The 72,089-nt window shown below is 40.6% G+C and overlaps 1 protein-coding gene across 3 annotated transcripts; it reads right to left on the bottom strand.

The window, feature by feature from the left end:
* Positions 1–2,435: 2,435 nt before the first annotated feature.
* Positions 2,436–42,904, bottom strand: LOC123757605 (2-acylglycerol O-acyltransferase 1). 3 transcript variants are annotated; one of them, XM_045741412.2, is made up of 9 exons: positions 42,787–42,904; positions 33,447–33,993; positions 27,531–27,728; positions 26,971–27,039; positions 26,570–26,750; positions 21,218–21,302; positions 14,466–14,640; positions 12,682–12,881; positions 2,436–7,725 (listed from the first exon to the last, which is right to left on the bottom strand). In XM_045741412.2, exons 1-9 carry the CDS (start codon positions 42,824–42,826, stop codon positions 7,571–7,573), a joined length of 1,650 nt encoding a protein of 549 aa, XP_045597368.2. In that variant the 5' UTR covers positions 42,827–42,904; the 3' UTR covers positions 2,436–7,570. The 3 variants fall into 3 exon arrangements, with proteins under 3 accessions (XP_045597368.2, XP_069183306.1, XP_045597369.2); XM_069327205.1 differs by lacking the exon at positions 21,218–21,302 and adding an exon at positions 21,382–21,466; XM_045741413.2 differs by lacking the exon at positions 42,787–42,904 and adding an exon at positions 34,124–34,141.
* Positions 42,905–72,089: the final 29,185 nt, after the last annotated feature.

The following is a 72,089-nucleotide window of genomic DNA, read 5'->3' on the forward strand; positions in this document are numbered from 1 at the left end:
TAAACAATCTCTCGCGCATATGAGGCCAAGAGTACACACTCCGTGGTCATGGCTGACACCCGGTGCTTCAACACTCAACTTTTGAACATACATATACCACGTAGGTATCAATAAAGTCCATACTAAATGGACTTTATTATCAAAAGTCAACCTATGTTGACTTACTAGTGTTGCACATCCAGGTGCTGCTGCTGCCATATGCAGGGCAGCACCACCCCGTAAATAGAGAGATCTGGATCATGGATAAAAAGTATGCAGCCATGGGGTACCTTGAAAAATGAGGTGTGATGTAGTAGTAGTAAATTTTCGTGATTTACACACACAGTAGTAGAAAATACTGCCACAGAAGTGATAGGGTAGTAAGTAATTATCAAAAGTAAGTAAGTAATTATCAAAAGAAGGCACCAAACCGGGAAGGCTATGTAGCACCATCAAATGTGCGGAATAATCAGAGGGCGCTAAATATCACCAAGGATGCCAATACTAGAACAAAAACGCATAAGGCAAAGATATCAAAAGTATCCGAGTCACCAAGAATTCTATTGAGGGACAGGGGCGGTCGGAAAGCAAGACACATGCTCGTCCTGGAAGTCAGGACATGCACGACCGTAAGAGGGACAATGCAATTAGGACAATAAGGAGCAGGGCGGCGCTCCATCAAGTGACCATGGGTTAAGCGAGTATGGCCAATACGCAACCTCGCCAGAGCTGTTTCCCATCGCCGGTTACGGTGGTAGGAGGACGGCCACGAGGAAACACAACACTTAAGAGTACGTAGTTTGTTACCAGTAACAGACGACCAAGAAGCCTGCCAATGGGTAAGGACGGAGGAATGGATAACCAGGTAAAAGTCGGAATATGGAATACCTTTACGAGAGATGGGACAAGAGCGGACAGCTTCCTTGGCAGCAGCATCCGCACGCTCATTTAAAGACACACCAACATGGCTGGGAACCCAACAAAACTCAACCGACTTAAATTTACTGTGAACAAGAAACAGCCAATGCTGGATCTCGACAACTACTGGATGAACCCCAATGCGGCTAAGCGGGTAGCTGCATCCTGAGAAGGAACAGCAATGACACAGGTACCAAAACGGGAGGGGTTAAATGTAACAGGCATCCACCGAATCAACAAGGTGTTTATGGAGGAGGAAATCGCCAGGAACTGTAGAATCTATATGGGCGAGATCAAAGTATTTAGTCCATGTAGCAGGACAAAACAAGGCATGGTACGTATTAGCACAGGATAGAATCGTGTGGGAGCGTCAGTGCTGAGAACCTCCAGTAAGAGGTGGTGTGAAAGGTGCAGGAGTCACAATGAGAGAGGGAGCCGCTCCAGGGGACGAGGTGGTCACCACTGGGGGCTTGGGGCTCGACCCTACCACAGAGGGAGGGAGGGAGGGGAGCAGAGGGGAGTAGTTGGGAGAGTCAAAAAGAGTAGCTTGGTCTGGGCCCAATGTAGCGAGGGCTACAGAGCCTGGTCTTCCATCACAGTCTGACTCCGGGGCCTGGTCGCCCACTCCATGAGCCTGGGTAAGAGGTCAGTTCGGTTTCCATATATCATTCATTTTAAAAAGTTTGGGGCCTGGCATCAAGGGATACCAACTACCATGGCAGCCAGGGAGACAGAGCAGGCCAGTGCAGGAAGTGGTGCGTCGTCCCCAGCAGTGCTCCCCTTTTTTAATGGGGAAAGTCCTACTGCATCGTCCATTCTCCCACACTGGTGTAAAGACCCCATTCTTCCTTTCGCCCCCGCCTAGACACCCAGCCATCCACTTAGGGCAGACCCTCATGGGTGACCCCTCCAGCTGGTGGTCCGTTGACTCACGAGGACCCTACACAGCGTCCATCTGCACGTACAACACCCAAAGATGGGCAAGAGAGGGGGACGAATGCAACCCTCACTGGTCTCAGGGAGGTGTACGTGAGCCCCTCACCACAAGGCGACACCACGGAGGGGTAAATATAACAAAGGATGCCAATACTTTGAGGAAAGATAGGTAATTAGCTAGGGCAACAAGCCGAGAAGACTATTTAGCACCCTTTCTCACAATATTCAGAAATCCCAAGATGCCAGTCAGGATGACAGTACAAGATCAAAAAGACATTAAGATGCACAATGTCAGAAATTAGACTTAAGATTTTATCAAGGAACATTACGACTCAAAGTAACTGGCAAAACAATATTTTTTATCATTATGAAATATCAGGCGCAGAAAAAACAAATTTACCATTCCTGAAAACCAGGACTCGCTATAATGAGGTGCACGGAAGCTAGATTTATCATAATCCTGAAACTCACGAGATTACGACCGTTAGTTGGATAATCCAACTTTAACCATAAATCGAGGAAAATTCAACATCCTTTAACCACCTTCCAATAGTTTAAACAAATTAAAACAAGGTATATAAACTGAACAAAAACAAAACAAAAAAGGCATAAACTCTCATTTTATTAAAGAGAAAAAACATTACTAGAATGCATCCATATGGTAATGCAGTTATTTGAGTAACTGTTAAACTTTATAGTTTGTTCTTGCTTTAATGAGGAGTCTAACAAGAAAATGGTGTGTGAAGCAGAACTAGCACCAACATTATCACCACCATGTGCATTCCTACATACACACATACAATATGCATGATCAACATTTCTAACTTCATGAGGAATAGGGGACTTCTTTTGTAATAATCATATTTCTGTATGCTTACTAACATTCAAGTACTTGAGGCTATTACAAACACACACAACACTTAAATAGAAATATTCTTTCACAGTCCATTTTGATTTAATGTGGCACAATGCCGTAAAGACATGACTTGGCATTAAAATAACCACATAAGATACTTCAGCTGCCAACACCATCCATAAACGTCCTTCGTTACAATGCAAAAATTACACAATATTATTGACTTTTACAAGTCCCTGGAAGTACTTAAAACTCTTTCTGAGTTACTGACATGACTAAAAGTGTCTTATTTATATTATATTAATATATATATAATATATATATATATATATATATATATATATATATATATATATATATATATATATATATATATATATATATATATATATATATTATATATATATATGTATATATATATATAAATTTTATTTAAATTATACGACATTTAGTCTTAAAACCATTCCCATGAATTTATGTGAAAAACTTAATCTTTCATTAACCAAAAACCAATTAATATTTGTGACAATTTAAAAGTATAATCTTGCTGCAATCATTCGTACAAAAGTACAATTTTGCTGCAGTGATGGGTACAAAAGAACATTCTGGCTGCAATCATAGGTACAAAAGTACATCCTGGCTACAAACACACTTTTACAATAGTCTTAGTAACCTGTATTTCAAACAGATGTCCATAACATCTCGTGCTAGAGATACCTTATCACTGGACAATAACCGATCACAAATGCGCACCACTCACGCCACACTTCAAGTATAAAGATGAACACAATAATAAACTTCTCAAGATACAAGATAAAAGTGAACCAAACTTGCATAGTTGCAACATATACCTGCACTTACAGAACATTTGTAGCACCAAAAAAATTATATTAACAATTAATCTTAACTAAAATTCTAAACCGACAAATAAATTGTTGGAAAAAATGAGGGTTGCGCAGGTTTTATGAACACTGGGCTTTGTACAATGTGACGCGACAAAAACAAGAGTGATTTATTACCATCCAAAATATGCCAAATTGTAAACTATCCCACAGAACCTTTCATCTGTAACACATTCACTATAAAGCAGAGTTTACATCTTGTGTATTACCACTGACAATAAATGTGCGGAACATCACTTGGTGTTAAAATTTACAAAGATAGTTGGATCTAATTGTAATTTGCAGAAAAGTAGTCAACTACTCATACATATAAAGCCAACTCTCAAAGGAAAATGTGATAAGCCTTTTAGAATTTGTCTTCAATTAAGTACGTAATACAAAATGCATCACTAATGATAGGAAGATAATACAATACAATAAAAATCAAATGTCATCTCTGCCTGCCATCAATATAGAGGACATGCATGTGTATATTTACAAAATATAAAATAATTTCTCCTCCCATGCTATATTCCAAGTACTGTACAGTATTCCAGATTTTGAAGAAATAATAATAAACTAGAAATTCATCACAGATTGCACAGTTAATATGACATTTAAACTCGTATGAATTTGTATAAATAATTCTATAATTATAGTTAATTATAAAGTTATTTATAATTTACATACTAGTTCACCTGTTCTAAATATTAACACCACCACATTTAAATGTACAAAGTAATATGCACAAACATCTTGTTAACTGATACAACATTTAACTCAACTATTTACAATACAATAATCATACAACTGACAAATGAAAAAGATGCAATACTAGACAAAATTTCAAGCCAACCACTTCTCTTCAACACAATCTAGACAGTTTAAGAAATGCCTTTTGAAAAATATTTTGTTCGATATATCTATGTCTCATCTACTTTAGTACAACACTTGGCTACTACAGTATTGTGAACTATTGTCTATTTGAATTCTACACAGTGAAAAGTACTTCAAAGATAAAAATATGTAGTTCTGGTTGAACTCAAACACAGCAGTGTGAAAAACTATGAAACCGTTCTGTTACGAATATCTAAATGGGCGACATATGTCTGGTAGATTAGAAGGGAATGAGAGATGAAGTTAGCAGTACAATCCCAAGAGAAAAAGGGCATGGGGAGGGTGTTACCAATGTGGGTAGTGGAATTATGTCACAATGAGCTTACTCTACCTTAACATTTGGATAGTGCCATGCAGGTATAGTTACTTATAACCAAGAATGCATTGCCCAATTTTATCACTGATATTGCATATGCATTTTAACATTTTACATTTTAAAACTTAACCAACTACATTACAGCTTTATTTTTTAAATAACTTCATTTTTAGAACTAAGGGAATATCAATTTCTAAAATTCTTTTTGGAATAGTTCATGGTACAGTACTAATAAAAATTCAATATGGATGAATGTGAAGAAAACCAATTTGAATATAAAAGTCAATGAAATTACCGATTTCTTTAATAAATATATCCGAGACATGACATTTCAGAATTGGAATACAAAAAGTTCCAAGTAATTGTTGATCAGAAATTTATTCACAACAATTAGGACCATATAAGAATACAGGTACCCAATATTTGATTATACTGTATAAACAAGGGATAAGGGATATGAATCTTAATACAGTACTGTATGTGGTTAGACAAACAAACGAAAAAACTGCCATGATCAATCCTTTACAAACATATGCATTACGATACCTTTGCCAACAACAGATAGTTGCATTGACTGCTTTTTTAGTGCTATTTTTTTTCCATGATGCAATCATACGTTAATAAATTTTGTTTACGTTTGCAAATGGAAATAAGTTAACCGAGCTGAAGTATTTTCTAACATCCAACACATGATTCTGTCCGAGGAATGAGTCTAGTTACATGGTGAATATATTAAGAGGCTGTAAATGGAATTGTATAGCACAATTTCAATTGTTCTGCATTTACTACATTTAAGCACCTCGACTGTGAATCTCCAGTTACATACACGAGGTGGAATAGTCTTCATATACAAAGGGCATTTCCTTACATTAAAGAATGTGTACGTTGCACAATTAAATCACAAGGAGGAGGAGTTCAAGGAAGCCAGTTCAATCCCATAACATGGCTTCAATATCTTCCCAATGTGTATATTGCTTTTCACCAAGACACAGAATGTGCCTTTTTCTAAATTACACTGAAGTATGATAACATTTACAATAATCCAGACACACACATGACTGCAGATTAGTAATATAGTATTACATTCCATAGAATGATTAATAAAATATCATTGCTGTTCAATCACTAAATTCATTATAGAAGGAGTGCTTTCTTCCCACACTAGCTTCTTAGTTTTCAGTCTGACCGGACATATTGGTTTGTTAATAAAAGCAAGCAAGCACGAGAAAATCCATGTACAAGCATGTAATTATTAAAAGAAAGCACCAAGCAGGGCTTAGTTAATAAAAGATATACTGTACTTGCATTAACATTTTCTTATGGTACTTTTCAAAGAAAAGTTACATAGTACTTGAATACTCATCATTTATTTGAAATGGGCTGAAGTATCTAAGCAATCTCTGCACACATGCCAATCTTGTTTCAGAAAAAAACAGGAACACTGTCCAATCAAAGTAATAATAATGGTTTAGCAAATTATATATAGATTAAGGAATATCAGGTCAGAGTAAGATCACCTTTACTTTAAATAAGTGGCAAAAGTGTGTTATAGTGAAACTGAATTGATAACAGAACTCAAGTGTCGTATATGTATATAAAAAGTTGCTTGTGCTGCTATAAAACTTCACCAAACAGCCTTGTTAGTTTGATAATAGATAACAGATTATCTATGATAATCTGTTATTTGAACTGCCTGGTAAAGCAAACCGATAGTTATTTCACCCATGGAAGTATTATTATAGGAAACTAAGGTGGCAGGGACCTCTTCGCCCCCCTTGGGCAATTCCCTTTCCTCAATTGTCCAATAATTTCGTAGCCCATATAATTTTCTACACAGCCTCATTTGAAGAAATATTTTCCAGTTTTGTTCTTCCCCTTCTATATTTCTATCTTTTCATATTTCTTCACTTCTGCTCTTTCAAACATTTCTTGTTTCTCAATTATTATACAGTATTGACTGCTTAACTCCTCCAATAGCCAGACTAGCACAGGAAACCTCGTCTGACTTTTTGTGGGGGTTCAAACATTTCAGTGCCTGTGAAATGTCTGGGACACACTCAACATATGGCTGTGTGTTCCAAGATGGGGATGGTCCAGAGGAAACGAAGGTTTACAGAGCAAGAAGATAAAAGAATATATTTCACCTGTCTTTTTTTTTTTTTTTTTTGAAAGGTCTTACTGTACTTGCAACATGAACATAGCATTAAGAACACAATCTACCCAACACAGTCTTCCACTACTGTCAAATATTATCAGTGCATAAAATTTAAATTATTTATATGTGGAATATGAAGTTCTCCAGGATTTTATAGTTCTAATCAGTATGCATCAAAGAATCTAGTGGAAATGATGATCAATAAGTGATTAAAAGCACACATTAATTTCAGAGATATTACACACTGTATTTATTCATGATTGTAATGAGAATTCTTTTGCTGGTTAAAGCATTAGGTAAACAATACATCACATAACCTATCTTTGTAATTTTAAGGCATATTGAATTTAAGGCATTACGAATTTACCATATGTGGCTTTTCTAAGATTCACTACTTTTTTTTTTTTTAATTTTGCAGTTTGTAAACATATTAAAATCATGGTCCCAAGATGATGATCACAATTACATGTAGATATAGATCTTAGAATTAAGTATACCCATTAGTCCTTAAAATGTTCCTAGACTGCAGTCAATCTTCTTACATGTAAGATGAATTAAATGGCGTGTTTTATTATGCTTTAAAATGAGTTCACGATCACTTAAAAATTAAAGGGAGGGCCATACTGTAACCTCTAAACAATCTTAATTTCACATTCTGGGTATTCGGAATACTTGTGTTTGTACTTGTTATACAGACTAATCACTGCATTGACATAGGTTTCGTGTAAACCCACAATCTGCTCCTTGGTGGGATTCTTCACCACGGGTACATCAATTGGCGAGCCAACTGCAAAGAAAAGTCATCTGTTTAACCTAAATACTGAAATATAATTGAAGTCTTGTTAATGCTTTGAAATGTATTAAAGGGAAAGATAGATCTTTGTATAATAAATTATGATGCTGTATATCTAAAAAATATATTTACTATTACATATATTTGTCGTTGAATATGTTCAAAAGCGCTGCAGCAGATCAATAATTCTAGAACAAAACTTTTCTGTCTCGTGTTCATTTTCACTCGAGAAGTTGAAAAACTAACTCTCCAAAGTTCATTTATAAATTTTATTCAGCCTGACGTGAGCAGCTAAAGACTACATTTCGCTGCAGTGCACTTTTAACATGGGAAATTTTAAGAGGCAGAGGTAAAGGGTCTACAGATTGGCAGGTGTGATGGTATATATATTCAGCCCATCCTCCTATTTTAGTAGTACTTACAGGAAGGATGAGCGCCACAGTACACATGCCGACGTACAATGCCATTAGAAAGTAGAAATTGGTACTATTAAATTTGGACAAACCGGAAAAGATTTTATATTTGTTACAATGACAAACTAACTTAATTAACCTTCCTAGGCCTAATACATGCTATCTGAGGCCTAATATAGGTCATAGGACATGCGTGCACTACACTAGACCCAGGAATATTTAAGTGTTTTTAGCTTCATTTTTTCTGACTATAAAGTACAATAACACAAAACTATACTATCTAATTGCTTAGTACATCAATGTTTGAACTATTGTGCACATAGTTACAAAACATACTATCTAAACAGGAGGATGGATTGATATAATCCATGTAGGAAGAGGCGAGACGAGATATTACCCAGTCAAGGGGACTGGGTAACCTTGTCATGCTTTCTCAGTATGCATGAAAGAATTGCAGTGTGTTAAGGACTAAAGAATGAACACTTGCATTAATTTAATTAACAATGCTTCAGGCCAATATTGACTGATCTTTTGACAGATGTGCTGACCAACACCACCACAACTGACACAAGGACCATTATGAAACTAACTTCCAAGTATTTATATATAGAGCTGTTCTCCAACCCAGAGATAGCATCCTGAATCTCCTCGGAATCAACCTCACCGAGCACAAAATCACTTAAATCTACATATAAACTCCCATGTTATATCCAACTAGGCGAGTTGGCCCAGAAGGTGGAGTTTGAGATCCTGTAAGACGACATTTAATCTCTACACACAAAGGAACGTCACCACTAAGGACACATTACAGTCAGACCTTTGACAAATGGAGGAAAGATGAACTAAAGAAGCACCATATTGCTTTCTGAACTCAAAGCAGCAGCTACAAGACTTCATGATAAGGAAATACTGTAGCTGTTAGCAGAGGTGATAAGTCACCAACATTTCTTTAAAAAATAAAGTATATATATAGTATTGATAAAATTAAACTTATCCTCTCTAATCAAACTAAATTTCAAAGGATCATGAGGAATACTAAATCATAAGGAATGCCCAATTGAAAATAAAGAAAAACAGATTGGTTTAATCTCTTCATGCCAAAAGACTATCCTCTGCAAAAAGCTACTGGAGAGTACATGCCTGAATATGACTATGGAACTGTCACGGCCCACAAACCTGGTAACCTGCTTCATCTGATCATCAGCCAGATACTAAACACCCACATACAGGCTAAGCACCTTATACACTACTGATCCCCCAAGTTATTAAGCTTTCAGCCTTAATACAGGTATTTCAAAAAGAATGTGTAGACTCATTGCGAGGGGTCACAGGTATTAGGTGCGAGATCTTCTCTGGATGTCGAGTTGCTGTTCACCAACATGCTCATGGACCAAACAATAGGAACGACAATGTACAAAGTTTACAAGGATCCAATTTGTATTCTGGTTGACAACTCAGAACACATACTTAGGCAATTATTTTAAACATTTATACCAGGGGACTAACATATGGAAAGCCTGTACATGCCAATTTGGGGACTATCAGCCCAAACGCTCTCAATATACTGGCAAGATAACATCTCTCAAGGCGCCAGAAAATGCACAAACAACAAGGTTCTAACCAAAGATCACATTTCCACACACAACCAGCTCACCACCAGACATCCTAACCAGCAACACTGAAATAATTGGCCTAACATCAACAGAAGATAGCCGTCGCACTATATATCAAACACACATCAACAAACTGGAAAAGGTGCAACGACATGCCACTAAGTGGCTCCCAGAACTGAATGACAAGAGCTACGAGGAGAGGTCAGAGGCATTAAATATGCAAAAACTAGAAGATAGAAGAGGCGATATGATCACTACGTTCAAAATAGTAACAGGAATCGATAAAATTGATATGGAAGAATTCCTGAGACCCGAAACTTCAAGAACAAGAGGTCATAGATTTAAACTAACGAAACAAAGCTGCCGGAGAAATATACGAAAATTCACTTTTGTAAACAGTGGTACAGACGGTTGGAACAAGTTAAGTGAGAAGGTGGTGGAGGCCAAAACCGTCAGTAATTTCAAAGCATTATATGACAAAGAGTGCTGGGGAGACGGGACACCACAAGTGTAGCTCTCATCCTGTAACTACACTTAGGTAATTACACTCATCTACCAACAGTCTCTCTATTGTACTTGGGTACTTCCAACCATCTATAATACCAAATCTAAACTGCCAGTTTACACTGCCACAGCCAGCAAATGAGAACACACGGCAATATTTCCCAGTCCCCTCAACTGGGCAACATCTAGTCTATCTTCAGTCTACGTGGAATATATATACTGTACTATCACCGCTGCCAATTTTTATTCCATCTCTCTCCGCCTCCAAATATATTCAAAAGTGATTCAATGAAATGCACCTTTTGGCAAAATGCATCAGGTTCATTACAACTGTCAAATGAACTCTGGACAAACTTCTTTCCCAAGTGAGGAAGAATGTCAAACACAGAAAAGATTTATAATAGCATTATAGCTCTAACCCTATTGGCTATATTCAATCAATTATTTATAAGAATATGCACTTCCAGAATACATTAATATATATACTGTACAACAAAGAAGTTATTAGTTTGCCATAATTTATTACAGATTTGTGTTGTAGCATTATGCTACTGAGCCGGTCGGCCGAGCGGACAGCACGCGGGACTTGTGATCCTGTGGTCCTGGGTTCGATCCCAGGCGCCGGCGAGAAACAATGGGCAGAGTTTCTTTCACCCTATGCCCCTGTTACCTAGCAGCAAAAATAGGTACCTGGGTGTTAGTCAGCTGTCACGGGCTGCTTCCTGGGGGTGGAGGCCTGGTCGAGGACCGGGCCGCGGGGACACTAAAAAGCCCCGAAATCATCTCAAGATAACCTCAAGATATACTGTATCTATATGGCAAAATTTTGTGTGAACTGTATTAAATTTAGACAAAAGATATATGGTAATACAGAATTAGAAATCTACTTTTAATGAAAACAATTTGTAGCCATTTTATTTGTTTTTCTTTAAGGAGAAAAAGTTAATAAAATGAAGCTTGAATGGTGATGAATTTCAATTAACAAGAAAAAAAACAGTGTCTGTATGGCAAGGCCAAAATAAACACATACTCTACATTAAAAATTTAGCTTAACATTTTATGTATGACTTTTGTCCTCTGTTTCAATGTCAATTACAAAGTACTTATTATCTGAAAGTTCCCAGTATCTAAGATGCTTAAAAGAAAATGGTATAGTGAATATAAACAATTGTTTGTGAAAGTGGCTATGTTACACACACGTATTCAATAAATAGATTAATTAGGAAAGTGAGATCTGGCTATTCTCAAAATCAGCTACCTAGAGGCATACAACTCGTGCAGATGTCCTAGTACAGTAATTTGATTGTGTGATGCAGGCATTGGAGCACAAAGTATTGACAATGATGCAGAGAAACAATTCTAGTAGAACTTTAGCAAAATCGGTTGCAATGCTGAATTTTCCTCAATTCTGTCTTAACCTATTGGTGACTTCGGAGGCAATGAGATTTTTTTCATGCTTTACCTCCTAGCCTTTTAGACCGGCACACTAACTCTGAACATTAACTTGTTCATCATAATTTTTCTTAAAAGTTGTAGATGAAATTGGCTTCAACAACCTCTTCCTTCAATGCATCCCACTGGCCAACTACCCACACTGGGAAAAATAATTTCCTTACATCTCTGCAATTCAACTGTGTCCCACTTCCACTGAAATCCATTTGTCCTACCTCCTAGTTCAAATAGGCTTCCTTTGCCTACTTTGTGTATTCCCTCAGGATCTTGTATGCAGTGATCATATCCCTTCTGTTTCCTTCTATCCACTAAGATTGTGAAGGCGAGTTCCCTCAATCTATCCTCATAACAGAGCCTACACAATTCTGGTGTTAAGTAATTCTCAAATAAAGTGCCAAGCCAGGAAGACCATATAGCCCCATCTAAGTTGCAAGCTATTCAAAAGGCACTAAATGTTATTCAAGATGGCAGTAAGAGAACAAGACATAAGGTGAATGATATCAAAGGTATCAAAATTGCCAAGGATGCTAACAAGAAAACCAACCTCTAGGGAAATCAGGAAAGCAAGAAACACTAACATCTTGAAAATCAGGGCAATCGAAAAGGCGCAAAACTGTGAGTGGGACAACACAGTTAGGACAAAAGGGGGCAGGACGCTGTGTGACCAATAAGCAAGCCAAAGCCATCTCCTAATGCCTATTACGGTGGAAGGAGGAAGTTCATGGGGGGAAAATTCTTACTGAAGAGCACGCAGTTTATTACTTGTATCAGCCAACAACCCTCAACGGGTATGGATAGTGGCATGAGTGATCGGGTAGAAATTTAAAGAGAAAATCACCTTTTTGGAAAATGTTGAAAGTATGAATGGCTTCCTTTGCAGCTATGTCAACAAATTCATTTGAATCATAACAGTCTATGCCAAAAAATGCTTCAAATACAGTACAAAGAAAACACACTGGAAAACTTACCAACTGTGTAGATAGGTTTTCGGAAGGGGACAATGCCAAAGCTATATTGAAACACCCCTCGGCCAATAAACATACACGGAGCCAAGCCAATGACTTTCTGAAGATTGTTTTGAATTCGACGTATTAATGAGCCTTCAGGATTAGCAACTTGATCATAGATCTCATTCTCACCAAAAGAAAACATTGGCACAAGCGAAGCACTGAAAGAAAAAAAATTAATGTTTACATGAAAAAAAATAAATAAATAGCAAAAAATAAAAAAATAGTGGCTGTAAAGGTTATAATAGAGTTGCCACACGTTTACAAATAAGAATCAGAATACATTCAAGTTTCCCCATGATGCTAACTTGTGATAATCTACCTACACTAAGGACTACACTAAATCTACCTACACTAAGGACACCTACATGGCAGGACCATGTTAAATAAAACTTATCTCTTCAGTATAAGGAAGCATCCGACTCTATCATCAATATTCCACCAGTTGACTGGCTCACAGATTACACATTCTGTGTAATCTGAAGTGTCAAACCTTCCAAGTGTCACCAGACGAGTTTTGCATATTCTTCTTCAGTAATGTATATTATTGGTTACTGCAAAGATTGCCAAGTGCTAACTTACGGTTAGTTATCATACAAATACTTACTGAAAAGACAAGCTTTGATAAAGGATTGAAACGATAAAATTATAGCCCGAAGAAAAGCAGACACTTGGCTCCACTTGTGCAGAAATGACACACACACTTAATGACTTATTTCAAAGAATTAGTAGCCAGATTAGGGATAGCGTCACTAAGCATGAAAAGGGAAACCGTATGCAACTTTCTCCAATCATAAAGCCCATCAACAAAATAAACTAGGAGTCCATGAAGTATTAATCAAAGATTACCTTATTACTGGGGACAAGAAATCTTTTTTTTACTCTACATAATTAAATTTGTTGACCAAACCACACACTAGAAATTGAAGAGACGACGACATTTCGGTCCATCCTGGACCATTATCAAGTCGATTGTGGTAATCGACTTGATAATAGTCCAGTCGATTGTAATTGATCGAGTCACAATCTACTTGATAATGGTGCAGGACGGACCGAAATGTCGTCATCTCTTCAATTTCTAGTGTGTGGTTTGGTCAACATTTTTCAGCCACGTTATTGTGACTTCATCTGCATAATTAAATTTACTATATTCAAAGCATATACTCAATATACGTATTTTAATAATTTTCAACCTGTATTGAATATACTCCCTAAGACCTAAATCAACATAAACACCCGAGTCTATTGCTAAGTATGCATAAACCCATAAATGCACATGTAAAAATGCCTATTTGAGGAAACAGTTTTTATTACACCGTATGAAAGATTTATTCCATCACTCGAGTGCCAAATGTACATTTCAAATACCAACTTATTACCATAAATAATACCATGATCATTACAGGATATTTAACTCTGTTAAGACCTCGTAACATGTAGCCATTTCAAATAAATCAAGACATTTACTGTTGCAAAGTAATCCTCTTAACCAGGTATTTTTTAATGTGTTACATTCTTGAATAGTATCAGAAAAGTATAGAATATTTCATACAAAGGACTGCATGGTCAAAATGCTTCCAAGTACAGTACTTAAATGGCAACAAGTTTTTCAGGCATTCCAAGATAATAGACTAAATTCAATGGGTAGACTCATCAGAATTAGAACAGATGAAAGTTTGGAAATTAAAAATATTACAAGATAATTAATTACGATACATATATTGATGTGCAAGACTGAAACTTACCCATGTCTGAGAGCCATCTTGCAGAAACCTTTGCGTTTGTTGAGGTGCAAAACGACACTGCCAGGATGGCAATCCAGGGACTCCTTTGCCCCACCTACCACCAGGCAGAGGGCACGTCCACTTCCTTCCTGGCCTAACAGGTAATCCATACTCTCTCGTGTAGCACTCACAGCACCTAAAATAACAATGCAAAATAATGCTAAAAAATATAGTATGTTACAGAAAAAAATTTGCGGGTAGCTACATTATACTTTGAAATTCTTATCTCTTAAGTACTGCTCAGGAAGTTTAACTAAAAGCAGTTGATCCAGATGAAGTTCTCATCTTAAATATTAAGGGAAGGTGCATCAGAGCTAAGTGCCCCAACTAAAGATTATCTTCCAAATATCCTTACAAACAGGGATCCAAGCAACAGGTGGGAAAAAGGCAGAGTTCCAAACTATATGAATGGAAAACCCACTAAATTATAGACCTATACCATTGACAAGTATGGTAGTAAAAGAACTAGAAAGATATTAAAATCAAATGAACAAAGTACTGTACCTGGAAAGTAACATAATACAGTTTGGTTTTCAAATGGAACGGTCTTGCATAAGAAATCTACTTCGTTTCTACGATACATCCACAAAAATATTGCAAGATAGAAAAGGCTTGGGCTGATTGTGTATATCTATAACTAGAGGAACCCTTTGATTAGAGTCCCACACAAGACTATTTCGTAAGTTAGAACATATTGCAGAGGTGGCAGGCACTTCTAAATTGGACGATGAATTTTTTAACACAACTAAGTAGTGATAGACCATTAGAATAAGTTACTGGTAAGCAAGGTGGTGGTGGATGCCAAAGCCATCAAGAGTTTCAAAGCATTACATATGACATTATTGGGAAAATGGAACACCACAAGCGTAGCTGGCATCCTGTAACACACAAGCACTAGTGTACATATGCGTGTATGGAGGAGAAGGGGAGATAAATCTTAGCTAGAGTAATTACAATCCCCCCCCCCCCTATACACACACATGCATCCACACACAAATACAGTACATACATATAAAGAATTTTTATTACAGTCCAAGATTAAAAAGTAATAAGTACACATTAATTGTAGAATAAAATCAGTTCTACACAGAACACTATGTCGGTGCATGACATATATACAAGTAGACACACACTGGTCAAAGCAATTTGTGAGATGACAGATAGGCAAGACTTTGAAAGACCGATGAACAGGGTGATCACAAAGACTTGTATGAATATGCAAATTGGCAGCATTTTTACTTACTTTGATCATCAGAAACTATGTAATCATCTACAACAATCACTACAACTTCACATACAGCACATCTAAACTCACCAGTGGAATTCTATTTCTACTGCAAGAGTAATTGCTACATTTACAACTTTAACAAATGAAGGATACTAAACAAATCTACTTCATTTCTTTATATTTCTTAACATACATTAGCATTTTATTTACTTGTATAAGTAAGTAATTATCAAAAGAAGGCACCAAACCGGGAAGACTATGTAGCCCCATCAAATGTGCGGAATAATCAGAGCCTCTAAATATCACCAAGGATGCCAATACGAGAACAGAAACGCACAAGGCGAATGATATCAAAAGTAACCGATTCACCAAGAATTCTATCGAGGGACAAGTGACCCCGAGGATGATCGGAAAGCAAGACACACGCTCGTCCTGGAAGTCAGGACATTCAACAAGGATATGCAAGACTGTAAGAGGGACAATGCAATTTGGACAATACAGAGCAGGGCAGCGCTCCATTAAGTGACAGTGAGTTAAGCGAGTATGGCCAATACGCAACCTTGCCACAGCCTTTTCCAACCACCGGTTACGGTGGCAGGAGGAAGGCCAAGGGAGGGACACTACGTTGTCCAGACCACACACTAGAAGGTGAAGGGACGACGACGTTTCGGTCCATCCTGGACCATTCTCAAGTCAATTGTGATGAAGTAGATGCAGGCAATAAATAGGGTAGAGAGAGGTGAGGAGCAAAGTGTAGTAGAGGAGGTAGTAGTAGGAACTGCAAAGGGCCTATTGGCCCATACAAGGCAGCTCCTATTATAACCACCAAATGAGAAGGAGATAGTAATAGGAATAAGAAGAGGATAGTAAGGGAACAAAGAAAACATAGAACAGAAAAGAGAGAAATTAAAGGAAAGAGAAAGAAAGATGGTAGGGTAAGCTATGTTAGGTCACGTTTGTTAGAAAGATTAGAGCATTTAAGTATATACTGTGAAAGGGAAGAGTCCACAGCAACAAAGCCAGGACTCAAGTTCATGTTGGGTACAGTGTGTATTAGAGCCGATTCAACAAGATGGCGTTTATGTAGAGTAGAGGCAGGAAAGATTATTTTGGAGGAAGACCAATCAATAGGATGATTGGAATCCTTCACATGACAGAAGAGAGCATTGTTAGTGTCTGCAGACTTAACACTTCTCTTGTATTCTTTAAGTCTGTCATTCAGTGTACGGCCAGTTTCGCCAAAGTATTGGAGAGGACAAGACGAACAGGAAATACAGTAGACACCAGCAGCATTAGAAGTATGAGGAGCAGTGTGAACTAGATTGCTACGAAGTGTGTTAGTTTGTCTAAAGGCGAGCTTTATGTCAAGAGGACGAAAGGTATTGGTAAAAGTTTTGAGTTCAGATATGAAGGGAATGCATAGTACAGCGCTAGCAATTTTTTCATCCTAAACCTGCTTTCAAGCAGGTTTAGGATGAAAGAAATTGCGTTTTGCTCGAGAGTAGGCACAGTTGATGAAATGCAAAGGGTAACCAAGGCGAGAGAATGATTTGTAGATAAAGGCAATTTCAGAATCAAGAAACTGGGGGTCGCTGAGGCGTAGAGCGCAGAGGAAGAGAGAGATGAGGACACTTTTCTTAACAGAAGGAGGATGGTAGGAAAAGAAGTGAATGTACATACCACTATGCATGGGTTTGCGGTAGACAAAGAAAGAGAACCCGGACACAGAGCTGTGAACGTCGAGAAAAGGAAGGAGGGAATTAGATTCCCACTCAACTTTGAAATGGATAGAAGGAGCCAGATTGTTAAGAGAGGAGAGGAAAGGCTGGAAAAGACTAAGGTCATGAGGCCATAAAGCAAAATTGTCATCAACATAGCGAAGTCAGAGAGAGGGACGAGTATCAATAGAAGGAAGAAGAACAGTTTCGAAGTATTCCATGTAGAAATTAGCAAGAACAGGGGGAGAGAGGGGAACCCATAGCGACACCGAAAGTTTGAGTGTAATAATTACCGTTGAAAGAGAAAGAGAGTCAACAGAGAGTCTAATGAGTTCGAGGAAAACGTCAGTGGGAAGCGGGAGAGGAAGAAGGCCCTCTGACGCCTTCTGTCTAAGGAAAGGGAGAACATCATCGAGGGGAACATTAGGAGTCGACATCAAGACTAAGCATCTTACAAGAGGGTTGCAGGCGCAGTCTTTCTATGAAGTCCTGAGAGTGATGAAGGTGGGCAGGGGAAAAAGTACCAAGGTAAGGCGTCAGGGTTTTAGCGAGCCAGGAGGCAAGAGGATAGCTGACAGAGCCCCGTGAAGAAATGATAGGACGAAGAGGAACACCAGGTTTATGAGTCTTAGGAAGACCATAGAAATAAGGAAGAGAAGGGCAGATGACACGGAAACGTTTAATGAGATCAAAGTCAGGAGGACAAAGACTAGAGAGCTGTCTTAGTTTGCGGTTAAAGGAAGTTTTGAGGCAATCCAAAGGGTTAGAAGTCAGAGGAGCATAAGTGTGAGAGTCAGAGAACAAGACATCTGCTTTTCGGAGGTAGTCCTCACGGTCAAGGACAACCACCGAATTGCCTTTGTCGGAAGGAAGGATAAGAATAGTTATATTAGATTTCAGGGAGGCAAGAGCAAGCTGGAAGCGACGAGGAAGGTGGTGATTTTTAGAAAACAAGCTGTCAAGAATGGGGATAAGGGCCCCTCTAAAGGCGGACAGGTCCGAAAGAGTACTAGAGTTAGAATTGACAAACCTGTCAAAGGAACTGATGAGATCAATGCCACAGCGTGGGCCAGGAGAAGTAGTAAAAGAAAGACCAAAGCCAAGAAGTTCTTGCTGGTGCTTAGAAAGAGGGTAGGATGAAAGGTTGGTAACAGTCAGAGAGAGAGTATTTGGTCCAAGGACTGTTGGAGATCAAGCGCTGAAGTTGGTATTACCTAAGGTTCTCACAATTCTACAACAGATGTAGTCCTGTTACCCACTACGTGGTTCAAGTTCAGTTGTATGTGGTATCCAGGCTGCATTGAACAATATTGGCACATCAACAATTTGCATGCTACTTATTAAATTATTGTATATTGAAAAGAACAATTCTCTTGTCAACCACTGAGGTAAGTTATTGGTTGTTTTCATGCTATCGTGCTTATCTGTCATCCAGTTTTCTCAAGTTCTCATGTTATTTCTTGCAAGCAATGCAATGTTTAAATAGCAAATGCAGTATTGTATGGTAAGGATTTGGCATGAAATTAAAATATAGCATAACAAATATATACAGCATATGTATATATAAAAAAACTAACTGTACATCTAAAACTGGGGTAGATATCCAAGTAGGCATAAAAAATATACTTGTGTATTTATCATCACAGGAATTGCCAATTAGCCCACTCAACAAACTGTTAATTGGCCACTTCGGTGCTACCTTTGATTGTCACAACACTACAATGGCCGAGGCAAGCTCGAAGCTCAGATTTAAGTACTTTATTTTCTTCTTTTGAAACCTAGATTTGAAACCTATGAGCTCATGCTGTGTAATTGTCAAAACATCACTACTGTTTACATTTATTTGGAATGCTTCTTATTTAGTGGGCCCCAATGCTCTCTAGTGTGGGGGTTTGGTGTGTGCATCACTGGGGGATCCATCACCACCAAGCCAGTCTACTGGCATGCCTTCATGTTAACACCCGACCAAATCTAAGTGCAAACTACATTATGTATTGTACACAATCTTAAGTAAACTCAAATGGCATTTCACAAATTATATTATCACTAATTAAAAAAAAAACTACAAGTGAATCAATTACTGTATTACCCCATATGTTATTGCCACTTATCCATGCCCAAAGGGATCTTTTCTACAGTAGTGCAGAATCAAATTTTAGTACTGTATTCATAAAATACAAATCAATTTAAATACAAGAACTTTTTATACAAGTATCTCCACTAATGAAAACTGAAAATGCATACTCAAAACTTTCAAAACAGAGGTGAAAATATAGCCAAGCCATGGTCATTCTATTCCTTTGAACATTAATGGCAATGCCACTGACAAGTAGCACAAACCAAGTACTCTACGTATCGGAATATATTCCAGTAGTGCTCCCTCAGAAATCTGGATTATATAGTTCTGGACTTTTCATGTCAAACTCAAAAAAAAATGAACCATAGAATTTAGTTTTAATTATGCATAATAGGTTTCCCTACAGCATTAATGGTTTCTCCTAAGTTTGCAACCATGTTTGAAAATCATTAAGAGCACATTCTGAGTAACATTGAATGGATTACTATTCATACTCCGACTTTACAACGTTCTACAGGCAAATTGTACAAAATGAAATTTACATTTCTACCTATTATATGGTTGACATATATCTGTAAAATGTTCATCTAGAAGCGTACCTCTTCGGCACGACAACCATTCTCCCAGGAAGAGCACGGGGCCTGCAAGCAACTGTGGAAGCTAGTGATGAACTTGCCCACAGGCAGCCAATCAGGGATCAGTGTACCAAACTAGACTTCTCACTGATCCTGGCGATGGTCTAATTAGTCTAATTAATAGCAAACAATGCCCAGCAAGAATTGGGTACACTCCAAACACACTAGGAGAAATCTCTCCTTTTAACCCCACCCTGCAATCTATCTTGAGGTTATCTTGAGATGATTTTGGGGCTTTTTAGTGTCCCCGCGGCCCGGTCCTCGACCAGGCCTCCACCCCCAGGAAGCAGCCCGTGACAGCTGACTAACACCCAGGTACCTATTTTACCGCTAGGTAACAGGGGCATAGGGTGAAAGAAACTCTGGCCATTGTTTCTCGCCGGCACCTGGGATCAAACCCAGGACCACAAGTCCAGTGTGCTGTCCGCTCGGCCGACCGGCTCCCTATTATTAAATCATTACCCATCATTACCCATTAGTGGGTAAATTTGTTTCATTGCCTAGAGGGATTTATATGGAGGCCTGGATATTCAAGGGAGCAGTGTATGTCATCACATTCACAATTTGGGGTTTCTAACACATCTCATTACGACGCACCAATGAAAGGATACAAACCAAGAGAGAAATGGTCATATCTGTCAAAATGCATAACCATATATTTTTTTAAATATTTAATCAATTTCAAACCCAGCATTTGCTTAACTCATCAATACAATAAATATTCAAGAAATTTTCAGCATAACCTTATAACTTACTGTATCAAATCTTTGAAATATAAAATACATACTGTATTACAAATTGTTAGGTTAAGATCATAGGAGTCTATACAAATTTAACCATTTCAAGAGCTGTATAGTATAAAGCTATTAAATTTTATCATGCATTTTAAATGAGGTACATGTATCATTTTTAAAACTACTCCCCACAAAGAATTCATCATGGTTTAAGTCACCGAAGGCCCATTACAAGCATTACACACAAATACTCCCGTCGATACCAACACAGGGTGATCCAAGCTAATATTTGGTCTTCTTGTAAAGCTTACAAATACTAACCAGAAGCCATGAAGAACTCTCTGTAGAAGGGGAGATGAAAATGGCCATCCAATGTAAGCAGGTGAGGAGTGATGCCCCGGAAAGTCTGTCGTGAAAGATGCATACAATATCGTGGATTAATAGTGAAGTGCAGTCTCAGTCAATTGTTACTCTAGTGTACTAACCAGTAGACATGAAGAATTCTCTGTAGAAAGGAAGAATGATTTGAGCTTCCAGTGTTAGCAGGTAAGGTGTGAATCCTGGGAACCTCTGTGGTAGCAGTGCAATAGACAGAAAAGCATATTAGCAAGCCACTACAAGCTTAACTAATGAAGTAAAGAAACATCTTAGTGTAAATACATATCAATTGTATAAAAAAAAAGTCAATCAATTAATCCGTGACATGCGTAGATAATATAAAGCACAAAATCTGTAGGGGAAATAGGGAAACCGACACCTTTAAATCCAAGCTCATGAAATCTAACAATCATTCCATCATTCCTATTACACACAATTTACACACTTGGCACCACTGTAATAATGCAAGTTTGAATCACTCCTGTATACAATAATGTATTTTTAAAATTTGTGTGTACCTAAATTTGCACGCCAAATGCACAATGCAGCAAAAGGAATAAATGAGAACCATTTGACCCTTGAGAGAATGTATCCAGGTAATTAAGGTTAATTCTGTAGTTCCCAGTCAATTTTTCCGAATCATGCCAAATACCAGTCCAAACGGTAAAGCAAAAAATGATGTACCTGTACATAAATGAATTATCCACTAATTATCCAATGTTTTTCCATATTCATTAGATATTACACAAAATTTAATAAACTTGTTAATGTTTATATTAAATGTAATTTTTACTAAGACTATTTAAAATATATATATTTTATGTATTCTTCTGTCATTACTATTACACTATGTTTAAAAAATGATATTGTTGCTCTTGGTATGAAGTTACAAAAGCTCTTGTAATAAAACATAAAACTGCACATTGATGAAAGCCCTTTTCTCAACACAATGTTCCTTCCCTGGCGATCCTCTTCGTCAGCAGGTCGTGCACCAGTGTTATTACGCTCATTACATACAACTACCTTCTTTTTAGCTTCTCCATGAACTATCAATTTCTCAAATGACACATTAGTCCATAATATAACTGCAAAAATCCAGTGAAAACAAATAAATTGGTGACATTGAAATTAATCGGTATAAATATATTTGCAGCAACTCCTGCCATGCGCCTGGTCTGGGGTGGCTATCTCCACAGAGTGCCTGATGCATAATACAGTACAGTACTCACGAAATGATGACGTCATTGAGAGTTAATCCCTCCACCACAGCCAAAGCTACACAAAGCGGGACCAAAGAGCGAGAGCCCAACCCCCACAAGCACAACTAGGTGAGTGCATGCAATTTTTTTTGTTTCATTTTCCTGTGATCATTTTAACAATAATAATACAAAAAACCAGCGTTGAATGTAATGAAACGCCATTTTCTGGGTGTGATCCAGTGGCTCCCCGGAGCTTACTAGGCTGATATGCTAATGTCAGACTTTGTCATCAGTCATGTGTATGGAGTTCTGTGGGCCTACCGGGGTCCACGAGCCAGAACCTGGCCCCCCTCAAAGAGGCATGGGAAGCAATGGCCTATAGAAACCCGTGTGGTTGGGAGCATTCTATGTCTGCCATCGACCGGGTCTGGCACTCAGAAAGGTAAGCATCCCAAAACAAACCCCTATTCTGGTGAAAATATTGCTACCAAAAACTGAACAAGTGAATAGAACTCCCCTAAAAAGAAACAAGCAAACGATCATGACGTCACACGTCGCTGCACCACTGTTTGCGCAGCTCCCCCCTCACTGGGAGGAGGAAGGGGGAGCCCCAGACCCCCCCCCCCCCCTACGCTGGCTATTCACCCATCAGTTCTGAAGCTGGATGTCAAAACACGCGAAAAAACATCGACCGGAGGGAGGGAGGGAGGGATGCCGGGGAGCCTCTAGGACACACCCAGAAAATGGCATTTCATTACATTCAATGCTGGTTTTCTGGGGGGGGAACCCAGTCAGCTCCCCAGAGATAACTACCCACAGAGGAAAACAAAAGGGACTTACCCGGGAGACGGTCGTTGCTCACTCCTCAACTCAAAGTCGAAACAACTGGCTGCAACCGCCGAACCCATAGCGACACAGGCCAGACTGGGCCCTGGAACGTTCACGAGGTAACGAGCAGCCAGGACCCTGTTTGACCGCCAAAAGCCCCGTGCCCAAATGTCAGCCAAGGACATGTTGCCAAAGACAGCAGCAAGAGCAGCAAACTTACGAACATCATGGACACGGGGATAGACCGCAGGCTGGCTAGCCTTAACTATGCAGACGACCTGGGAGCGAGAACCGCACCCGTGAACTGGGAAGGGAAACCGGATCAACCCAAAGCGCGTCTACAGACACAGAAGCCGTGGTGCGCAAATGACGGCAAAGGGCCGCAACCGGACACAAAACATGATGCACCCCTGGTCTAACCAACCAAGCATCAACAACCCAGGGACCCCTCCGGAAAGCAGCAGTTTCATTCTTCGCCAGAAAAGAAGGAGATGGCTGCAGAGGAACAAAACCATCACAAATACTGAAAGAGCAGAAACCCCTGCGCCGGAGGAGAGCATGAAGCTCCCCGACCCAACCCCCAGAGGCCAATGCCAACAGAAAAAGAGCCTCGGAGAAACAATCTTGAACCGAAGGGGCCACAACAAACCGAGAAGAAAGAAGAGAGCATTCTGTCCAACGACCAGGACAGCTCAGGCAGCGTATGAGCAGGCCGGAGGTGAAACAACGCACGAGACAGCTTGCGAAAAGGAGCAGAAGTACGTAACACCAAGACCGAAAGCAAGCTGTGGCGGCACTGCCAGCGCCGCATGATACGAGGCGACAGTGTTAGGCATAAGATGATGGTCCTGAAACAACCAAGAGAGAGAAAGGACAACACGACCCTAACAGAAAGCGAAGTACAACGACGAAGACATAAAAAGAACCGGAAGGACCGGTTCATACAGGAAACTTCATACTGCCGCTGAGATGAAGCCCGCAGGTAGGACACTAACAAGGAAGCCACCTGATCGCCATAAAGATGATAAACTCGAGTCAAAAGACCATACGTGAAGACTCGAGGAGAAGATCGAACCATCCACGTGATGCTCCGGTCCGATCTGCTGGAAGAGGCGGAGCCGCGGGAAAACCTCCAGGTTCAGACACCGAGCAATTAAACAGCGCAACAGAGGTAGAACCCAAGGAACTTGTGGAACGCAACCCCAAGCCCCAAGGGCAGTACTTACAGGGCACCTAGGGAAGGTAACCCTAGGCGCATGCAGCCTGTGTACTGTCGAATAACTCCTGGCTCTCGCACCCCTGGAAGACAGCCACCACACTCGAAGTACAGTGCTGAAAGACCACTGGAGCCAGAGCACACGACATCCGCCTCTAGCATCAGCCTTACAACTGATGGGTGGACAGCTGGCATGGGGGGTGGTCAGGGGCTCCTTTCCCCCTCCCAGGGAGGGGGGAGCTGCACAGACAGCGGCGCGGTGACGTGTGACGTCACGATCGTTTGCTCGTTTCTTTTTAGGGGAGTTCTATCCACTTGTTCGGTTTTTGGTAGCAATATTTTCACCAGAATACTGTAGGGGTTTGTTTTGGGATGCTTACCTTTCTGGGTACCAGACCCGGTCGATGGCAGATATAGAATGCTTCCAACCACACGGGGGTTTCTATAGGCCATTGATTCCCATGCCTCTCTGAGGGGGCCAGGTTCTGGCTTGTGGTCCCGGGTAGGCCCACAGAACTCTATACACATGACTGATACCAAAGTCTAACATTAGCATATCAGCCTAGTAAGCTCCAGGGAGCCGACGGGGCACACCCCCAGAAAATAATGTTTTAGAATAAAAAAATTTTCTTGTGCACCGAGGATTTGTCATATAAATCAGGCGTGCATTTTTAATGATGTTCATAGTTAAATGAAACACAAGGAGAAACAGTTGGTGCCTTGGGAAAGCCATTAAGCATATTTAAAACAATTCCAATGTTCACTGCCATTTAATGTTGTTATACAATTTTGTAATAAAGAGCCAAGGACAATTATTCAGAAATCTGAATCTGGGTTCAAAAGAATATGATAGATTTTGGAGGTCACAGTGGTCACATAACTTTGCAACACTAGCCCAGATGTGCTCGACTGTGGAGTTTGCTGGACACGACTTAACATTTATCACCACCAGATAACTCACCAATACCCCTAGCATTTGACCCTTGGTAATTATGTGACACCTGAATTGTAGTGTACAGCACTTCTGGTGATAAGGAATATCAACACCCAGGATAAGTTTGATAACGTATATTGAAAGCACACCCCCTCACAGCAATAGTGGAAGGGTAACCAGATACTTCAGTGGGGGTGGGGGGAGGGGGAGAGATCTGCCTGGAGAGTGTTGCTACAGTATTAATGTTTATACAATTAGTAAAATTACCACCCAGCTTATGAAAGTGTGATAACACAAACTCAAGATAGCTTCTTCCAGAGTAACAGAGTAATAGGATAGAAAACTTGTGGTGGTGTAGTGGTTGCACACAATCACCACACCTTGCAAACGATTTCACCTGGGTTCGTGCCCTGGCCAGGGACGATTGACTTCGTGCCTATCCTTAACTGTTCACACTTTCCCAAGGAGTAATTGAGGACATACAGTAGTTGTTAACTGAGTGACATGTTATGCTCTTTGGAAAAGTAGTAGAGGTAAGGCTTAACAAGAGCTTTTACCCATACCGTATGGGAGCCGGTCGGCCGAGCGGACAGCACGCTGGACTTGTGATCTTGTGGTCCTGGGTTCGATCCCAGGCGCCGGCGAGAAACAATGGGCAGAGTTTCTTTCACCCTATGCCCCTGTTACCTAGCAGTAAAATAGGTACCTGGGTGTTAGTCAGCTGTCACGGGCTGCTTCCTGGGGGTGGAGGCCTGGTCGAGGACCGGGCCGCGGGGACACTAAAAAGCCCCCGAAATCATCTCAAGAGATCCATGAAAAAAATATCAATGCAGAGCTAAGTACACCATATCGAGGTTAGAGAATGAATTCAAATACCATATGAAGACAACAAAATTCAAATTTCCCACAACTGTTCTTCTGCAGGCATCCAAGGTTCACTCGTCTCCTAATATATTACATGTACACGTACTGTAATTACAAAAATTACAAAAGACTTTGGAATAAAAGTTAATCCATATTCTAAAAACATTTTTTTACAATAAAATTCTGAATAAACAGCATGCAATGATAGAGCAAATATGGTGGTTAATGCCTTGGCAAACTACAACTATCCCTACCTTACTAAAGTTTGATCCTTCAGTAGCAAAATGGCAAAATGCTCCAGCAGCGAGGATGCCATGAGGATGGTATCCCATAATGTAGTTCTTATAGGGATCGAGCTCGGCAGTTTTAATAAGGTGGATTGGGAAGAAATCTCGATAGTGCTTCCACAAACACCACCGTCGCACCCACTCAATCCTATGACATTAGAAAAGTACAAGTATCCTAAGGTTAATAGCGTCACACTGTAATTATTAGGTACAAATATTGGGGTACAGATGTTAATGCAAGCTTTCCCTAAATCGTACTTAGTAGTAGCAAAGTTTTGCTCATGACAGACAAGACAACAATTCAGCATCACACCATGACAACAGGTAACATCAGTAGAGCTCTAGCCAGACAAAGAATCATCACCTACCTCCTGCCACCCCTGTTGCGGATGGTACGATCTCCAAGGAACCACGTCAAGTAGCATAGGGAAACCCACCTGTCAAATATATAGAGCTATAACACAAATACATCCATCATCTGTTAATGCTTACACTGCTTCAATTGCTTTCCGAGGTTACCTCCTGTGCACATACCTGGAGCGGGTTTTGGGAGTTCGTCTACTCCCCGAGCGGAGCCTGAGGCCAGGCTCGACATCACCAAATGTGACTGATTATACAGTACATACAATACATTTTCAATAAATTTTCCCATGCACAACACACTGTAGGAGTTTTAAATAACTTAGCAGTTTAAGGGTTAAAGTATACATTGTACTGAATATAAAAGTGATTCACTGTTGAAGCATAATTAATTTAAAGGGAAAAAATATTACTACATGGCTGTGCATATTTAACAAAGTAAATCACACAAGATTTAAAGAAAGTGCAGTACAGTACTCATAATCTTAGTATACAATAGTTTTTACAGAAAAAATTACTGTGCTTCAAAAAAAAAAAAAATTAAGCTAGAACAACTATTACAACTCACCAATATTCTGTATATAAGAAGAGGTAAATAAGAAATATGAGGGAACCAGCACCCATGAAGAGAAATGTTGACATCCAAAAGAGAACAGCCAACGTCTGTAAACGTCGACTGAACGGGATGTTGAGAGGCGCAAACTGAGGTCCATGGCTGATACCGAAGTTAAGAACACGACCTATTGCTCCGAACACCCATGGCAACCTGTTAAAAGCAAGATCTCACTATGAATCCATATTTCATAAATTTGAAATACAGTATAGTCATAATTTATTCATGTTAGTTAATATACACATAATATGATAATACAGAAGGCCTTTGATTTGCATGTACAATATTTGACAGATACAGTAGTTGTGATACAGTATGTTGTATAGATGAAGCAAATGCTTGAGAGCTGCTAGTGAGGCCACAATGCATTTAAGTCATCAGCCACTTAGACATGTTACTGGTATTTTTGTTTTAAGTGGTGTAAAAAATATTTTGATTAACATTTTTGAAAAATTCAGTTACAGTACTGTACTGAAATTAAATCTAAGTTTATAAAATTACACCACAATATTCTGGTCTCTGTGGACAATCTGGTTTGTAGATACAATAATTAGAAATTTTAATAAATATATGCTGGTGACTTATGTTTTGGAGCATCAACCGACTGTCTGCCATGCAGCTAACAAATAAATCTGGAGACTGTACGATGAAATCAAACCTGCAACTCTGATCATCTCTAGGAGACAATATTGATCGAGGTGATCAGAGGACACAGATTCAATTCCTTCGTACAACCGCAATTCATTAATTCATAATGCTATTGTGATTTTCATTGTCCACCTAGTTAATTGTGGTATCACACATGATCACTAGTCAAGAAAATTTCATAGTGTTAACAACCAGGGTGGTCTGTTTACAAGAAACATCGAGTTTGCATAAAATACACGAGTTGACGGTTAAGTCTGTTGCTGGCCTGCAGAGTTGGTGGTGGTATGACAAATTATTTAATATGTAAACTGCTGGCTGTACTTCAGAACTTTCACTTAGTAGTTGACTAAATAGTAAGCAGCTAGTAAGTTTGCTATTTTGTAGTGTTTTTTGTAAGTGTTTGGCCACAATATAAGAGAACTTTGACAGTTATGGGTCGAACGTTTCACAGTATGCTGCCTGGAGAGGCAAGCAGATTCAATTTGGTCCTGGCAGTTTATAAGGGAAGTTGCACAAGTTTTGCTGCATTAATTTCCTCTAAGTCCAATTCTTTTATGTATCTGTCACTGTGCTTCTATTAATAAATTTTTACTTATACTGTAAATGCAACTTACAGTTTATTCAGTGTTTGTATTTAGGAAGAGTGACCTGTAAGAGTATGCTGTACTAGTGTACGTGTGTTTAAGGCTGTTTGGTTATTAGTTCTCTCACCAGTGTTAATTCTTGCCTAGCTTATTGTGGGTGTAAATCCTGGCTTCTATCAAAAGGGACTATTGGATTTTAACGTAAATGTCAAGAGGCCAGATCATTTGTTATGGTTGTGGGAGTGGGGTTTTGTTAAGGAATAAATTGTTATCCATACGTCTTTTTACCCTCTGGGCTTGATGGGGGAGCAGCATACTTCTAGACGTTAAACTGTGGGAGTTTCATCCCCGAGGGCCAGGCCTAGCATCCTTACCAAGTTAGGCAGTTGTTCCAGTTGGTGTTACACTGTAAGCCTTTTCCACAGCCGATTTGGTAATTTTAGGGGATTTTGATTCGTTTTATTACAGTATTTATACAAATACCCATTCACATCCCCATTAGCCACCCATAACACATGGCCACCTTGAGACAATTTGACTGAGCTGATTTTACAGCATTTTCAAGTTTTAAAAGCACTTTTGTTACTTGTGTTACATGATGATAGATTTCTAGTTTCATGAGAGCACACTTACCTCATGTGAAGGTGTTGAACTTTGCTTTCTAATTCTTATGCTTAATCTTTGTTTGAGCTTCATCTTACATGTCTTTGATTGTCCTAACCTGACATCCCAGGAACTTGCATCGTTTCATGCACAACATGTTATCCGATCAGCCCTAAAACTCTGACAGTATGCTGCTCACATAAATAGGGAGAGTTGGCTCTTTAGTGGGGTTGGGACACAATGATGACATGGTTCAATTTTATTGTTAACAAAGGAGGAAGGCATGTCATGACCTACTCAAGCAGTGGTTACAACAATCCAATTTAACATTTGTATTTTTTGCTTGCTCTGCTGCCTGCTTGTGTTTTTCAAATATTTACTACTAAATATAAAGGAATGGCGAAATCGCCCCCCTCCCAACACACACACACATCCATGGTTCAATCAGGAATGTAAGGTAGCAAAGCAATTGAGTGCAAGAACATTGAGAAACTACAGGATTAACAGAACACCACAGAGCAGGGAGAAATACCAAAGGGTCAGGAATGATTATCTCAGAGTGAGGAGAGAAACAGAGACAGTATGAAAAGGATATTTCGAATAAAGCCAAGACCCAACCAAAACTGCTCCACAGCCACATCAGGAGGAAAACAGCAGTGAAGGAACACGTGATGAAACTGAGAAAAGGGGAGAACAAATACACAGAGAATGACAAAGTGTGTGTGAAGAGCTCAACACGAGATTCCAGGAAGGCTTCACAATAGAACAAGGCAAAGCCCCTGCACTAAATGAGGTGGCAGCAAATCAAGCAACCTTGGAGGAATTTGAGCTCACCAGTGATGAGGTCAAAAGGAATCAGTTGGAGTTGAATGTGACAAAGGCTGTTGGGCCTGATAGAATCTCACCATGAATACTAAAAGAGGGTGCAGAAGCACCAGTGTGCCACTCTCTATGGTGTATTAGAAACAGGAGAGGGCCATTGGCCCTATATTAGAAACAAACAGGGCCATTGAAAACAGGAGACCTACCGGGAAGCTGGAAGACAGAAAATGTAGTCCCAATACACAATAAGGGTGACAGGCAAGAGGCACTGAACTACAGGCCAGTTTCCCTAACTTGTATACCATGCAAGGTGATGGAGAAGATGAGCGAGGAAAAGGCTCGTAGAACATCTAGAGGGAAATAGCTTTGTAACACCACCAGCATGGGTTTAGGGATGGTAAATCGTATCTGACAGGCTTAATAGGTTTCTATAACCAAGCAACAAAAATTAGGCAAGAGAGAAGGGTGGGCAGACTGCATTTTCTTGAATTGTCAGAAATCCTTCGACACAGTACCCCATAAAAGGCCGTTACAAAACTTGGAGAAACAGGCAGGAGTAAAAGCTAAGATGCTCCAGAGGATAAGAGTATCTAAGCAACAGGAAACAGCGAGTAATTGTGAGGGGGAGACATGAGAGTGGTGAGATGTCATCAGCAAAGTTCCACAGGGCTTTGTACTTGGACCCATCTTGTTTAATATATGTAAATGATCTTTCAGTGGGTATAGATTCATTCCTCTCAATGTTTGCCGATGATGCAAAAATTCTCAGAAGAATCAAAACAGATGAAAATAGAAAGACTACAGGATGATCTGGACAAACTAGAGGAATGGTCTAGAAAATGGCTACTAAAGTTCAACTCGGGAAAGTGTAAAGCAATGAAATTAGGAGTAGGGAGCAATGAAAGTGGATGCTTTGAAATACAGGGGTACCTCAGTTTAAGAGTTTAATCCGTTCCTGGAGACGGCTCGTATTCCGAAAACATATTCCGAAGCTTATTTCCCCATAAGAAATAATGAGAAATTAATTAATCCGTTCCCGAATACCCCAAAAACCCCACATCAAACTAAATTTTTATACCTAATTCATCTAAATAAACCTACAAAACTATGTTCAAGCTATTACTTACATTGCTTTTGAATGCTGTAGGCGTATGGAAGATGGTGAGGAGGGGGGAGGAGGAGAGGAGTTACTGTTTGGAAGGGGAGTCCCCTTCCATTATCACATCAGGCAGTGAGGATTTCACTGGTGAGCACACACTGGCACATTTTGCCTGCATACCACTAGGACTTGTTTGTCTTACTAAGAATCTGTCTAAAGACACTTGTTTTTCCCTACATTGTAACACTTGTCTGTAGTAAGATATCACATTGTCATTTAAAAGGTCAATGCAATGGCCTGCTACAGCTTTATCTGGGTGAGTTTTTTCAACAGAACTTTGCAGTTCTTCCCATGCTTCACACATTTTCTTAATCAAGAAGGGACATCCTCTACTGCCTCTACTCACAGCTATTTTCTTAGGTTGAACCTTATCAATGACTTTCTTGAGACCCATGGCGAGATATATAATAACTTTTATGCTCAAATGGCCAAAAAAACGACATAAAACTGTAAATCCTTGTGAAGAATTCAGGAGGGATAGTCACTGGGTGGGAGACAATGGTAAACTGAGGGGCGGAGGGGCGACGATTGCCGTACCACCACGCGCTAGGTCGGCCTGAACGCGTATCAACAAACTCGCGTTCCGAGGTAACCCTCGCCTTCCGAGACACATTTTCCGAGGAAATCCGGCTCATATTCCGAAAAACTCGCATACAGGGACACTCGTGTTCCGAGGTACCACTGTAATGGGCACCGACACCGATATGTGTATGCTCGTTTCAGTTTTCTCACCTTAATTCTCATGCTATGTCGTTTGTTTTGGTATCATTGTGTTCGCAATAGAATTCCCTACAGGAGTATAGTACAGTATATGCATATGTCCAAAAGCCCGGCGTGACTTCTCGCACCAAAGCCTAAAGTCGGCAAAAGTTACCCGTGAGCGCACAAAATCTGTAAAATATGTATACTCGTTTCAGTTTTCTCACCTTAATTCTTGAGATACGTCGTTCGTTTTGGCATCATTGTGTTCGCAATTAAATTCCCTACAGGAGTATATGCATATAATGTCCAAAAGCCCAGCGTGACTCCCTGCAGCAAAGCCTAAAGTTACCTGTGAACGAGCACCAATTTGCACACCGCAGCCTAATGTGTATATTCATTCAGTTTGATAACATTAATTTTCATGTTACACCTTTCATTTTGGTATCAAATTATTTGCAATATAAAGGTGCGTATTTTAAAACTATTCCCATAATAGAGCAATAACTGGAATTTGACTATTATAATTTTGGACACAGTATCACAAAATTATTTATACCTTTTCAGTGTTCTGACAAATTGTCCTGTTACATCTTTCTTTTTGGTATCAAATTGTTCGCAATCTAAGGCATGCATTTTAAAACTAGTCCCATAATAATAGCACAATAAATAGAATTTAAACAAATATTTTAAAACTTTGACCAAAAACGTATTTATAACCTTTCAAGTGTTCTGACATTAAGTTCCGTGTTATATCTTTCATTTTGGTATCAAATTGTGCGCACTCTAAAGGCGCTCATTTTGAAACTATCCCAAAGTCGATCGGATAATAAATGAATTTTACAAACATTTTTTTTATCGGATGCCCACACAGTCCAATGCTCGGATTCGAGAGAAAAAAAATCGGACGCAAGGGACGTTCGAAGAGTGCTATAGTGTTAAAAATACATTTACATACCAAAATTATCACTAGAGGTGTACACGTTACAGTATCGGTCATATTAGTCGATACTTCTCAACTTTCCCCCCCCCCCCACCCTCTCACAAAGGTGGGTACAGTTCTAATATGTGATAAAAGCATTAAGTATCAGTATAAGAGCAGCATTCTTATACGTAATACAATACTCTTTTCGTTCTTATACGTTCTTTTATAGTATATCAGTATCAATATTGCTCAAAATGTTTATATCGATACACCTCTAATAATCACACACGTTATCTAGATCAAACGTGTGTACAAAATTATCTTTACTGTATAAACAAATTACAGAATATAGAAAATAAAGAATGTTTTAATTTACAAATCAATTAAGGAATAAATGAGGCACAAATCTATATGAAACTTTTCCACTATACCTGTCAAAATGTTCCTCAATTTTGTCCTTCTTCAGAGCAGATCGATCTTCGGGCATTTTTCTATTGTATCTTTTAAGGTCTTCCTCTTCATCTTTTGTCAACTTAGATTTTTCATTTGATTCTTCATTTGTCATATTGTTTTGTTTTTCTATATTTTGTTTCTGCTCAAAATTGTCTTTAAACTCCATTCCATATTGTTCTGTCTGGCTCCCTTTATCACTTAATGGAATAAACTCGGCTTTCTGAGCGTCTGAGGAAATATTATTAATGTTTGCATTATTCAAGAAAATGTCTTCCTCTTGTTGAGTCTTTGTTGCAATCTCACCCATTTTCAAGCTCTTTGGCATAATATCTTCAATTTCCTGACACTTTGGTGGTAAAAACTCATTGTTCTGGTTGGCTAATGAAATCTCTTCCATTTTCTGGTTGCCCGTTGAAGCATCACCTGCAGGCAAGGTGATCTGGGAAGGTGGTGTGCCAACACAAGAATGAGAAGCCTCCATGTTGCTGGTCTCCATATTCATTGTTACTCTTGACAGGTCTGTCCCTGAAAAATTAAAATGGTCAGAAGTTATCAAACCACTAGTAATTTATCTTATTGTTGCTGTATAAGCAAGACTTTGACAGAGCTATGAATCCTAGTATTCATATGAACATGTATTCCACAGCAACAGCACTCTGTATTAGAACATCTCCAGATCAGGAGAAAATACCAGGAGTGCCTCCTACCCAACTTTGTGATTAGATAAGAAATTCTTAGATAAACTTAAGGTTCAGCTTACTAAACCGACTGATTCTTCAACACACATTACAATATTCATGATTATTAATACAATACTGGTACTGTAGTAAATAAATAAAATAAAACACTTTATATGTTGTATGAAAATGAGTGATTATACTTTATAACCTTGATTCATGCCATAATTTACCTGAATTTACCAGAGGGCCATCATCAGTGGTGGCCTTGACAGGGTTAGAAGGCCAACAGCATGTCAAAGGTCCCCTTGCCACCCCTCCCATTATTCCAGAGGATTTTCCTAGCCTAATATAATTTGAGTGCAACACTAACAATAAATCTGCACAACATTAACATTCATAAAGGTAAATAAAGCTGTGCTTTCCAGATATGCACAACAAAACAGAATTGTTATCAGGATGATGGACATCATAATACCGTGTATAGCATCACATGAACAAGCACTCTCATACTCCAGCAGTCAGCAACAGCAGCACCACACCACTGCACAACATGATATATACAGTGCTCCTTGTGAATCGTCACACACATTATTAACACATACATAGACTCTCCTTACAAACTACTGCACCCAGCCTTGTGTAAAGGAATTCAAACAGCGAGTTGTTCACACTTATCAATATACTCATTCAGAATGTCTTTTCTAACCTATCTCTCCTACTCCTACCCTTAAATTCTGTCAAATGCTCTTTTCATCATTGATTGCTGCCGCCGGAGGTGGCTAGTTTATTGTGCACCCCATACTCATCCTGTGAGCGGTAGTGCAAAAAGCATTACAGAGGGCACAAAAGGTCAGTTTACCATCATCCAATTGTTCAACATGGCCAAACCATATCAATATGTTCATCTCATCTTGACAATACACTTTTATTCTTTAATCAATCTCCTCTTCTAATACCCCACTGCCATCTCAGATTATCCATTAATATTGGTCCAGCTCTTTGATTCTTTGCATTCAAACCACATTATCATCGTGCAACCATACAAGAAGACACTGCACTACTGCTACATGCAGACCTCTGGTTGCATCTATTCCTGTGTTATGTTCTGTAACAAGGGGTTTCATTGCACCAGCTACTCCACTCCTCTCTGATTGACCCAACTTCAATTGTCTTTTTTTTTGGTAACCAGTGACACATCCCAGGTATGTAAAATAATTCACTTCCAGCACTTTATTATTCACATTTACTTTACACACACAACTTCATCACCTCCAACATCACAAGTTTACTTTGATTCACATTTATTTTTAACATTTCTCTTACACTGCAATACAATTTTTAACTAATCTCCATTACACTCTCCCTACTAAAAGAACTTGTATGCATTCAGTACTGAACATCAAGCTTGACATGACCAAATTATTTATAATCTGCCTGAAATGCCATGCGTGCTAGTGGCTTTACAAGAATGTAAAACATCAATGCTCTGTACTCTCAAACCCATTGCATCTTGTATATAAATAAATATAAATAAATATAAATAAAAAACAAATAAATAAATATAAATAAAAGGCCTATACACTTCACCAGACCGACAACCAGAGTGCAACCCCATAGTCTCCCATGACTGATGTATGTCTACTATTATACACTACACTTGTACCCTTCTCTAACATTGCGTTTAACTCCCTCACGACCTCATTCATGTACTGTACTGTATATACAGTACAGTACTGAATTCAGTTACCATGGTAACTTCACACAGCCCTGATACCCACAGGCCTATGTCCTCCACTCGCAATGAAGAATCCTGGGTTTCATCCCCAGCAGAACAGAAATGGTTAGGCAGGTCTCCTTTCACCTGATGCCTCTGTTCACCTAGTAGTATATAGGTACAGTACCTGGGAGTTAGGCAACTGTTGTGTAGGTTACATCCTGGGAAAGGTCAGATGACGACTTAGCAAGACCTTGATAAGCTAAGTACAGGATTCCTTTACCAGACAATCTGTGCATGCGGGTCTACCACTGCAAACCACCTTAAGCCCATCATCACGCAGCAAAAATCTGCTATCAGAATAATAACCAACTCTGCTTTCAGACAACACTCAGCTCCCTTATTTAAATCCCTAAACTTGCTAAATATTAACTCCCTCCACACATTCTCTTGTGTCAACTACATTTACAAAACCCTGTTCTTAAATGCAAACCATGCTCTGAAACTCTCCCTGGACAGATGTAATAGGACCCATTATCACCACATCAGAAATAAATATCTCTGATATCCCCAGGGTCACTCTTAATCTGTGTAAACACTATGCAAATTAAGGGACCTAGTCTATGGAACTCACTCCCTAGTGAATTGAAAAACTGTAAAACTTTTGCCTTATTTAAAAGCAAAACCAAAAAGTACCTAATTTCATCTTCTTAGTTTCCTACACTGAACTTTAAATTTGCTCTGTACCTAGTGTTACCCAATCTCCTAATTTTTATGTAGTATCAAACAACCTTATCATTGTGTTCATTGCTGTCTTCTTTTATGTGCTAGCCATATGCTGTATTGTGACTACCAATTTTTGTCAACTACCATTCCAGCTGTCATTGCAATCAATCTTAGCTACCTATGTGCTTTAATATACTGTACCTACAATTTTCTCTCATCTCTTTTTCATTCCATGTAACTTATCATTTTTTTTGTCTATAAATTTTACAAGTATTTACCTACTTAAAATTTTCTTAGATTAAGGACCTGCCCGAAATGCTGCGCGTACTAGTGGCTTTACAAGACTGTAATTACCATATTATGTATCCTCACATTCCCAATGTACCTTCTTGTATATGCATAAATAAATAAATAATAAATAAATAAACACTTACCATAACATTAAATTTTACACATGCACTTTTACATAATTAATGAATTGGGTCAGCCAATAAACTTATTGATCACCTTCATATTTTCCTATGCTGGAGCACACAGACCTAGGTACATTAGTGGGAACAGGAAGCCTGCAGCTTGTCAAGTTCTCCTTTAGTCTACGAACTGTTATGCCATTGGTGTGGTCACCAGTACAAAAACTATTCATAACTGATATTTTGTTTTTAAATTCAATTGCAGCCAAGTAATATACCAAGATTCAAAATATATGTACAGTATACACACTTCATACTCACATTAAAAAATATAAAAATGCATCAATCACAACGCAAACCTTTAATATCTCTATCAGGGCGTTGTGGAGGCACTTTATCTCCAATTCACTGAACAAGTGCCAGAACATTCAAGGTTACATATCTTCACCCTAGCTCTTATCATCTTGTTACTCCCACTTTCAACAATTATTGATTGCTTATGTAATCTTGCCATCATTTACATGCTGCACCACAAAAGGACACACTTTTTTGTTATATCTTTCCTCAAGCATAACTTTATAATCTAAACCTTTTTTCTAATGCGGTGTATTTGACCCTTTCTTAAGAGCACTTTGTTAGGCATATAATCCTTTGAATCCTCACAAAGTATAAGCACTGGTATCTACAGTGCATACTGACATTGATGAATACATAACCGAGTAATAGTTTTCTACTGTTGGAGACAGGCTTTACGAGATCCTCAAGGCCAATGACTAACCTTCTCCAGGATGCAACATATTAGTTGGCTAACTAACTCTCAGGTACTTGTTTACGCCTTGGTAAACAGGTGCATTAGGTATAAGGAAACGTTCCCAAACATCTTGTCCTTTCTGGGAATGTCCAGTACTGATCATACGAGTGTGATAGAAAAGGATATCTTCCAAGTCAATGTTCGTAGTGATGGCTGTCTCTCTACAGAGGCAGTTGTGTTTGTAATGAGTGTTGTGGTTTTAGTGGTGCTGGTAATTGATTGTTGTGGTGCTTGTGTTGGCATCCAAGAAAATGCAAAATATTAAGCATTTTTGATACTTCAGTTTACAAGTGTGTAGATTTTTTCACATGCCACTGCAGTAACTTTTTTAAGTGATTGTGATGGTTGTTATGGTGGGTAATGCTGGTTTCAGTTGGTCACAGTGTTTAAGAGGGATAGAAGAGTTGGAGACATATCAGACAAGTGTGTATAAGCTACTAATGTGAGGAAGGGATGGTGCCTGTATTGCCTAGACAGATGGTTGTGTCAGTAGGGTTGGTCGAAGTGCAAGTGCTTGCTTATCCAATAAGATCGTCCTCTTAAGTCTTTTGTGTCTAGTGCAAGTACTTTTACATCTCTTTGATGTTCAACCTGTGTCACATTTGTTCTTAAAGTTGGAGGAAAGTGATTGTAACGACGTTTACTGTAGATGCACTGCACTTGCTGACCAGAGGACTTACAGCAAGGAAAAAAATAAAAAAAAATATGCTAACATCTTTTAATTCTAATAATGCATAAATATTGCCTCTAGGTCTATGACTTGCTATTATTACTCTTACAAAATTTGGTAAAATCAGAAAATATCTTTGGAGGTGCCCCAAGGATCTTGAATTTGAATTTAATCAATTCTGCATTATGTGTGACTGTACGGATAACTGCCTACCTAGCATTTTGTGAGGAGAGAGTCATGTTTAAGTCATTCAAGTGGTTCATGCCAGTAAGGTATACAACCTGTACTGCCATGAAAATTATGAAAATGACATCACACACCTCATGTACACCATATATAGAACGCAACATTTTATAGGTTTGGTTCGGTTCAATGGTTTGTAAAATTTAAAAAGAGTAGCGATGACATAAAAGGGGGTACGTACCATTCTCAGGTTTAAGACCCTACTCAGTCATGCAGTAAGGAGCTGTATTCTGCTATATTATGTTATTTTTTGTTATTTAATTCATGCTTGTGTAAATACTAAGGATCTTTTTTTGCTTTTTATATAATCGTGCTCATTTTACAAAATGTTGAATGCAACCTTCTCTAGTGGCAAGGCATTTTGTTATAGGTTCTTAACCATTTGGCAGAGGTAGTGTGTATGAGTGCTCAAAATAATATATCTATGCCATTAAAAAAGACTGAAAATTTTGAATCGTGTTGTGTTTGGTGCATCAAAATTCACTTTTCCTATCGATATACCAAGTTGTAATGCATTATTGTAGATTATGCACGATTTAAACCAAGATAATTCAATAAAAAATCCACAATTAGAAAATCACAGCGATTACCTTGAAAGTGAAGAAATTGGTGGATTTTTTTTATTCCAGTAACATTGCATGCATAAATACTGCAACTCGCCTATACTTATTATAAATACAGAAACATTAAAAAAACTGAAAAACACACAGGAGAATGAATGGTACAAAGCATGAGCAAAGAGTTTCCAAGAAAATGCAAAAATTAAGCCATTTTGACACATTAGTTTGCAAGTGTGCAGATTTTTCCATATGCCATTGCAAAAAAAATCTAGTCAAGTTCTGGAGAAGGAACAGATGTTTCTAACAGATCAGAGAACTGAGAAACAGATGATTACTTGCCCTGTTCATATCACTATTAATCAAATGAAATGAAGGGAACTCAGGAAAGTAACTGATACAGAACAAGCTGCCAAGTACTTTGCAAACAACCTGCAAGGGCAGAAAATTTACTTGCGTCACACAAAGATTTAGACCAAATGTTGAAAATGATTGGGACCATCTACCTATACAAATCATTAATAAACCCTTACTATCAACATCAAAAGGAGAAACTAACATTCACATGAGACAATTTGCCAGTACTGTAATTGTATTAGCCTGCGTCCATCAGAAATACAGCAACAATTGAAAGTGCTGTTCTAGAGGATGTAGGCATAAAGGATGTAGGCATAATTACACCACAGGACTCATTAAATCTCAAAGACAGAAAAATCTCCTACCAAACTGTAAAGATAACTCATATTGCATATTCTTGCAGGGATTATATTTTGACAGTCTTAAGGACAGAACTATTATCCAAGAAAAGAAAGGAGCAAAATTCTACCAATGATTATATTCCTCTATGCTCTTTTTCTCATCTTAAGTTGTGAGATTGAGTTCTCTTAACCTTTAAGCGGGTCCTGTCGTTCTCAAACGAGAGATCAACAATACAGTACACACAAATTATAATAACATGACATATCAAATGAAAAAAATCCACAAAGGCCTTGATGAGGGTTCGAACCTATGCACTGGATGTTCCCAGACGTGCTCTAGCAACTGTACCACGACATGGTAAAAGAATTGCAACCTGGAGAGCTACTGCTCCTACGAGGATCTCGAGGCTTCCACTGAAACTTAACCGGAGTTTCACACAATTGCAACATGCATTCGGGCTGTCAACCAAATAGTTACCCGAGGGCCACTTACCCTAGTGTCCTCGATGAGGACAGGAAGCCAGTGGCTTGTCGAGGGTCCCCCTCCATTTGCCTTTATTTTTTACCAATTTTTTTTAGTTGATTTTATAATTTTTTATTGTTTCACCGAGAGGCCTTGAGCTATGCAAGTGATTTTATCCCCATCCAGTTGCTTCAATTTTGTATAAGTATTGAACTGTATATCCCATCTGTGTTCATGATTTGCTATGGTTATACGCATTAAGTTAGCATCAGGTTTACTGAACACCTCTTTCTGGAAGATGTTTTGATGTTTCACCTTGCCTATGAATTTCTCTAGCACTTTAATGTTTTCATTATGACTTCCCCCTCCTCTTCTACAATGCATCTTGTACCCTCCTCTTCTACAATGCATCTTGTAATGACTTTACTTTAATTCTCCCTCCAAAGCTTATTTTATTGAAGTATATTTTCTAAATTATGTCTTACTACTTATCCTCCATATTGGCACCAGGTTTACCATCTTGATCACTATTTAATTACAGTATACTGTAGTTATATGCATAACATTATGTATGTTTAGACCTGAGAACTAAATGAATGGACAGCACAAAACGTCCAACAGTGTGACATTGTTAATGCTGGAATTAGGATGAGATTTCATTACTTAAAGCAGGTAATAAATCTCCCAACAGTGAGCCCCTCCAATTGTACTCAAATAGAAACGAGCTAGGAAATGCTCTTCAACACTTTATTAAACCCATTCATCAATGCATTTAGACCAAATAGTATGAAATACCTTGAGCTTCAAAAATATTTTGTTCACTCTCAGACATTAAAAGGAAATAATTTGTTTTGTCAGGGACAAGAAGCCTGTGCATAAATGTACAGTACAGGCATGTGTAACAAGATCCCAACAAGGTTGAATTACTGACCCTCCCCAGGATACAATCTATAGTACAATCCCCCTTCCAAGGGACTGTACCAGAGGTCAACACCTCCAAGTCAAGAACATTGCCACTGTACTGTGCTAGTGTAGGCCAGTATACTAGATTTGCACCCTATGTTTTTATTTTGATTCCATGTACAGTATTACCAAATATTCTGCGAGATATTTTGACATATCATTATACGTTAATGCAATGTACAACTTTATAGCACATCGTATTAACGTATACTTTACCTCAAGGCCAAAAACTGATGTAAAGAAAATGGTAGTGCTCACAAAATTGACAATGTCCCATTTTCTGTTCATGGGTCCTCTGGTTGGATAGATTAGGGCACTTTAGTACTACAGTTTCTTGAAGTTGGGAACGCTCGCGAGAACAGGCCAAGTTTTTTACCTATACAGTACCCTATAACCCTAACATAAAATAGAATGGTAGCATACCAATGTATACCCAAGCCCATAAAATAAAAAGCGATAATTTTTGGACAATGTGATACATCTGGCAAGACTACCAGCTCATGACTTTAGTTTTGGACCCTAAACCACAGCTACAGAAGCCATACTTGCTATTGCTTCTCGTAGCTGCTACTTTGTCTTAGACATTCAACTTTTCATAAATTATAATTTGTCTTTACACCTCTTATTACTTTCTAGCTGTCGCCTAGTTACTTTGGCCTTATGTTCCCGATTTATACTTGTTTTCAATTTCAATCAAGTTTATAGACAATAAGATACATATCAAAAGGATAGAGTAGCTTAGGCTAATTCTACCGCTCCAAATTTATACTTACAATTTATTACAAATGTTAATAATATTACCACTACATTTTTTTTTTTTATTAAAACTATCAACTACAGGTATATAGTCATTTCTTTAACTACATTATAGCATTAGCAAGTCTGAATTTGCTGTCAAGGAATGAAGGAATTGCACATAAGATTCATTCAAAAGACTGTACGTACAAGACAGCAAAAATATAGAAACACTAATGACAATTTATTACAAGTCTCGCATCTGTCATGGACAGTTGAAGTAAATGCTTTCCCAGACGGGACAGAAATGGTTGGGCACGTATCATATCATCTAATGCCTCTGTTCACCTTGCAGTACATAGGTACCCAAGAGTTAAACAGCTTATTCGGGAGGGAAGTGCATCCTTGGGAGGAGGAGGGGGTCAGTAGCTTGACCTTTGGAGGGACTGGATATATAAAACATGTTTAAACATGTTTATACATACACAGACTGCCTGTCCCCCGTCGACAAAATGAATTATCTCGGGGAAACTCCCAACGTCAGTCCTTCATATTCTCTTAACAGCTGTGAAATAAGTCTACAGAATTACTTAAAATCATTAAATTGAAATTGACTAGTGAAGAAACCACTCAAAAATGTTAATTTACCTCGGCCGGCGCCAGACACCTCCGCCGACGACACGATCATCTGCAAGTCTGTTTACACTGAGAGGTCACGCTGCCGGCCACGCCGGAGAACTTCTCTTACAAACACCCCATCAACTATGACCATAAATTCTCAAACAAGTATATTTCATTTAGATTCTAATTCTAATATTAAGTACTATTATTAAGTATTGAAAATTGATTTTCAATTAATATTTATTTATATATACATGAAATACCGTAATTTTTTTTTTTTTAGAATTCTGCCAGACGTCCAGATTTTTTTTTGTGTTTATTAACAAGCAGATATGGGCGTCTGGGCATCATCTAACAAGATAGATATCTGTTTGTCACTGTTTTACATGTATATCACAATTATTGTATTACTTGTATTCTAGATCACTATGACATACAGTCATGTGTTCGAATGGGCCCTTGCAGTAATCCCGGCAGCTGAGTTAATCCCTGCAATTTATTTATTTTTTATTTATTTATATATACAAGAGTTCTTACGTTCTTGTAAAGCCACTAACAGGCATAGCGTTTCGGGTCCTTAATCTTAATTTTCCACGGACCCGCCAAATCGTTTAACAACCAGGTATCCATTCACTGCTGGGTGAATAATCGAGGTGCACTCAATTACTTTTTTTAGGCAATTTATTTTTTTAGGGGGTTTAGGCAATTATTTTTTATGTATATATACAAGAGTTCTTACATTCTTTTACAGCCATTAGCTAGCGCAGCGTTTCGGGCAGGTCCTAAATCAAGAATCCTATGTTCCCCGTCAGATCATCACCCTAGATTGACTACTCTATGTATCGGAAATACCATCTTGCCCTGTGGGACTTTTAAACGCAAACGGCTCAGTGTTCCTCCTGCTTGACGTGAAGACTTTGTTGCTTATGTGTCAGAGTGGTACAGCACTTATGGACATTTAACGACGGTCTAGTACAGAACATTCAGATGTTCGCTGACCCTTTAGGTCGGCCCCCTGCACCATCCAATAGTCGGAACTATATGAAAAGTATTAAACACCATGCCCATTACAATGACCCCAAACTGCGTACTTTGAAACGCACTGCCAGAAGAGTTGGACTTGCATATAGGGAAACATGTACGCCAGCAATGCTCAAGCTCTTCCAGAAAACCCTAGCCAAGGCAGGGAGCACATGACAGAGCTCAGGCAAAATAACTGGGAAACTTTTGTTAACAGTCTCAACTCTCACAACCCCCCCCCCCCTCAGCCAGGCATGGAAGGATACTAAAATAATTAAAGGCGATAAGATCGGCCAAGCAGCACACCCTCACCCTCTACACAGAGCAAACGAGTTAGTCGATGCTTGACCAACCACCTCTAGCCGGTCCGTCTAATTACCAAAAACTACCACATACTACACACGCTTCAGAAAACTTCCTGGCAATACGTTAGTAATGAATAAATATGATATATTTACTCATTATAATGTTGGTGATGAATGTACAACACGAAAAAACATAATTTTAATCTGAAAAAGTATCTTTTTATAAAGAAATTAGACGAAAATAAAAAGCTGGTGACGCCAAATCAAGTCGACGATCCAAGCTTCGGTTAGGTTAGGTTAGGTTAGGTTAGGTTTGGTTAAGTTAGGTTAGGTTAGGTTAGGTTAGGATAGGTTAGGATAGGTTAGGTTAGGTTAGGTTAGGTTAGGTCAGCCTAACTTAATATATCATATTTATTCATTACTAACGTATTGCCAGGAAGTTTTCTGAAGCGTGTGTAGTATGTGGTAGTTTTTGGTAATTAGACGGACCCCCTCTAGCTTCAATAATCTTCCCCCAGACACACAATTCAGATTAAATGCTGGTTACGGAGATCGAGAAAGGCTCGTTGACTTTATGCTCCACAAGGAAGATTAATGCAACGTGCCATTTACTGAGTGAGTTATTTTCGGCCCTAAACAAAGGTAAAGCCACATCACCCGGTGAGGATACCTGGTTGATTTAGATTTTGGTATCACTAGGATGGTATCACTTATGACATATTGCGTCTGCTCCCTTTAGCACCAGGGAATATCCCTGCTTGAGCTGTATAATATGAGCTACGTTACTGGTGAACTTCCTATCTCTTGGACCAACAGTATAATCATTCCAATTCCCAAGCCATTTACAAAATGTATTTGCAAAACATTCGAGAGAATGGTCCTAAACCGTTTCCTCCATAGAATAAGAACCATGGTATCCCCTCCAGATATATGACTTCATGCATGGAAGGAGTGTGCATCATTGCATCACGACCTTTCTTACCCTGCACACTGAAAAATAATATACCACCTTCCTAGATCTCAAGTTGATATTTCAGTGTGCAGGACAAATATATGATGTTTTGTCCCTGATGAGGCACAAAATGGGGCTTGGGAAATGGGGGCTGGGGTGAGGGGGCTGGGAAATGGGGGTGGGATGAGAGGTACGACAGGGTAGGGCAGAGTATGGCAACGTAAGGCAGGAATGGAGCAAGTCATGGATTCATCCATTCTCTGTCAGAGCAGAGAATGGTCAAGACAGGACATGGCGTTGACACAGTAGAGTATGTTTAGGGCAGAGACGGGGCAGGGATGGGGTAGGGTAGGGCAGGGGCACTGCCGAGCTTGGTGAGGTGAGAATATGTTGGGGGCCCGGCAGAACAACGTGATGATGATCCTAGACTCCCCTTCCCCCCCTACCTGACCGTGACCTCCGCCTTACCTTCACCGCCTGACCTGAGCTTGTAAAAGCACCTTCAGTGATTAAGTGCTTAATTGCACACTAGTTTCTTTATCAGCTACCTCACCCTGTCAGGGTAAATGAGACAAATGTATGTGAATGCATGTATGTGTGTATATATGTATGTGTATGTGTGTGTGTGTATGTATATGTATGGGTATAAAGCAAATATGGAAGCTGATCAGAATTACATTTCACCTTTGTGAATGTACATTAATGACACTATGTAAAAGACACATCTAATACTTTATGTAGGGCGTACGTAAATCTGTGTATCTTTGTATTTACGTATGTAGGTTAGCTTAGCATTTTAAAAGCACCGAATCACCTTCTGTGGTTGAGTGTTCAATAAACCCTTGAACTGTATGTTTAACACTTCTCTAACCCTGTCCATGGAGGACAGAAGAAAATGTATATATGCTGGTTAGCATTGTAAATGTGTGGCCACGTCTGTGGTAGAAAATAATAAAAAAAAAAAAATAAATAAAAAAAAAAAAAAAAAAAAAAAACCGCCTGACCGTGACCTTACCTTGACCCCCTCACCATTGTCACGGCCTCGCGGTACCTCACCGTCACTTTTCAATATTGTAACTTGCACAACACTAACCTACACACCATAACCACCATGACCCTGCACTATGTTAACAAAAATACCTATAGGATAATGGTTCATTATTTTAGTCATTGAGAGGAACGCTCAGTAAGAAGTAAGAAGTCAGGTCAGGTAAGGTCGGTCGGTCAGTGTCTCTGACCAACCGACCCTCCCCCTCTCTCTCTCTCTCCATGTATGTATATATATATATATATATATATATATATATATATATATATATATATATATATATATATATATATATATATATATATATATATATATATATATATGTAGAGAGAGAGAGCAAGAAACTAGAACAGCCAGTTCGTGAACGTTAAATACAGAGATAAATTGCAATTATTATATATCTGATAATTGGTGAGAATTTAAACAAAAATAAAATTAATGCTCGTTAATAAGGTTCCATCTGTTTTTTCACTGAGGTTCTTATGAGATTATTCCATCACAGGCCAGATTATCAATCTCAATAATGCATTTAGAGCAAATAATTTAGAATTATTAATATTAAATAAATACAGGTTTGAACATGACCGTCCAATGGCAATGGCGGATTTGTTTTCAAGTTATGGTATACTAATATTAAAAAATCTGACAATATTAGATTTAAGGAAATGTATACGTTTATCTCTCAGAATGTTTGGTAATATGTTTATTGTTTGTGATGTGTGTCTATGTATGTATTATCACGATGTATTGAACGGGGTGAGAATAGCTTGAGCGGGTCCGTCTAATTCCCACAAGCTACCACAAGCTTCACAAAGCTTCCTGGCAATACGTTAGTAATGAATAAATATGCTATGTTAGGTTAGGTTGACCTAACCCAACCTAACTTAAGCTAACCTAACCTATCCAAACCTATCCTAACCAAACCTAATCTAACCTAACCGACGCTTGGATCGTCGACTTGATTTTACGTCACCAGCTCTTTATTTTCGTCTAATTTCTTCATGAAAAAGATACTTTTTCACATTAAAATTATGTTTTTTCGTGTTGTACATTCATCACCAACATTATAATGAGTAAATATATCATATTTATTCATTACTAACGTATTGCCAGGAAGCTTAGTGAAGCGTGTGTAGCTTGTGGTAGCTTGTGATAATTAGACGGACCGGCTTGAGCTACCTCATCCCTTTGTTTTTTACATTACAAGAGTTTTTACATTCTTGTAAAGCCACTAGTACGCGTAGCGTTTCGGGCAGGTCCTTAACCCTAATTTCCCCGGAATACGACCCCGCCGAATCGTTTAACAACCAGGTACCCATTCACTGCAGGGTGAACAGAGGCTACAGTTAAGGATTGGCGCCCGGTCAATCCTCCCCGGCCAGGATTCGAACCCAAGGCAAGGCGCTTGCAAAACGCCAGGCGAGTATCTTACCACTGCGCCACGGAGACTGCTTAATGTTTGTGTGTATTTTACCTCAATAAACTTATTTCAGTTTCAATTTCAATATTAGATTTATATATAACTTTGTATCTAAAAGATTTGTAACGCCCTTTCAGACGTGCAGCTGAGAGTTGTGTACGAGTATGCATGATATTAGGCGAGATATGATTAGATAGCCTCGTGCGTCCGTTCAAGTATCTTCAGAATCATTATTTATGCATAAATTATTCATATTATAAACATAATTTGAATCCTAGGCGAGAGATTGAGTAATTATCCACTTCGCCAAGAGTGGATAATTACTATCATGAACAATATGTTCATGATAGTAATGGGGGCATGGGGGCTCCCCCTGGGATAACTGTCCAGTGTACCCATTCGTTAATATTAAGAGGGCACTGGCGAGACGTCTTCAGATCAGATTCAGTAATCATACTGATAAGATCCATTACTCTTATCAGATGAAGCGTATCAAAGGTCGGTTATATCGGCTTAATTAGGTGTCGTCAATAGTAGTTTAAAAAGATGAAACGGCCGGCAGACATCATGCCGCCATGACAGTGGGGGGGGGGGGGGGTGATGAATAGTTTCGATTAATTCTTTTTCTTTTTTTTCAATTGCATACCCCATCTTGTGAGCGGAATTGGAAAGGTTACAGAGGTACATAATGGGTTCAGGAGCTGAATCCAAAAATTTTTATAGCCAAGAAGTTATATCTTGTTAACATAAATAAACAAATTGTCTTCAAACTCAAGAGGTCCTAATACAAAGTGAAGATTTGGCTGTCGTGCAGCCTAGCGATCAACGAAGTTTATATATGGTTAGAATACTTCTTTATTTAAAATGCAAACGAATCTAAGAATATGATGCAAACTACATTTGGACACCTGTTTTTGACAAGCTGTCATAAAAAAAATAGTACTGTACTTATTATGGATGGAAGTACTAAATATATTTACTGATGACAATAGATGTTGATTGATAGTTGAGAGGCGGGACCAAAGAGCCAAAGCTCAACCCCTCAAGCACAACTTGGTGAGTACATACATACATACATACATACATACATACATACATACATACATACATACATACATACATACATACATACATACATACATACATACGCAATTACATTAACATACATCAATAGTCTCTTTATATCACAATAATAAGTTCAACGCCGGGCAACAAAAGTCATTCTAGAACTAATTAAGTCGACTCCTTTGGGGCCTTTGAATGCAGTCGAAACAGTAAATGACAAAAATATTACGTAATACATTTTGGTTAGCTTTTGGTCTTACTTGAAAAATCAATGAGAATTAAGTCAACGCACATTGACATATTATAAAATCCCTTATATCCTAGTAAATAAATAAATAAATAAATAAATAAGTAAATAAATATATTATATATATATATATATATATATATATATATATATATATATATATATATATATATATATATATATAATTTTTATGTATTAATTAGCAAAAAGAGTAAGATAAGTTCCCGCTACTTATAATATTGTTATATGATTCTTGATGGTTTTGAATGAGTTGTGTTTTTAGTCGTTTAAACCTGGAGTGGTTAACACTTGCAACCTCGCGAACAGGGCGACGAGGCACAGTTAGGAGGGATGAGCCTGGTAACTGGGAGATAAGCCCCAGGCACAGCATCACACGTATAGCAGTCTGGATAGACGTGTTATCGTCAGAGATAACACGCATCTGAGATCACCTTTGGGACTCGTTCAGCCGGCTTTCTCAGGCCCTCTACAAAACCAATATTACAAAAACGCAATTTTTTTTGGAGGGAGGGGGGGGGGGGAGGAAAGAAGGAATTATCAGGGGAAAGAGCCAAGCCATTACGATTATGCAGTACTTGGAATGGGTTAGGATATGGTTTTGGGATGGGACGAGGGGGAGGGGGGGGGAATGGTGCCCAACAACTACTTGGAGGGTCGGGGATTGAACACCGACCTGCATGAGACCGTCGCTCTACCTTCCAGCTCAAGTGGTTGGGCTTTTTTTTGTGGTGGTGGTGGGGGGGGGGAACTACAGTCGACATTTTGTTTATATTCTCAATATGCGTGTACAACCCGTCCTCTTAGCTAGGCGTCACAATTTTAACGGAGTCGGCCAATCCGTTAAAACGCGACGTATTAGTAAAAATTAAAGCACTGTAACTGTGATGCTTTCCATGCGTCTGACGGCTTCGATATGTTTAGTGGGTTGCTCGGGTTTGTACGTTTGATTGGACAAAACAGTTAGTTACGGAGTGACTAACTGTTAGTTGACGTAGTGGCCAATAGTAACCACTATTGGCCACTACGGAGTGGCCAATAGTGGTTACGGTTCATCTTAAGATAGATACTTCCTTCAGTCGTGGACTTCAGTCTGTACCTTCAGTCGTGGACTTCAGTCTGTACCTTCAGTCGTGGACTTGAAGCCCGTTAGGCTTACTGACGTTTCTCAAGGCCAACTACACACTGAGCTTTCCCAGAATGCAACCCCACAACAGACGCCATAATCTCAGGTACCCCTTCACTGCTAGGTGAACAGTGGCAACGGATGAAAAACAAAACTTTGCCCAAACGCTCCTGCCCTAAAGCCGGTAATGAGCGCGGGATCATTGGTTGTATAAGCCGACGACGCAGACCAATGTGCTCTGGGCTGCAGACGACTCACCCTCGACCTCCGGGGTCATAAAGGAGAGATTTGAGAGCTCTTATCAGCAGCTTAGTCTGGGACCAGATTCACGAAGCAGTTACGCAAGCACTTACGAACGTGTACATCTTTTCTCAAACTTTGATGGCTTTGGTTACATTTATTTAACAGTTTACAAGCATGAAAACTTGCCAATCAACTGTTGTTATTGTTATAAACAGCCTCCTGGTGCTTCGGAGCTCATTAACTGTTTAATAATTGTAAACAAAGCCGACAAAGATTGAGAAAAGATGTACACGTTCGTAAGCGCTGGCGTAACTGCTTCGTGAATCTTGCCCCTGGACTATTTCTCATTTAGGCTTTCTTAGGCTTTTCTGGGCCTCTGTTTTCAGCACTTAGTCTTGCATCCTATGTTGTTAATCCCAGGAATTGGAAACATTCTTAATAAAGTGATATTAAACATAATACAGTAATAGGTGACACGAGTGACGTATATAAATGGATGAATATAATAAAGGAGATGTTAAATTTATCAACACAAAAAATAGAACTCTGAATAATGGATATAAATCGGATAAATTTAGATTTAGAAAAGACCTGCTGGGGTATATACTGGTTCGGAGACAGGATTATTGATTTATGGTACAAATTATATGATAAGATGGATGGTTTTAAGTGAATGCAGAAAAACATGTGAAAATTAGAGAATGATGAACGTGTTTTCGGTTCAATTCGCCTTCATCAGAACAAAATAGAGAACGAAGAAGGAAACGTTGTTGGTTATTGTTTTAGATTTATCTACTCAGAACAAAATGTTCATGTAGCACGGGCTATAGTGAGCCCGTAAAGAAGGAAACATGGTAGACAGACCTTATATTCGCTAGGGCAAGTCACCTCAGGCCAGATTCACGAAACAGTTACGCAAGTACTTACGAACGTATACATCTTTCCTCAATCCTTGACGGCTTTGTTTACAATTATTAAACAGTTAATAAGCTCCGAAGCACCAGGAGGCTATTTATAACAATAACAACAGTTGATTGGGAAGTTTTCATGCTTGTATACTGTTTAATAAATGTAAACAAAGCCGTCAAAGATTGAGGAAAGATGTACACGTTCGTAATTACTTGCGTAACTGCTTCGTGAATCCTGACCACTAAGATAGGGGATGAAACCTATCGAAGTGGGTTTCATCCCCTATATAGGGGATGAAACCTTACGGAACGAAGGTGAAGAAAAAAGGGGTAGGAAAGAATGAAAAGGATAACTGAACCAAATAAAAACACTGGAAAATAGTGTACAAGAGCCTCCGGTGGAAAAAATAAACAAAGGTTAAATGAATGCTACATTGCATTGACGTGCTATAATGAAGCTTATATAAGAATCTAATGTGTAAATATTAAACGCATTTAGCATTCTCTAATTTTTCACATGTGGTTTTTCTGCATGGCCCAAACAGGCCCATACGCGGCCTATTTATTCTCTTGTTATTATATGTTAACTCTTGAGTGGTAGTTTGACTATACGCGCGCGCGCGGTCAGACGCAGACGATGTACCAAGAATAATCTCAAGTAGTGATAAGAGTAGTAAGGTGACCATAACACTCACAGTACCTGCCAGAACTCCCCCTCCCATACCCTTCCATACCCTCCCATACACTTAACCCACCACACAACACCCTGAAGACTGGTTATGGCCAGAGATACTAAGTAAGAGGATGTATGGACAGATAGATATAAAACCAACAAATCAAGTCATGAGAATAATTCTTCGAGTACCAAAATGAACCATAACATTGAATCTTCGACAAGAACTAAGTCTCTAATATTAAAAACAGGAATAAGGAACTGATACTAAGATTGCTATTAAGATTATCAGAGGCCCGTACTACAACGACAATGGCAAGTACGCACTGAGTTCCGCACTTATTATACGAGGAAATGGAACAGCTTAAAGTGGCAAGATCGAACAGTAGGCTTTCTCGAAGAACTCTGGCCGGCTTGAGCAAGCACATGAACTGATGCCTGCAAGAACCTTCTTCCAGGCATCTGAACCTATTACCTTCCCGGGAGGGAAAACCCACGTAGGGTTGTAAGATGTTAATTCCTTGTTTTAGTCAGTTCACTTGAGACAGTTAAGTAAGTCTCAGCTGTGTCTGGGTACAAGTGACTGGATGAACAACCCAGCGGGTTTTCTCCTACTGGGGGAGTGTTGTACATGCTGATATGGCGGTATGTTCACTCACAGGGATGAGGGACGCTGTCTAATAAATTAGCCCTCCGGGACAAAATTTAAATTTGACTGCTGAGGGTTGGTGGTGGTAAGTAATGGTAGTGATGGGGGTCCGGATTCAGCTTAAGTAGAAGGAAGGCTTTATAAAATAGTTACTCCTTAAAGATACGCATAATACAGTTTCTTTGAAAGTAAACATTTTCTTTACATAACTTTGGATAACTAAAATAATTTAGTTTTGTCATTTTTAATTCATAATACTAATAATACTAATAATAAATAATACATTTTTATTCAGGAAAAGTACATACATAGTTGATTTAACAACATAATGTTGGATTTATAGATAGAGCTAGTACATACAATACCTAAAACAACTAATACGCATAGCGTTTCGGGCAAGGTAATTTTTAGGTAATTATTTGAATTTACCTGAGGACCACTAACATTAATGGCCTCGACGAGGACAGGAATCCGGCTGCTTTCCATTTAGACTTAAAAATTTAACAGTTTTGGCATTTACGGCTTCGGCGGGTAGGCGGTTCCATGGGATTATAACTGTAGGAGAAAAAGGATCTCCAGTTCTCAGTCCTTCATTGTGGCTTGTTGGGTTTGAACCCGTTGCTCCTTGTTTGTGTTACATCTGACATTTTGAAGAAATTGTCCGGATCAACATTCTCCAAATTGTTCGTAATAAAGTTAGGTCTTTTATTATTTAATAGTGGTGGGAAATTTACCTCAATAACCATTGCTTTTGGCATACTAGAGGTATGTGATTATCCTAATAACTGTATAATATTGATCTACTGTAGTGATATGATATATAGGCTAATTACTAACGGTATGCTCTTCACCCACTCCTATAGCGGTATGCTATTTCTTGCAAATATTTCTTCATAACATTCTTGAGCCTCCATAATACCCACTGTCCAATGCTGACTAGACGAATCACTACTAATAGGCTAAACAATCCATGGCTTACTAAGGATATGTCCCGTAAGAGGGACAATGCAGTTTGGACAATAAGGAGCAGCTAGGGCGGCGCTCCATTAAGTGCCCGTGAGTTAAACGTGTATGGCCAATACGTAACCTGGCTAGAGCCGTTTCCCACCGCTGGTTAGGAAGGCCACGGGGAGACACACTACTCTTAAGAGCACGCACTTTGTTACCAGTAACAGAAGACCAACGATCCTGCCAACGGGCACGGTTTAAGGAATGCATAACCGGAGTCGAAATAAGAAACACCTTTCCGGGAAATGGGGAAATTGCAGATAGCTTTCTTCTCGAGGTTATCTTGAGATGATTTCGGGGCTTTTACTAATAGTGTCCCCGCGGCCCGGTCCTCGACCAGGCCTCCACCCCCAGGAAGCAGCCCGTGACAGCTGACTAACACCCAGGTACCTATTTTACTGCTAGGTAACAGAAAAAAAATTATGCAAAACAACTGTTTGAATGTTAATTATTGTTAACCTTATAAAAACAAGTTAAATGTTTTCTTTAACTATGTTTTTCTTATTCAGATATTACTGGCGGGCCTCCAAGTACCTATAGCCCGAAGCCTACATAATCTTAACCCGGCCTCAACCCGTCCTCGACTCAAGTTCATTCTATCCAACGGTCGACTCCACAGACGCATTCATAAATTTTTACATGCTGTTCATTCAAAACGGGAATTTTTCAAATATAACTAATGTTATAATATATCAGCATATTGTGCCTATATAGGCATAGGTTAGGTGTTTAGGTTCTGTTGGCGATTATTTGTATTTGTAGTACGTGCGTGAAGCATTTACAGCGTTGTGGTTCGAACAAAAGTCGTCAGTGAAGCACTTGTTCCGGAAGTTTTCGAACGAAATCAGTTGTGGGTAAACCGTTTTACATTCATAAACAGGGGGTTTGGCGGGTGCATGGAATGGACTTTGGTCTTTGTTTATGAGGACGGGCTGATACACGACTCAAGGGATGACGTCCTAACACTTCCGGAACAAATGGTTCGGTCACGTCCTCTGTTTGAACCACAATTCGATAAATGTTTCACCCACGTACTTCAAATACAACAGCCCGTCCTCCAAACAAAGATCCAAAAGTGATTCCATGCACCCGCCAAACCCCCTGTTTATGAATGAAAACGGTTTACACACGACTCACAACTGCTGACGTTCGAACACTTCCGGAACAAGTGCTTCACTGACGAATTTTGTTCGAATCACAACGCTATAAATGCTTCACCCACGTACTACAACTACAAATAATCGCCAACAGAACCTAAACACCTAACCTATCCTATGCCTATATATACACAATATGCTAATATATTATAATATTAATTTATACTTGCGAAAATTCCCGTTTTGAATGAACAGCATGTTAAAATTTATGAATGCGTCTGTGGGGTTGACCGCTGAATGTAATGGACTTGAGTCGAGGACGGGTTGAATACAAATAATCGCCAACAGAACCTAAACACCTAACCTTCGCCTAACTATACATACATTTTTTATGTATAATAATAATTTATATGTGAAAATAAAGCAATTTTTAATTCACAGTATGTTAAAATTGATGAATGCGTCTGGGGAGGACGGCCGCTGCTTTAACCAGCCTAGTGTGAAGACGGGTTGTCTGGGGAGGACGGCCGCTGCTTTAACCAGCCTAGTGTGAGGACAAGTTGCACACAGTGAAGAGCTTGACGTACCCAATACAAACCCAACGTGCCGATAAAGACAGAATTTTAAGTCTTTTCCACTGTATCTAAACGGGAATTTTTGTTGATAAATATCACGATATTTACAAATTTAAACGATTTAGTTATTATATAATATCAGTAGAAATTTACCTTAGTTAGGCAGTACTTAAGTACATTTTTTTGCAACAATTAAGGTAGAATTTTTAGTCTTTTTCACTGTATCTTATCAGGAATTTTTGTTGATAAATATCACGATATTTACAAATTTAAACGATTTAATTATTATATAATATCAGTAGAAATTTACTTTAGTTAGGCATTAAGTACATTTTTTTTTGCAACAATTAAATTAATATGAAAGGAATATTTGACAATAGCCTAAGAAGGAAGAACTCACTCACTCACTCCGTCAATATTTCCGCCTGAGGGCGTAATTTCCGTGAGAGTATTGTTAAGGCCGTAAGCCGGAACTGGAGGAGAGTGATGACAGGCGCCATGTTTAATGTAAGGCGGGAAAGTTTAAGGCTCTCGCAGGATGTGACCGATAACGCCGCGCTGGCAATAAATGCAATTTTAATCTCACACTTGGGAGCTGGCTGTGAGCCGTCTTGGTGTATTAACCGGGGAGGGGGCGGTGGCCCCTGGAGACGCTATATGATGCTGAGAGACAGGGAGAGAGAGAGACATAGAGAGACAGACAGAGAGAGAGAGACAGACAGACAGAGAGAGATAGAGACAGACAGAGACATAGAGAAACAGACAGAGAGACAGAGACAGAAAGAGAAAGACAGACAGACACAGACACAGACAGACAGAGGGGGAAGGGGGTGTTAAGCAACGCAGTGGGCTAGTCACCCATCGACTCTCAATCGAGGATCGCCGGTTCAATTCACGTAGCTTGTCGGAGGCATTTGGGCAGCATTTTCTTCCACCTGCTGCGTCCGTTCATCTATTATGAATAAAACGCACATCCCCACGGAGGGCGGGGGGCGGGGGGGGGGGGCACAATGCAGACGCATAAAATATTTAAGGAGAGGAACAAAAGTGCAAAAAAAGCTAAAATATTCACGATGAACAACTGAACAAAGGGACAAGGGGTGGAAGCGAGAGATTTTCTAACAGATGTTAGAGAGTTTTTTCATTTAGTGTAAGAGTAGTGGGGATTTTGAAATGAGTTTAAGGTTATAGGGACAAACTTTATTCACAATTTTAAAAGTAGATATGATAGGGAAATGGAGTTAGAGGTTATTGTATTAGTCAACCAGAGGATAGAAAAGTGGGGCTCCAAGAGCTTGTGTTCGACCCTACAGGCACAATAAGTGAGTGCACACACACACACACACACACACACACACACAATTGGTGTGTGTGTGTGTGTGTGTGTGGTCAGACACACACACAATTGGTGTGTGTGTGTCTGACCAATCCAATTGGTCAGACCAATCCTGGAGTATGCAGCTTCAGCCTGGAGTCCATACATCTTGAGGTTATCTTGAGATGATTTCGGGGCTTAGCATCCTCGCGGCCCGGTCCTCGACCAGGCCTCCTTTTTGTTACACAAAACCTCAGGAAGCAGACCGTAGCAGCTGTCTAACTCCCAGGGACCTATTTACTGCTAGGTAACAGGGGCATCAGGGTGGAAGAAACTCTGCCCATTTGTTTCCGCCTCTGCCGGGGATTGAACCCGGAACCTCAGGACTACGAATGCGAAGCGCTGTCCACTCAGCTGTCATGCTACCCCTAGTTAAACACAAAACAAAGTTAGAAAAGATTCAGAGGTATGCGACCAGACTAGTCCCAGAGTTGAGAGGAATGAGCTACGAGGAAAGGCTACAAGAGCTAAACCTTACGTCCCTGGAAGACAGAAGAGTAAGGGGAGACATGATAACCACCTACACAATTCTCAGGGGAAATGACAGGGTTAACAAAGACAAACACTTTAGCACGGATGGAACACGATGTGAGGGATGAGGTCTCAGCCCTCCAAACACACACCGAAACTACGACGTTGGTACAACGTTCAAACAAGTTTTAACACCTCCTAACCAGTTATAACAACCAATATAGCAAGTTGTAACAACGTTCTAATACGTCATAAACACGTTAAGCCAAGATGTAACAACTTTATTACAAGTTGTAACAAGCGGAAAATAGAGACAGTTTCGGTCTGTGTTTCCAGGGGAGTGGCGAGGCGTCACCAGTGGCGTTTCTCAGGGGTCAGTTCTTGAAGCAACTGATATATGTAAAGGATCTCCCAGAGGGAATAGAATCGTTCCTCTCAATGTTTGCTGATGATGCAAAATTATGAGGAGGATTAAGACAGAGGAAGATAGTATGAGGCTACAAGATGACCTCACAGAGGAAGATAGTATGAGGCTACAAGATGACCTCACAGAGGAAGATAGTATGAGGCTACAAGATGACCTCACAGAGGAAGATAGTATGAGGCTACAAGATGACCTCAACAAAATGAAGGAATGGTCAAACAAATGACTGCTAAAGTTAAAAAAAAGTAAGTGTAAGGTAATGAAACTAGGAGGAGGAAATAGGAGGCCAAACACTGGATACCGAATGGGGGATGAAGTCCTTCACGAAACGGACAAAGAGAAAGATCTAGGAGATGATATCATGCCAAACCTGTCTCCTGAAACCCACATCTAAAGAATAACATCGGCGGCATATGCGAGGCTGGCTAACATCAGAACCGTCTTCAGGAACCTTCAGAACCTTGTATACCACGTATGTAAGACCAATCCTGGAGTATGCGGCCCCAGCATGGAGCTCGTACCTTGTCAAGCACAAGACGAAGCTGGAAAAAGTTCAGAGGAATGCCACTAGGCTAGTCCTATAACTAAGAGACATGAGTTATGAGGAAAGGCTGAGGGAACTGTACCTAACATCGCTGGAAGACAAAAGAGCCCGGGGGAGACATGATCACCACATATAAAATTCTCAGGGGAATTGACAGGGTTGACAAGGATGGATTATTTATCACGGGTGGTACACGAACAAGGGGACACAGGTGGAAGCTGAGTACCCAAATGAGCCACAGAGACATTAGAAAGAACTTTTTCAGTGTCAGAGTAGTTAACAAATGGAATGCACTAGGAAGTGATGTGGTGGAGGCTGACTCCATACACAGTTTCAAATGTAGATTTAACAGAGCCCAGTAGGCTCAGGAACCTGTACACCAGTTGATTGACAGTTGCGAGGCGGGACCAAAGAGCCAGAGCTCAACCCCCGCAAGCACAACTAGGTGAGTACACCCCCCCCCCCACACACCCGAAGAAGACTGAGCCCCAATACTAAACTGTTCGCCCTTGTTCACGCAGCAGTATTTGGAGACCAGATTGTAAACAGATTAGCCGAACGGATGATATTCCCGCGGAAACTAGTAGGTTCCTGTCCTGCAGGAGAGGACAGCGGGCAAAGCCATCATCAGAAGACGGTAAAATCGTTGTGCAACACTGCATGAAGCGGGTCTCGGGCTTCAGGTTGCAACTGTCGCAACAAGAGAGGAAATATAAGCAGTAAACTGTTGATTGTATCGCCCGCCACTACCAGCTGCCCCTGCTACGACCAGCTGCCGCGTCCACCGTTGACAGCTGGAGACCAACAGGTCACAGCTTAAACAATCACTTGGCATCGAAACGCTCCCGTGCTCGCCACGGACGTGCTCGCCACGGACGTGCTCGCCACGGACGTGGTCGCCGCTGGCTGAACCCCTAGAACCACCATCACCCCCCCTAGTATAACCACCCCCTTAGTATTATTTCCCACCACAATATTCTCACCACAATCGGAGGAGGAGGGCGACTGCAGAACGTTATTGGAAAAAATTTCACAGAGTGGACAGACAAATGGTTCCTAGACTTTATTCCCAAGTGTAATGTGATGAAGATGGGAAAGAGAGAAGGGACCCCAGGAGACACAACAGCACACGAAGGGAAAGGGGGGGGGAGCTGATAAACATTCGAGTTCAATCCCCGATCATCCACAAGTGATTGGGCACCATTCCTCCCCCCTCCGTCCCACCCCAAATCCTTATCCTGACCCGTTCCAAGTGTTATATAGTCTAATGGCTTGGCGCTTTCTCCTGATAATTATCTTATCTTTCCCCAAGTTTTATATTCAGTCCTGTAGTTATATTACCGCCCCCCCCTTTAGCATCATTCGCCCATGGGGGGGGGAGGGGGGAGGTATCACAATTGACTTGAGAATGGTCCAGGACGGACCGAAACGTCGTCGTCCCTTCACTTTCTAGTGTGTGGTTTGATGAACATACTTCAGCCACGTTATTGTGACTCATCGCTTGCTCACCCATAGTATCACCTTCGCCCATAGTGTATAACCTTCACTCCTAGTATCACCTTTGCTCCTAGTATCATATTCGCCCCCCTAGTAGTGTTACTCCTAGAATCATATTCGTATCCTAGTATCACTTTCGCATCTAGTATCCTTACCTCTAGGTTCACTTTCATTCTCTAGTATCATCTTCACTCTAGTATCATCTAGAGAGGGCAAACAAGGGCACTATTTAGCAGGGGGAAGTACCCAAACCAGGGGACACACATTATGTACTCAGCATTAAGCACAGAAACATTACAAGGACGTTTTATTTTTCAGCGTCAGGATTGTAAACAGATGGAATGCACTAAGAAGGGACAGAGCGGAGGCAGACACCATATATACAGCTTGTGTGGGATTATCTAATATTATATCTTCACCCATAGTATGTTGACCGATATTATGTTCACCAATAGCATCACCTTCACCCCTGGTATCTCCCTCACCCCTGGTATCACCCTCACCCCTGGTATCTCCCTCACCCCTGGTATCACCCTCACCGCTGGTATCTCCCTCACCCCCTGGTATCTCCCTCACCCCCTGGTATCTCCCTCACCCCTGGTATCACTTTCACCCTTGGTATCACCCTCACCCCCTGGTATCTCCCTCACCCCTGGTATCACCCTCACCCCTGGTATCTCCCTCACCCCTGGTATCACCCTCACCCCTGGTATCACCCTCACCCCTGGTATCTCCCTCACCCCTGGTATCTCCCTCACCCCTGGTATCTCCCTCACCCCCTGGTATCTCCCTCACCCCTGGTATCTCCCTCACCCCTAGTATCACCCTCACCCCTGGTATCTCCCTCACCCCTGGTATCACCCTCACCCCTGGTATCTTCCTCACCCCTGGTATCTCCCTCACCCCTGGTATCTCCCTCACCCCTGGTATCACCCTCACCCCTGGTATCACCCTCACCCCTGGTATCTCCCTCACCCCTGGTATCTCCCTCACCCCTGGTATCTCCCTCACCCCCTGGTATCTCCCTCACCCCTGGTATCTCCCTCACCCCTAGTATCACCCTCACCCCTGGTATCTTCCTCACCCCCTGGTATCTCCCTCACCCCTGGTATCACCCTCACTCCTGGTATCACCCTCACCCCTGGTATCTCCCTCACCCCTGGTATCACCCTCACCCCTGGTATCTCCCTCACCCCTTGTGTCATCAACAAATTTCTCATCATTTTCAGGCCGCCCTGCCTGGCTGTCTATCTTTCCCTTATCAAATAATTCCTCTTCTCTTCACCCCTCTCTCTTATCTGCTCCTTCTCCCTTCCCTTCTTTATTTATATGCTCTCCTGTTTCTCGTTTCCCCCTCTTTCCATTCTCTTTTTTTTTTTGCATTACGCCTTCCCTTTGTTTATCATCCTTCTTGCCGAGTTTCTCTTCTCAATTTCCACTCTCTCTCTCTCTCTCTCTCTCTCTCCCCTCACTTGCCTCCTCTATTCTTCAATCCTTATCTCGGTTTTCTCCTTTGTTTCTCCCTCTGCTTCTCTTTCTTCTTTCGCGTATGGTTCTCCTCTTCCTGGCGTTCTCTTCGCTCCTTGTTATTTCTTAATTTACGCTTTCTCTCGGTATGTCTGTCAGCCTGTCTCTGTCTCTGTCTCTCTCTGTCTTTCTCTGTCTTTCTCTGTCTCTGTGTCTCTGTCTCTGTGTCTCTGTCTCTGTGTCTCTCTCTCTCTCTCTCTCTCTCTCTCTCTCTCTCTCTCTCTCTCTCTCTTTCTCTCTCTCAACATGAAATTAAATAATGGTCAAATGACTACTTTTGATTGATTTTTGTATTTTTTTTATAATTCTAAATTGAAATCGAAGTTCTGTATAAATGAAAGATACGAAAAGGGAATATGACAAAGAAAAATTGAAAACGTGATAAGGAAGAGAAGACAGGCAAATTTTTTATTTAAATAAATAAAAAATGGGAAAAAAAAGATGAATAACGAGTTTTAGCACAGAAAAAAATTTAAAAAATATATATATATATATACAATACATAAACAAAAGTGCGAAAACTTTGGATGGAACAAGATTAAGTTGGATATATATTTTTTTTGGAGGTTGGGGGGGAAGGGTGGGGGGGAGTGGGGGATGGTTGGGCGGTACACGACGACGGAGATGAAGCCATTTGTGGCCCCCAACACAGCCAGCGGGGGGGGGGGGGGGGGGTGGGTGGTGGTGGTGAGGAGGGGTGGTGGGGACCTGTCGCCTAGTTCCGGTTCCCCAGCCATCCCTTCCCTCTCTCTCTCCTCCTATCCCCCCCTCACCAGTTATCTTCTCCCCTACCCTACCCCCGCCTCTCATCCAGTTCCCGTCAATGCTAACTCCTTGCTACATTACCTATAATCTCTCCTGTTTATAACCTCCTATATTACCTATAACCAATCTTTGTTGTGTTCAGTCCTGGGCATACAACAGTGATATATATATATATATATATATATATATATATATATATATATATATATATATATATATATATATATATATATATATATATTATACCATATATATATATATTATACCATATATATATATATATATATATATATATGGTATAATATATATATATATATATATATATATATATATATATATATATATATATATATATATATATATATATATATATTATACCAAGGTGAACACCCTACAACAGGTGAATATAATGAACATCAAGGTGAACACCACACAGGAGGTAACATTTTATTCCCAGCATGGAGATCAAAGCCCCACAGAGGTTGCAGCCCAAATCGGAATTAAACTGTAAATGCAATACCTCGCAACATGCCCTAATTAAAGTGAAAGACAAGGGAGGGGAAAAAAAAACATGTAAATATCTTATGGCCATTCAAAATGTACCAAATATTCAATATTGTATTCTGTCACGTAGTGGATTTATACACTTTGTGTAACTAAAGCGGATTTATACAATTCGAAACTAGATTTATTTTCACCAACAAAGGATTGAAGCAGCTTCTACTGTCCCCCCCCCCCTTTGCGTGGGAGCTTCGCCTTGCTTGGTCGACCAATGTCCAGCTTGTAACTGCATTAAAGTATTATATCTATCTATATCTGTATTATATCTATCTATATCTCTATTATATTTATCTATATCTCTATTATATTTATCTATATCTATCTATATCTCTATTATATCTATCTATATCTCTATTATATCTATCTATATCTCTCTCGGCAAATGTATTATTAAGAGGCACTGAAAGAACCTCTATGGGGCGGTCTCTCAGAAAATATAGTGTTACATTCACTAAAAACTCTAGGGAAACATTCACTAAAAACTCTAGGGAAACATTCACTAAAAACTCTAGGGAAACATTCACTAAAAACTCTAGGGAAAACACACTAGGTATTTCGCACATGACTCTATGAGAAAGTACGAACAGACAAATGTCTCAAACTTCAATATGTAACAAATCCACATAAATATTTAACATATAACAAATACCAAACACTCAGTAGAACAAAATGGAGGTAAATTGAAGATTAATGGGCTTAAAACTGGCGGAGTGAACGGGGGAGAGAGAAGGAGTGTGACGAGGAATAAGAATGAGGAGTAGGATAAACAGGAGGAAGAAGAGGCGATAAAGCAGGAGACGAGGAAAAGCAAGATAAGGAATTGAAGGAAAAGGAGAATCAGGAGGGCTCACAAGGAGGGGAAAAAAGTATATATATAGTAAGGACATTAAAAATTAATTCATTTACAACTTCCCTTTCACAACCTCTTTTTAAAAAACCCTTGAATTCGGCTCGCTGGACACCATACCCTGCTCCCGCTTCTGCGTCTCACGTCTTGCCAGTGACCACAGCGCTTATAACAACCCCCAAGAACTGTCTCAATTCGCACCATTTGGTCACCACTTGGTCCGGGAGACATCTCCCGTCACGCAGGGTGCAGTTGCGCCTCCACAGATCTCCAGTATCATCTTTTGATACTGGTAATGGCTCGAAAGGGCCACCACTTACGGGCTATTCATGCCCGTGCCACCTCTTGGGTGGCTTAATCTTCATCAATCAATCAATCGTCTCAATTCGACGGGCTCACCATATCCCGTGCTACATGGACATTTTGTTCTGAGTAGCTAAAACAACAACAACAACATGTCTCATGTAATGTGTTGAGACAAAGGGAGACAGACAGATATGCTGAAATCTAAATCGGTAGTAATAGGAACATTTCTATATTGGTCACTAAGTCGACAGACAGAATGAATCTAACTAATAATAATAATACACATATAATATATCAATATCATAGCTCTTTGTGGGTTTTTGGATAGGTCTAGTTAGGGGGTATTAGCAAGGTATTCTGGTTACAGTGATTAGAAACGATACTAGATACTGCCCGAAACGCTGCGCGTACTAGTGGCTTTACAAGAATGTAATTACTATGCTATGTATCCTCACAATCCCAATGTACCTTCTTGTATATATATATAAATAAATAAATAAATTAGGGAATGTTTTACAGTAGGCTGATAGTGACCGACGCGGCTTTCGAGTCGGTCACTATTGGTTAGAAGTCAAATTATTGGCTTAAATGTATTTTAATAAGTCAGTATTTGACTGTTTTGATAATTTAAAAAGTCCTCCTCAGGCCATGAGCGTCCTGGTGTCGCGGACGAGCCGTACACTCGCCAATTTAATCATACTGTATAATCAAAAAGCTATTTACTCCAATATAAAATAATATTACCCAATATTATGTTTTTCAAGAGTAATTAAACCTAGGATACGGTAAGTGTGTTTAGTGTGGAGTGGTTATTACTGGTATACGCAGCAGGTGGAGAGGAGTATTAAGAGAGGTGAGATTCGAACACAGGAAAAAAGGGAGGGGGGGGGGGGAGAGGTTAAGCACTGCTCAAGAAAAGTTCGAACGTAAGAAGTTGGGAGTCGGGTTAAAATGATTTTTTTCCTTACATAAACAGGGCGAGTGGCGACTGGACCAACGAGCTACTGTGGCCCCCCTTGTTCACGAGGACGGGCTGGATTTATATACCTACTTTATCATATTTTGTTCACCAATAGCATCACCCTCACCCCTGGTATCACCCTCACCCCTGGTATCACCCTCACCCCTGGTATCACCCTCACCCCTGGTATCACCCTCACCCCTGGTATCACCCTCACCCCTGATATCTCCCTCACCCCTGGTATCACCCTCACCCCTGATATCTCCCTCACCCCTGGTATCACCCTCACCCCTGGAATCTCCCTCACCCCTGGTATCACCCTCACCCCTGGTATCACCCTCACCCCTGGAATCTCCCTCACCCCTGGTGAGGAGAATTAAGCGCTCAGAACATCGACTTCGAGGTATCGAATTACCACCACCAGCACGGAGACTCACACCACCAAAGGCTCAGACACCGGATAGCGAGACAGCTCGCTCCACCACACACACACACACACACACACACACACACACACACACACACACACACACACACACACACACACACACACACACACATCTCATCACCGGCCGAACCCTCCGTCCGCAAGTCTCAAAACTAATTAACACGGCTAGCACGAAATACCAAACTTTGATGGAAATGAGATCGTGTCTCGGAATTCATTCCTTGCTCCTGCGAATGAATTCTCAGAATTAACTCGCCGAGAGCTGTTGAAGATTGCTTCGTTACCCTCCAACGTCTACTTTATATGCCTCCATTTTTTTCTTGTGATATTCAGCCCATTTCCCAGTGAATGGATAATAGACTCGCGGGTAACAGGCTTATCAATGGGCCCTGAATCTTCAGGCATTATCTCCTAGTGGATGCTGTCTATATTCAATTTATTGCTTACTAGAGGTGAGAGATAAAGTGCAAATAGGTTAAGGGAATTTAGATAAATCGATAACACGAGAGAGAGAGAGAGAGAGAGAGAGAGAGAGAGAGAGAGAGAGAGAGAGAGAGAGAGAGAGAGAGAGAGAGAGAGAGAGAGAGAGAGACAGAGAGAGAGAGACAGAGACAGAGAGAAAGACAGAGAGAGAGAGAGACAGAGAGAGAGAGAAAGACAGAGAGAGAGAGAAAGACAGAGAGAGAGAGACAGAGACAGAGAGAAAGACAGAGAGAGAGAGAGACAGAGACAGAGAGAAAGACAGAGAGAGAGAGACAGAGACAGAGAGAAAGACAGAGAGAGAGAGACAGAGACAGAGAGAAAGAAAGAAAGAGAGAGAAAACGAGAAAAATAAAAAAGAAAGAAAACGAGAGATAAAAAGAGAAAGAAAGAAATAGAGAAAGAGAAAGAAAGAGATAAAGAGAAAGAGAGAAAGAGAAAGAAAGGCAAAAAAGAAAGACAACAAGGGAAAGAGAGAAAGAGGGAGACAAAGATAAAGGGAGAAAGAAAGAAAGGAGAAAAGAAAGGGAGAAATAAATAAAGGGAGAAAAATAAATAAAAGGAGAAAAAGAAAGAAAGAAAGAAAGAAAAAGAGAGAGAGAGAGAGAGAGAGAGACATAAAATATAGTTGTGATGTAAAAGTTTAATGTAAAGCCTTATGAATATCTTCGCTCCTAGTTAATTATTTTGGTCGCCCCTTCGATGGCGTTCTTGGTTCCTACGACGTGCAAAATATTATCTTTTCCTCCTTTCCCCCCAAAGAGTCCTCCCATTTATAACAAAATATGCTTTGTGTGAGGGAATGTATTACCCCAGCTTGTGCACTTGTGTGTGTGTGTGTGTGGACAAAGCGGGAAAGAGCCAGTGCACACACGGGTGTTTCAGAGTGCACCGGGCCACACTTTTTGGAAATACTTGACCTCCACAAGCTTGATGGGTGTCTATGGACAGCTCTTGAAAAGATCCTTCCGGTGCTACTACAGGGGTCGCTGTGGCTTGTCTGTAACGAAAGGTATAGCCATGAGTATGTTTCATGTGAGTTGTGTAGCCAGTGGAGAGGGGGGTGTGTGGGGGGATTTGTTGTGGTAGTTGGCCAACGGTCTTGGCCACTACCTCACCACCAGGCCTCCACGCCGTGACGTCACCAGGCACCAAGCCTTGTGATTGGTTGAGACTTGTATCTCCAGTAGGTTGCATGGCGGGCTGTCACCTGATTGGTGAATTTGAGTACTGACGGGGACCCCCCCCCCCCCCGGACGCCGTCTCTCGTTTTACCCGCCAAACCATTCTGAACGGTGTCGTTCTCGACAGGTGCATCCAGCCCGTCCTCCAAACAAAGATCCAAAAGTGATTCTATGCACCCGCCAAACCCCTTGTTTATGAATGAAAAGCGGTTTACACACGACTCACAACTGCTGACGTTCGAACATATCCGGAACAAGTGCTTCACTGACGAATTTTGTTCGAATCACAACGCTATAAATGCTTCACCCACGTACTACAAATACAAATAATCGCCAACACAACCTAAACACCTAACCTAACCTATCCTATGCCTATTTATACACAATATGCTAATATATTATAATATTAATTTATACTTGAGAAAATTCCCGTTTTGAATGAACAGCATGTTAAAATATATGAATGCGTCTGTGGGGTTGACCGCTGAATGTAATGGACCTGAATATAATGGAGTCGAGGACGGGTTGTGTGCCAAGACGCCGTGTTAGCCATAGCTCTGTGTTAGCCACGTGAGGGACGTGAGGCTATCTCCAGCTCGACAGTATGTCGTGTGAGTGTGTTGTACGATTGTGGAGGCCGGCCCGGGAGAGTGAATACCTTATTTTGGTACTTTTATACATTTCATTCATTTGGTGTATGAAATTTCAGGAACTGACCTCAAGTCAGTGTTCCGTTTAAGCATTATCCACCTTGCAGGCGATTCGGAAGTGCAGAAGCGCGAGATTATACTGTGATTAACGTCAACCAGTCCGTGGGAGGGCTCGACTGTGTGTAAGGTCGTAATAAAGTGTGTAATTATTATCTTCTTCTTCTTGAGAATAGGCGCAGTTTGCATGAAGGGGTAACCCTCCCGATGACTGCACCAGGACAGATGTAAGGAGACGCGTTGACGGTCAGGAGGAGAAGAAAGTCAAAAGCGGTAGATGTGATGGGCCGTAGAGAGAGGAGTGGCGACGAAAACAGAGGCGAACGTTAGAGGGAGACTCCCCGCACCGGGGGGCGGGGCGTCGTGATCACGGTGGCAGCTGATCCATGCACGGCTTAGCAGCGTGCGCAAGACGGGAACTAATACTTCTCCGGAAACTTGTGTATCGGAAAGCGCAAGCAGTACGCTTCCCATATCACCCGCAGGTCAGCGGGCAGCCGGCCACCAGGCGGCGCCCTCGGCTGAGACATCCTATCCGGCACCCTATACACAAACTCCTTCACCCGCGACACCCAGACAGTGGACGAGCACCACGGGATCGGAAGCACCCGGGCATCCCGATAAGGGCCCAACTCCGGACCCTCACAGGGCACGACCCCAGCAGACGGGACTAGGCAATCCCCAGACTGGAGCAAGGAAGGAGGGGATACAGCAGGGGACGCAGGCGCGGCACCGACCCCACCACCTGGCACAGGAGCCGAGGCCCTCTGGCGCACATCTTTCCGCAACATCACGACGAGGTCCCGATCAGCAGGGACAACCCCCCACTGCGGAGATCCAACAGCAGGAGACGCAGGAGGAGAGGCACAGGTAGCAACGTCGGAGCCCCTCACAGCACCACCATTCTCGGCGGGGGGCGCCAGATTACCATACTCCCCCACCTCCTCCCAAGGCACACCACGAAGGGGAGACACACTCCGAGCCCGCCGTGAACGCTTCGAGACAGGCCTCACCACACCACGCCCAGCAGGCCCCGCCGCAGGCACGGCCACCATCTTTACATCCACACAGGCCACACCCGCACCGTCCGAAGAGTCCACAGAGGCCACATCACCCACACTGTCCACATCATCCAGGGAAACAGCCTCAGAACACCGACGCGCACGCTTCTGCAAAGGGACGGAAAGAGCAGAACTACACTCACCAACACACACAGACACGGCAGGCACCTCCCCTTGCCGAAGCACCCCCTCTAAAACAGCAGAACCCGCGTCCCCGGGAGCCGGTATCACATCCACAGGCGGGGGCGGGACATGGACCTCCACCGAGACATCCTTCACGACACGCAGCTCAGGCGACGGCCCGACACCCACACACACCGGCTCAACAACCCCAGGGGCCATAGCAGTCACCTGACGTGTCGCCGTAGAACTCGCCTCAACAGGCGGAGCAGCAGACAGGCAATCAGGCGCCTCAGGCACAGCACCTACTCCGTCCTCAGAACCGTCCGAACGTAACAAGGGCGGGAAATCCTCTGCACGAAAAACATGCACCCGACCAGTTGCACCCACGTCGCACGCCGCAGCCAGGTGACCCTCGTGACCACACCGATAACAGGTGCGCGGTTGACCCCGGTACAAGCAGCGGAGCGTGTAACCCAACACGGACATCGACGACGGTACACTACACTTCAGCGACATCGTCAGGGTGCGGGAGCCGTCAAGCATACCAACACAGTGCCCGGCAACGACCTTGTTCCAACGAACACTTAACACGGTCCCAAATCGCTCAAAACAGGAGGTTAAAAAGTCGTCCTGAAATTCGAAGGGGGCACCATGCACCGCCACAGACGTCAAGGTGACACTAAGATTCACCACCTTAACTGAGCCAGCTGAATCAGGGAGTGGGTAAACACGCCCCTCACAACGCTCGAGAAACACCTGAAAGGCAGCCTGGAGGCGGAACTTTACCACAGCACGGTTGCCCTGAAGCAGCTGGACGCCCACCAGGTCCGACAGCTGCACATGAAGCACGTCCACCAGGGCGACACCAACCAATGGATGGTCCACCGGCACCGTAAACGCTAGACCAGCCGACAATGTCCTCTGCACTGGAGGGCGAGATGACCCCATGGCGAAGGGAAACGTCACCCTGTCAGTGGCAAACCACCACCAGCAGGGCAAACAAGCAATCACCCAACGTAAACACTAGCCAGTGCGGAGAGACCTCAGGAGCGTCCGACCTGGCCGGTGGTCACCACGCAACTCCGTAATTATTATACCTGGAACACAATTTAGCTTAGTCAAGGAACTGCCGTGTGTTTCCGACGGCTAATTACCGTCCTTGTTGTATATTTTCCAATATGGAGCACAGTGTTGAGTGGGTGTTGCATGCTCTGTATTCCACACATGGGATATCTTTCCAGGAGAAAACCAGTACCCGGCAGTGTAGTGTACGGTGAAGGTATTTACAAAGGGGAAGATTCCCCAGTGTTGTTTACTGTAATAATTGTGCCAATGCTTTTATGTATACAAAGTGTGCTGTATGATTTTTTTGGGGCAGTGAACATATATTTTATTTACAATGTTATTTACACACATTCACAATATGAGTGAGTGTCTTACATTGCAGTGGGCTGCAAAGTGTACCAAGTGTCATTCACTGCAAGTTTCTGCAAAAGTGTACTGTGTAGTGTTACTTGTCAGTACAAGACCTTGGGTGTAATCTTTAATTGTGGGACAAATGAAGGATTCAGAGAGTTAATTGAGGGGTAATTAACTACACCTAGGGGGGGGTAACACATTGCCTGACGAGGGAAATGTCGTGTTGAGACAGTCTTGAGATTAGCTTAATACGTTGGGGGTAATTATCTGTCCATGGGACAGCTAATTGATCACTAGCTAATTAGTGTCATTAGCATCACATAAGTGAATTCACACAATGGTGAGGAACTAGGAAGAGTGACAGTAGTTGTGTTAACGAAATTTGCTCTAGACTGTCCCACTAATTGGCGTGGGACAGCCAATTAGTGGCTCAAGTTAATTAGGGTAATTAACGTCATAGGGTTTTGACTGACTGTCGGGAGGGCGAAAGTCATTTGGGCTGGCATAATTCGTTGGATTAAATATATCCGTCTGTGGGACACTTGATTAAGCACTCAAAGTTAATTAAGGGTAATTAACACCTCGTGAATTCACAAGTGTATTGTTGACAAGTGCTTAGGCAGTGTGGAGTGTAACAAACGTGTAGAGTTAATTATCTGTCCATGAGGTAGTTAATTGCTCAGGTTAACGAGGGTAATTATCTCTCATTATATTTGACAGACTTGAGAGAAACTATCGATAGAGTGACATTGGGGTTAACATAACTCATTGTGGTTTAATTAGCTGTCCGTTTGACACTAATTAGTAATTACTCACTAAATGCTTGATAGGTCAAGTGTGATGTAATTAAGGGCGATCGAGTTAGCGTGTTGACAGTTGAGTGTCCGAGAGACACGATTGTGTTTAACGTAATCTAATTGAAATTGAAATAAGTTTATTGAGGTAAAATACACACAAAGGGATGAGGTAGCTCAAGCTATCCTCACCCCGTTCAGTACATCGTGTTAATACATACATAGACACACACATCACAAACACTAAACATATTACCAAACATTCTGAGAGATTAAACATATACATTTCCTGTAATGGAATATAACGTAATCTAATTGTTGCTGACTGCTGTTAACAATTAAAGTAATTAGTCATTCTTGATCAATTAGTGTAACTGATTCTATTGTTTGATTGTGTCTTGAGAGACGTGTTGATGTACAATTGATAGGAGGTTACTTGTGTTATATAACTGCTTAATTGTTACACTCTCATTGCAAGAGTTGTCTTAGCAAATTGTGATTATAGATTTTCTATCGCAGAAGGCTGCAAGTCAATTTTGATTGTAATGTTGCGTTGTCAATGAGCACTCCGAATTGTTCAGTTAGTTCAGTATTCAACCTCGCGGCAATTGACAGGATTCGTTGCTATACATTAGCAATAGAGTATATTATAGACATTAATATATATTTATATTAAGATATAGAGAGGATTATTTAGACATTAATGGAATATAAAATCATTGTTGTGGTAGTTTTTTAGTTCTTTATTGAATAAACTTGTTATTGTTATAGAGACTGTTATAGAGAACGGTCTTTGTGTCAAGACCTCCCGAATTGCCTTGTCACGCAAGGAACTAACGACCGGGTAGGTGGTGGCTGAGCAGACAGCGCTCTAGACTCGTGGACCTAAGGCCCGGGGTTCGATCCCCCGGCACCGCCGGAAAAACAAATGGGCAGAGTTTCCTTCACCCCTGATGCCTCCTGTTACCTAGCAGTAAATAGGTACCTGGGAGTTAGTCAGCTGTTACGGGCTGCTTCCTGGGGTGTATGTGTATGGAAAAAAATAGTAGTTAGTAACAGTTGATTGACAGCCAGCTGAGAGGCGGGCCGAAACAGCAGAGCTCAACCCCCCGCAAGCACAACTAGGTGAATACCTACAGTGGATGGGATTTCAACCTATCTTGAGGTTATCTTGAGATGATTTCGGGGCTTTTTAGTGTCCCCGCGGCCCGGTCCTCGACCAGGCCTCCACCCCCAGGAAGCAGCCCGTGACAGCTGACTAACTCCCAGGTACCTATTTGCTGCTAGGTAACAGGGGCATTCAGGGTGAAAGAAACTTTGCCCATTTGTTTCTGCCTCGTGCGGGAATCGAACCCGCGCCACAGAATTACGAGTCTTGCGCGCTATCCACCAGGCTACGAGGCCTAGGTTGAAGTCCTGGCGGATTGCTCCCGCCTGCAGTTGCTTGTTGGAGTTGCTTGCTACAGCACCTAACGTCTTGGC

This window comes from Procambarus clarkii, chromosome 19 (genome assembly GCF_040958095.1).
Source record: "Procambarus clarkii isolate CNS0578487 chromosome 19, FALCON_Pclarkii_2.0, whole genome shotgun sequence".
NCBI classification, from domain to species: Eukaryota; Metazoa; Arthropoda; class Malacostraca; order Decapoda; family Cambaridae; genus Procambarus; species Procambarus clarkii.

Excerpts from the sequence above, each read along its gene's own strand:
- LOC123757605 (XM_045741412.2), bottom strand. The coding sequence starts at position 42,826 with ATGATCGTGTCGTCGGCGGAGGTGTCTGGCGCCGGCCGAG. Across the intron at positions 12,882-14,465 it reads AAGATGGCTCTCAGACATGG|TGCTTCGCTTGTGCCAATGT; the intron begins GTAAGTTTCAGT and ends TTTTTCTTTCAG. Across the intron at positions 7,726-12,681 it reads AAAACCTATCTACACAGTTG|TTGGCTCGCCAATTGATGTA; the intron begins GTAAGTTTTCCA and ends TTTTCTTTGCAG.